Here is a 72,089-nt window from a genome sequence, read left to right as displayed (position 1 = left end):
CATGGAGACTCTCCTGCCTCCTTCACTTCTCCACCCAAAGACTAAGGACTTTGTCTGATCCCGAGGTTCTCTAGAGAGCTTGCTCAGATATTATATAATGGATTCCCTATCTTTCTAGTCTTCTTGCACCTTGATTCAATATCACTGGTTTCCTTCTCTGAAGAAGATACTCTATGTCTTGGTTGTAGGCATTTTCACTGCCTATCTCTCTTACTTAGAATGCTCTTTTTCTTCCTGTTTCTTGGCTTCTGTGGTTCCTTTTATGTACCAGCTAACATTCCATCTTCCACAGAAGTCTTTCCAGACTTCACATAATTCCAATGCTTTCCTTCTGTTAATTATTTAATTCATGACGTAACTTGTTTCTTCATAGTTGTTTGCATGTTACGTTTCCCATTAGATTTTGAGCTTCTTGTGAGTAGTGCCTGTCTTTGCTTTTATTAGCATTTCCAATGCTTAGCATAGTGCCTGTACATGGTAGGCTTTTGATAAATGTTTTCTAACTGACTGCTAATCAATGATTTGGACAGTGGTCTTTGCTCCTGCACCAGTATAGAAACTCTGTCTTCATTTTTCAGAAGACCTAGACACCTTTCCAAACCTTCCAAACCTGTTCATCACTTCATTGGAAAAACACATCCTTTAACATATGGAGCCCCAATATGGATTTCCTTTGGGCCCCAGATTCCTTGGAAGTATCACTACATCTGGTTCAGTATCTCATTTCTTCTGCCACTTACTCTCCAAAACCAAACATATCTTTACTCAATTAGCTGCTCAGGCAAGAAGAGCCTCCTGGGAATTCGCTGCCCTGGAGTCAGCCCCACATACCTTGATAGATTTTCTTTGTCACACACACTTGGAAGGTATTGGGGATGCAGATACCCTCACCACTCAGGCATTTCTCTTCCTTGTTCATATGATCACATTTGTTACATTTCATTTTTGCTGTTGAAAAATTAAAGACAAAAATGGTGAGATCTTACTGGACAAGATTGAGATCATATATAACACATCTGGTCAGTGATCAAAAGGAGAAAGGGTTACAGAGCAGCCAATGAAGAGATAATGGTTTGAATGAAACTTTAAAAATTAGTTGTGAAATAATATGATTATAGATTTAGAGCAGGAATAGATTATTGAGTTCATTTAGGCCAGCCTTCTCATTTTAGGTATGAGGAAACCTAGACTTAGAAAGTTAAGAGACTTATTTAACACCATATAAGTAATAGTAAAGAGAACCAGAATTCAAACCTATGCCATCTGACTTTTAACCCAAAGAACATTTTATTGGCTTTTTAGCGTTAGAGGTTGAGAGGTAGCCTATGACACAAAATTTCTCTTTTCTCTAGGCTTTCATGTGAAATTGAAAGATTTTTTTCTGGTTTTTCTGATAAAGTTCACTGATCTTTGCAATTTCTATTTGGATGACTCCTAAATCTATGTGTCTCATTATGTATGATCTCTCATTATGTATGATCCCTCATACAAGTTCAGTTGTCAATCTTCAATTACCTATTGGACACTTTTACTCATATATCCTACTAACACTTAAAATTGTTAAAGTTATTGTTTTTCTTTTAAATTAAAAGTTATTTAAAAAAAATGAAAATCTACCTTCTTTTCTTACCAACTCCTTCCTTCCCTATTGAAAAAGAAAAACAAAATTGTCTTTATAAGCTAGTATAGTCAAGGAAAATGAAGTCCTAAAATATTGGTTATATTAAAACAAATTTAATTCTGTATTCTGAGTCTATGATCTCCTTATCAGGAAGTATTTAGAATGATTTATCATGGAATCTCAAAAATTATGCCTGGTCAGTGTCTTTCAAAATTATTATTTTTTATAAAATTACCATTGTTCTATGAATTGTTATCCGATTTCTGCTCACTTTGCTTTTCATTAAAAGGTTTCTCAGAAACTTGTCTGTCTCATTCATTGTTTTTAATAGTTATATTGATGCATTTTATTTTTCGATTGCAAATACTTACTTCTATTCAGTGAGAGGCTGCATTAGTAAAGTTATTTAATGAGAGGTCTCCTGTAATGAAGAATAACAATTACGTAAAACTAATATTATAGTGACTTCAACTGAAAGTTACATGTTGGATTTTTGGGTATGTTAAAGTCAGTAAATGCTGGATCTTTGGGTACGTTGAAGAGAATAAAGTCTAAGAAGACTGGAATGGACTAAGATTTTTTTTAATAAGTGTCATAAGAAGCTTGAGGAGGGATTTTAAAAAAGGTTTAAAAATAGTTGCTCTGGTGAGTAGAACGATGAATTTACTAGGCAGGCAAAAAAATTATTTGCTACAGTCAAGGCTCAATTGAGATTATGTAATATTAATTTATAGTGGACCTAGTCAACACGGTTTCATGCTTTTCTCCATCTCTATTCAATAGCACAATAATAGGAGTAAAATCAGAAGAATATGGAAATAATCTTGGGGCAGTTATGTAGCACCTGGATTCGAAAGACTTACCTCCCTGAATTTAAATCTGGCCTCAGACACTTGCTAGCTGTTTGTATCTGGGAAAATCACTTAATCCTGTTTGCCTCAGTTTTCTCATCTATAAAATGGCCTTGAAAAGGAAATGGCAAGCCAAAGAAAGTTGCAGTCAGACAAAAATGAAAATGAAAGAAATTAAGAATATTGGAGGGAATAACAATATGGAAACTGAAATCCTTTAGTAAGAGGGCAGAAATTGAGTTAGAGAGACTATATGACCCAGGCACTGAAATAATTGAGGAAGGAAAGATAATGTCTTGGGGATTTGTAGGTTATATGTACTATGTACTAAAATCAATATGGATAAGGTCTTATATGGGGCTTATCTCTATTCTGCTTCACTGAAATTGAATCTTAGAATAGGGGTACTCTGAGAGAAAGAACAACAGCATGGTATGGAAGAATGCTTAACTCGGTGTCCAAGAGACGGTATGAATCTTGGCTTTGTTAATTATTACTTGAGGTGAATCATTTAAATTCTCTGAGCTTAGTTTTTCTATCTGTAAAATGAGGGGGTTGGATTAGATGACCTTTTAGTTTTCTTCTACCTCTCAATCTATGATGCTATGATAAAAGGAGATTATGTTAATCAATCATTATGTCAGCACCAAACATTCATTTAGAATACTGCAGTTTGTCTTTCCATCATCTCTGCAATTGTCTATGACAGCTCTATTGGGTCTTCCCCTCAAGTCACAGTATCAATTTCCATTAATATTTCTTAAGATTTCTTCAAGGTATACTTTACCTCAAATCCTAGTATCCTGGCCACTTTTTCTAACATCTGCTTTTTTCCTTTCTCTCTCCTTTTCTCCTTTCCTTGATTATTTTGACTAAACTCAAAGGACTGAGTTGTGGGTCCTCCGAATCCATCAATTTGGTTCTCAATCTCAGTATCTTATGTGGATGACAGTAGTTTGTGGTTTAAAAAAAGGAAGAACAGTTCATATTACAATAATGACAAGAAAATCAATACTGAAAGCCAAAAGAAATTTGATCAAAATGTTGACCATATGTAACTTCAGAGGACTGATGATTCTCAAGAGAGGTTAGTTTCCTAATTCTAGACATTCTTTGATACTTTCCTTGTCCTTATCTGTTTTCTTCCTTCCGAACTAGTTAAGATCCACCAATTCTGCACTTACTCTGGCATTTGTCATCCCATGGTGCTTTGTTCAAAGGAGATATACCTACTAGATATATATCTGCATATCTGTAGGCAAGTCATTTAACCTCTCTGGGTCTCAGTTTCTTCAACTATAAAATAGTTTATTATTAATAGTCCCTTACAGATTTAAATCTATGATCCTGTGATATTTATTTTTGGGGAGAGAAGGATAAGGAGGGAAAATTTATAGGATAAGGAATAATTGGGGTTCATATAACTGTTAGTGGGAAAGAATGGTGGAGGTAAAAAGATTTAGGTCTACTTATGGTTTGGTTCATCACTGGTTCTATTTAGGAAATTTATTATTTTCCTCTAATTCATCAGAATTATTTTGTCCTTGGATATCTTCTAGAAGACAAGAAAGTCAGTGGATCTGTATTCAAAAGATATCAAAGCATCTGTTGGGCAAATTAGGGTTCAGAAAAGAAAAGAACAAAAAATGTACCTATACCTTATAGATCACTCAGATATCAATTAATAATCATTTAAAAAGCCTTTTTATGTCTAAAACATTGTGATAAATTCTGGAAATCCAAAGACAAAAAAGAGAAAGAAAACAAAAATAAAGTCTGTTCTCAAGGAACTTACAGCCTATTGAGTGGAAACCATATGATCATAGATTTAGGACTGAAAATGATTTCTAGAACTCAATTATATTTAAGGCTGTTTCTTTATCTGAAAGAAATCTTTCCAGAAGAAATCAGTTTCTATTGGACAAATCTTCTGGAAATCAGACAGATTAGTGAATGGCTATGTCCCATCAATAAACTTTGAGGTTTATTGTGAGGTCTATCAAAATGGATTTTGAATGGGATGGCTGCCTCAGAGACATCCCTACAGTCAGTGATAACCCAGGGCACATCCTGCATGTCCTGTCTTTTCCATATTTTTATTTTACTCAGAGAGAAAGGGGACTTTTTTCCCATACAACTGTGTGTGTGAAAGCTCCCCTTGAGGCAGACTCAATCATGAAGAGGTGGAGGCAGAAGACTTGTGGGTGAAAATTGCTACAAGGTATAACTTTGATAGACTGGGAAAGCTAACATTTATGTATTATTATTATTATTTTTTAAATAATGTATTAGACATTACTAATTTTTTTTTTACAAATAATATCTCTTGATTCTCACATCAGCTGTGCAAAGTAGGCATTATTGTTTACTCACATTTACCCACTGAAAAAATTGAAGCAAACAGAAATTAACTCAAATGCCGAAGGTCACAAAGCCTATATATGACAGGCTGGGTTTGAATACAGGCCTATCTGTCTACAGGCCCAATATTTATCCAGTGCACCACCTTGCAGTGAAGCTCTAGTCACTACATCAATTTCATTTTCCAAAATTTAGTGGATAACTCCAGAAGGTTCAAAATAAGCTTCTCTACCAGTGTCTATCAGGATTCTGTCACCCAAACCCTTCCCAAATTGTAGAAGTCACAGCAACAGAATTAATGAGAAGGAAAAGACTGAATTAAATGGGAAAGGGGAGGGAAAGGGAAAGAGGAATATGTAGAGAGGAAGCTTATGGTTTCATATATCTTTACATAACAAAGAAATAAAAAACAAAATAATAAGGTAACTATGGTCTCCATAATAGTCTTGGCTGGAAGTGTTGGGGTCCACTAGTGAGTCTTGAAAGTCTTTTTTAGATCCTAGAAAACTCTTGAGATTCCTGACTTCAGCCCCTTTACTATATCTTTGGAGCACATGTAGAGAACTCACCAACTGTAAGGCAAAGCAGGAAGAGGATGGAAAAGATGAACTTGCTCATCCTGTTATACGGAGTAGAGGAAACAGGGACATCTGAGTGGATGATATGACTAGAGAGCAGTCTTAATTCTCTCCTTCCTGGGCGCCAGCTTTATGTACTTCAGCTGAGTGTGACAGCCAATTTAGGTTTAGTAATGTATGATCTCCTTGGGCCTCATGAGGCACTGGAGCAGGAGATATATGTGATATCAGGGAGTTTTGATCTATGGCCAACAAGTAGTTCGACAGTAGCAGAACAGGCAAAAGTGAAAAGGGATCAGATTAATACTAGGTAAGGTGAGAAAGTCTCATCACCTTTACTGGATTCTCAGTCATTGTGCAAGTCAAACCCAGTGGTCATGAATAAGTAAGGGGGGGGGAGCAATCTGTCAAAAGAGGGGAGCTAAATAGATATTATGATTTCACATCATCACTTCTGTCTCTGACCAAGTCCCTGGTGAGAGCTACTGCCATGGCCAAAGCAGTTGGCCTTGGAGCTCCAGCTGAGCGTGAGGAAATTCCTTTGCCCACTGGGCTCCTTACAACCTTGACCTTCTGGGTGCTGGTGTTGGAGCCAGATGATCCAGCCCACAAACCTAGAAACCTCAAATCTTCTGTGTTTCACAAAGTGGCAGGAAATCTCTGGGGATTGCACTTGGCTCCTGCTTAGGGATGGGGTGAGGGTCACATGCTGAGGGCTGTCCAAAGGGTTGTGGAAGGGGGCTTTTGGGCATTCAGTCTGCCAGGATGCATCCAGGCAGCTCCCCTTGAGGCAGCTCTTCAGGATAGAAGAAGGTAGAAGTTTAAGAGGAAGCAGATTTCTAACCATAGTAAAGAAAAACAGTCTAACTACTGAAACTGTCCAGAGAAAAGATTTGGGCTGATTGACAAAGCTTACATTCCCTGTCACTAAAATTCTTTAAGTGAAAGCAGTCGATCACTCATCAAGGGTTCATCCTTTGCATTGGTATTTCAATAGATGACTTTTGAGTTCTTTTTTTTTATGTTGGAATTGATGGTTTGTGATTCCATGAATCAAAATCAATGTCAAATGGTTGGTGGATATAATCATGTAATAGACATGGAGGTAAATCCCTTTCTCAGAATTCCCTCCCTAGTAGCCTGTAATTACAGAATGGATGTTGCCTCAGACAAACTGAGACCTGGTGAAGACCTTAGCTTAAAAGACCAAGGTCCCCCACTGCATCTGGGACCATCATCAGTTGTCCTGACCTTTATCTTGCTACTTGCCTCAGAAAACTCTGAAGGAGAGAGTAGGGCTGATGATTTTCTATAGCTCTGTCTCAATCAAATCTAATTCATTTACAAATCAAGCCATCATCCTCCTGATGTCATGGATCCTCTTCAAGAAACAACAGCAGTTACAAGGAATCCCTAAGGCCTTATAACAACAACAATAATATCATTGTTGTCTTTTCTATTTGAAGAGAACCAAAATGCTATCACAATGATGGGGTTGATGTATAGTGTATCTGTAGTAGACACTAAGAAGACTTTACCACAGGTTGGGCACAAATAGTCTTTATGGGGGGCGGAGCCAAGATGGCGGAGAAGAAACACACGACTCAGTGAACGTCCTCACTCCCTCACAACCAATTAGATAAATTAAGTCTCAGAATTAGCTCAGGACTGATAGATACCACAAGGACTGGAAGCACGACTTACCAGCTGAAGAGAATCTGGAGTTTCAACATTAAAGGTCAGTTCTCAGGGGAGGAATAAGAAAGACCAGCACAGACGGTGGGGTAGGGGCACACTGCGCCCATTGCGCTGGGAAGGGCTCTGGGATCAGAGAAGCCACTGAGGTAAAGGAATCTGGCACAGGCTGTTAGCTCTTCTCTGCTAATTATTTAGCAGTTCAGAAGAGAAAGCCAAAATATTTTAAAACTCAAATTAGATTTTCCCCGATCTTGGGGGTGACTCAACAGACTCGGCACCAGGGGGTGTGGCCTCAGCTACCACCTGAGAATAGTTAAGAGATTGACAAGTGGGTGGATACAGCCCAAGGCAACACACACTGCCTAGCTTAGCTGGAGGGAGTGGAACTCAGCTCCAGGAAGTCCCAGAGAAGCGGAACCTTTGAACTAGGGACCGCGGTTTCTGGCAGACACTTCCAGTTTGAGCGCAGGGGCTTCTCACGTCACCTGCTGCAGACACCCACTCCCCACCCGGACACATAGACTGGGCTTCCTGCTGTCTTCACTATTCTAAGCCCTCGAAGCACAGTAGTGCTAATCACCTCTGAGGCACTTCCAGGGAGGGGGTGGGGAACTCTCTCCCAGAGCTCTCTCTTAGATCAGGCTCAGGAGCCGCTGCATCCATCCAGTCTGGGAGGAAGCTGGTAAAGAAGTAAATAATTTCCTACCCCAGAGACAGACCCCAAAAGATTTTTTTAAATATGAGCAAAAAAGCTAGAAAAACCATAGATTCCTTCTATACAGAGAAAGAGCGGGTATCCAACCCCGAGGAAGTTGACAGCAGAGAATCAACAGACAACAACCTAAAGGGGAACGATTCCTGCCCCCCATCACATAACTCTCTCCTAGAAGAAGCTCTTAAAAAATTGAGGGAGATCGAAGAAAAATGGGGAAAAGAAAGGGAAGTTATGATAGAGAATAACAACGTCCTGAAATTGGAGTTGGAAAAAATAAAGAATTCACAGGAGATGCAGGGAAACAAAATTAGTGAATTAGAAAAGGTTAAAAAAACACAGGAAAGTAGGATTTCTGAATTGGAAAAGATAAAAAAGTCTCAAGAAAATAGAATTTCTGAATTGGAAAAAGAAAATAATTCTCAAAAAAAAAATTAGGGAAATGGAAAAAAACTCAATAGAGCAAAATAATTCATTTAAAAACGAAATTGGGCATTTACAAAAAGAACTAAAAACTGTGAAAGAAGAAAATAACTCCTTAAAAGTCAGGATGGAACAAATAGAAATGAATGATTCACAGAGAACCCAAGAATCAGTCAAACAAAACAAAAAAAATGAGAAGCTGGAGAACAACGTCAAATACTTACTGGGAAAATCTATAGACCTGGAAAATAGATCTAGGAGAGATAATCTGCGGATTATTGGACTTCCAGAAAACTATGACCAAAAAAAGAGCCTAGATTCTATTTTACAGGAAATTATCAAAGAGAACTGTCCAGAGATAATAGAAACAGAAGGGAAAGTAGATGTGGAAAGAATTCATCGAACTCCTTCTGAAATAGACCCTAAAAAAAGAACACCACGGAATATTGTGGCTAAGCTGCAGAATTACCACACAAAGGAGAAAATCCTGCAAGCAGCTAGAAAAAAACAATTTAAATACCAAGGTGCCACAATAAGGGTCACCCAAGATCTGGCTGCCTCCACATTAAAAGATAGAAGGGCCTGGAACCTGATATTCCGAAAGGCAAAAGATCAAGGACTGCAACCAAGAATGAACTACCCAGCTAAGTTTAGCATCTTTTTCCATGGAAGAAGATGGTCATTCAATGAAACAGAGGAATTCTATATGTTTCTAAGAAAAAAACCAGACTTAAACAAAAAATTTGATCTACATCCACAAGACTGAAGAGAAACAGAAAAAGGTACACAGAACCCTTGAGAACTGTAACTCTGTTGTGGGTATATAAAAAATACTCAAGGATAATTTGATTTTACTGATATAAAAGAAAAAAGGGGGGTGTGGTAAAGGGAAGGAGGTCGGTTCAGAAAAAGGGGAAGGAGTGATAAAAAGAGGGAAACTACATCCCAGGAAGAGACATAGAAAATACACCATATCTGAGGGAACTTAGTGAGGGGGAGAATCATTGTGTGAATCTTACTCTCATCAGAAGAGGCTCAAAGAGTAAATAATTAACATATTTGTTTTTCAGAGAATTTTCTCTCACCTCATTAAAAGGGGGGAGAGGAAAAGGGGAAAGGAAAAGGAGAATAAGTGAAGGGACTTGGAGGGAGGGGGGAGGGATCCTAAAAAAAAAAAAAAAAAAAAAGAGGGAGGGTTGCGCGTCACAAGGGGGGTCTGTAAATTAAATATCTGGGAGGGGGATCAGGGGGGTCAAGGGAAAAAAGTATAATCTGGGGATAATACAATGGCAGGAAACACAGAATTAGTAATTTTAACTGTAAATGTAAATGGGATGAACGATCCCATCAAACGGAGACGGATAGCAGATTGGATCAAAAAGCAGAACCCTACAATATGTTGTCTACAGGAAACACACTTAAAGCAGGGAGATACATACAGAGTAAAGGTAAAAGGTTGGAACAGAGCCTATTATGCTTCAGGTAAAGCCAAAAAAGCAGGGGTAGCTATCCTTATCTCAGATCAAGCAAAAGCAGAAGTAGATCTCGTTAAAAAAGATAAGGAAGGAAACTATATCCTGCTGAAAGGTAGCATAAATAATGAAGCCATATCAATACTAAACATATATGCACCAAGTGGTATAGCATCTAACTTTCTAAAGGAAAAGTTAAGAGAACTGCAAGAAGAAATAGACAGTAAAACTATAATAGTGGGAGATCTCAACCTTGCACTCTCAGATTTAGACAAATCAAACCACAAAACAAACAAGAAAGAAATTAAAAAAGTAAATAGAACATTAGAAAAACTAGGTATGATAGACCTTTGGAGAAAACTGAATGACAATAGGAAGGAATATACTTTCTTCTCAGCAGTTCATGGATCCTATACAAAAATTGACCATATATTAGGACATAAAGATCTCAAAATTAAATGTAGGAAGGCAGAAATAATAAATGCCTTCTTCTCAGATCACAATGCAATAAAAGCTACATTCAGTAAAAAGTTAGGGGTAAATAGACCAAAAAGTAATTGGAAACTGAATAATCTCATCTTAAAGAATGACTGGGTGAAAGAGCAAATTATAGAAACAATTAACAATTTCACCCAAGATAATGATAATGATGAGACATCATATCAAAATCTTTGGGATGCAGCTAAAGCAGTAATAAGGGGAAATTTTATATCTTTAGAGGCTTATTTGAAGAAAATTGAGAAAGAGAAGATTAACGAATTGGGCTTACAACTTAAAAGGCTAGAAAAAGACCAAATTATAAACCCCCAACCAAAAATTAAACTTGAAATACAAAAATTAAAAGGAGAAATCAATAAAATTGAAAGTAAAAAAACTATTGAATTAATAAATAAAACCAAGAGTTGGTTTTATGAAAAAGCCAATAAAATAGATAAACCTTTGGTAAATTTGATCAAAAAAAAGAAAGAGGAAAATCAAATTGATAGTCTTACAAATGAAAAGGGGGATCTTTCCACCAATGAAGAGGAAATTAGAGAAATAATAAGGAGTTACTTTGCCCAACTTTATGCCAATAAATTTGATAACTTAAGTGAAATGGATGACTTCCTCCAAAAATATAGGCTCCCTAGATTAACAGAGGAGGAGATAAATTGCTTAAATAGTCCCATTTCAGAAAAAGAAATAGAACAAGCTATTAATCAACTCCCCAGGAAAAAATCCCCAGGGCCAGATGGATTCACATGTGAATTCTACCAAACATTTAAAGAACAATTAGCCCCAATGTTATATAAATTATTTGAAAAAATAGGGGATGAAGGAGTCCTACCAAACTCCTTTTATGACACAGACATGGTACTGATACCTAAACCAGGTAGATCGAAAACTGAGAAAGAAAATTATAGACCAATCTCCTTAATGAATATTGATGCTAAAATCTTAAATAAGATATTAGCAAAAAGACTTCAGAAAATCATCTCCAAGATAATACACTATGATCAAGTAGGATTTATTCCAGGAATGCAGGGCTGGTTTAATATTAGGAAAACTATTAATATAATTGACCATATTAATAATCAAATTAATAAGAACCATATGATCATCTCAATAGATGCAGAAAAAGCATTTGACAAAATCCAACATCCATTCCTACTAAAAACTCTTGAGAGTATAGGAATAAATGGATTATTCCTTAGAATAATCAGGAGTATATATTTAAGACCGTCAGTAAGCATAATATGCAATAGAAATAAACTGCAACTTTTCCCAGTAAGATCAGGAGTGAAACAAGGTTGCCCACTATCACCATTACTATTCAATATAGTACTAGAAACGCTAGCCTCGGCAATAAGAGCCGAGAAAGAGATTCAAGGAATTAGAGTAGGTAATGAGGAAATTAAACTATCACTTTTTGCAGATGACATGATGGTATACTTAGAGAACCCCAAAGACTCTGCTAAAAAGCTACTAGAAATAATTCAAAATTTCAGCAAAGTGGCAGGATACAAAATAAATCCACATAAATCCTCGGCATTTTTATATATCACTAACAAAATGCAACAGCAAGAGATACAAAGAGAAATTCCATTCCAAACAAATGTTGAGAGTATAAAATATTTGGGAATCCATCTACCAAAGAAAAGTCAGGAATTATATGAGAAAAATTACAAAACACTTGCCACAAAAATAAAATCAGATTTAAATAATTGGAAAGACATTCAGTGCTCTTGGATAGGCCGAGCGAATATAATAAAGATGACAATACTCCCCAAACTAATCTATTTATTTAGTGCTATACCAATCAGACTCCCAAGAAACTATTTTAATGACCTAGAAAAAATAACAACAAAATTCATATGGAAGAATAAAAGGTCAAGAATTGCAAGGGAACTAATGAAAAAAAACTCAGAGGAAGGTGGTCTAAGTGTACCTGATCTAAAGCTATATTATATAGCAGCAGTCACCAAAACCATTTGGTATTGGCTACGAAATAGACCGGTAGATCAGTGGAACAGATTAGATACAAAGGACAAAAAAGGGTACATCTATAGCAATCTAATCTTTGACAAACCCAAAGATTCCAACATTAGGGAAAAAAATTCATTATTCGGAAAAAACTGTTGGGAAAACTGGAAATTAGTATGGCAGAAATTAGATATGGATCCACACTTAACACCATATACCAAGATAAGATCAAAATGGGTCCATGATTTAGGCATAAAGAGGGAGATAATAAATAGATTAGAGGAACAGAGGATAATCTACCTCTCAGACTTGTGGAGGAGGAAGGAATTTATGACCAGAGGAGAACTAGAGATCATTATTGATCACAAAATAGAAGATTTTGATTACATCAAACTAAAAAGTTTCTGTACAAATAATACTAATGCAAACAAGATTAGAAGGGAAGTAACAAATTGGGAAAATATTTTTAAAAACAAAGGTTCTGACAAAGGTCTCATTTCCAAAATATATAGAGAACTGACCATAATTTATAAGAAACCGAACCATTCTCCAATTGATAAATGGTCAAAGGATATGAACAGACAATTCTCAGAGGAAGAAATTGAAACTATATCCACTCACATGAAAGAGTGTTCCAAATCACTACTGATCAGAGAAATGCAAATTAAGACCACTCTGAGATACCACTACACACCTGTCAGATTGGCTAAGATGACAGGAACAAATAATGACAAATGTTGGAGGGGATGTGGGGAAATTGAGACACTAATACATTGCTGGTGGAGTTGTGAAAGAATCCAGCCATTCTGGAGAGCAATCTGGAATTATGCCCAAAAAGTTATCAGGCTGTGCATACCCTTTGACCCAGCAGCGCTACTACTGGGATTATATCCCAAAGAAATACTAATGAGCGGAAAGAGACATATATGTGCCAAAATGTTTGTGGCAGCTCTTTTTGTTGTAGCTAGAAACTGGAAGATGAATGGATGTCCATCAGTTGGAGAATGGTTGGGTAAATTGTGGTATATGAAGGTTATGGAATATTATTGCTCGGTAAGAAATGACCAGCAGGAGGAATATAGAGAGGCCTGGAGAGACTTAAATCAACTGATGCTGAGTGAAATGAGCAGAACCAGAAGATCACTGTACACTTCAACAACAATACTGTATGGGGATGTATTCTGATGGAAGTGGAAATCTTCAACATAAAGAAGATCCAACTCACTTCCAGTTGATCAATGATGGACAGGGGTAGCTGCACCCAGAGAAGAAACACTGGGAGGGGAATGAAAATTGTTAGCACTAATATCTGTCTGCCCAGGTTGCATGTACCTTCAGATTCTAATGTTTATTGTGCAACAAGAAAATGATATTCGCACACATGTATTGTACCTAGACTATATTGTAACACATGTAAAATGTATGGTATTGCCTGTCGTCGGGGGGAGGGAATAGAGGGAGGGGGGGTAATTTGGAAAAATGAATACAAGGGATAATATTATAAAATATATATATATATATATATATATATATATATATATATATATATATATATATATATAATAAAAAAAAGATTATACTAAAAAAAAAAAAAACAGTCTTTATGAACATTTGGAATGTCTAGATTTGTGCTTCTCACATTTCTTTTGAGCCACTGCAATTCTGCTTTTCTTATGAAGTACTGTGTCTTTTTTTGATGTAGGCATACTTTGCTGAATAATTCTCTCCCATGTATCACAATCACTATCAAAGCTCTTCAGAGAGACTGTGAAAGTGTCCTTGTATTGCTTCTTCTGACCACTGTGTGAATGCTTGCCTTGTATGAGTTCCCTATAAAATAATATTTTAGGCTGTAATGCCGGAAAAACTGAGGCAAGACAGAAATTAGAGGTTTTTAATATTTTAATAATGGACAGCTTTGACTAGTTGACTGGATGGGGCTCTTGTCCCAAAGTACCCAGCCTCTAGCAATTAATTCCAGAGACTTTTATAGGGCTCCAACTATCAGGAAAACAAAGACAAGAGGAGAGAAACATTTAGTTAGTCATAAGTTCAGGAAGACCATAAATTTTGATAAGTTGGGAGTGAAGAAGGTGGTTAAGCAGGAGACAGGAAGTCTGGGCCAGGAAAGATAGAGGGTATTTGAGTATTTGAGATAAGCCATCTGGAGTTTTATGACTCTTTGGAATACCCGAGTGGCCAGAGCTCTGAAGCCTTAATTATCTTAGTCCTATGGCCAGGAAAGGGGGGGCATAGTATATTAACTCAGGAAAACTGCAATATTATAATTCAGGGAAACTAATGCAGGGAAACTGAGATATTACAATTCAGGGAAACTGAGGCAGGGAAATATTAGGTTCTTACTAAGTGCTAATGAGATAATGAGATGATAAGTTCTTACTAAGTGTTAAGTCAGTACTTAACAATTCTCTTGTTCCGGCTTTACTGGGTAAGTGCTCAAAAGTGAATTGTGTATTAACTCCTATTTCTAAATTGCATCTTTACTTGGATTTTATATAATTCATGAAACTTCACAAGCCATAACAAATTTTATCCAGGTTCTAGACATGTCCTTGCTATGGATTTCCAATCATTTGGGGTTAGGACTTCATAAGACAAACCATCTAATCACATTTTAACATAAGCTGATGTAGCCCCATAAAGGGCACGACTTTTTTTCAAATATTTAATTTTATTCAAATCTAAAGGTGTATATCTTCTCCTTTTTTGACCTACAAAGTCAATATCTTCAATCACAGGATATGGATGTATAAAATCACTTATATCCTGTCCTCCTCTCTTAGCTTTAACCAATGCTTTTTCTAATCTTGTTACAGGTGATTCTGTTTGTGTTTCTGCCTTTTTCCCTCCTCCTTCTTGCTCCATCCCTGAAGGGTTAATTGAGAGAGAAGATGGGAAATGCTCCTGTTGTTCAGAATTGTACTTAACTTCATTGTTATCTGATTCATCCTTTTCACCTAGGTTGACACCTCCCCATTTTGCTCCTTCTTCTCTTCCTTTAGAATAACAATTTTTAAAGGCATTTGGATTAAATTATATGTATGAAGTGTATCTGAAGTGTATCTTTGGAAATTGAGTTTGGTTTGGAATTGTAGTGTTCATCTAATTGCTTTCCTACTAATCCCCATTCATCTAGCTCCAATTCTTCTTCCAGAGAAAAACAAGAACATATGACCTGCACAGTTTTTAAAAGTTCAGTGATCTCTTCCAAAATTATAATCAATTCTTGGCTTTTCATAACCTTGATAATGCTCTCTAAACATTTTCCTTGAACAGAAGGCGTTTGCCCCCATTTCACAATAAGAGATTGCTGGTTTAGCCCTTAACAAGTTAAGTTCCTTATTTGTCTATTAGAATGCTCACTTAATCTTTAACAAAGTTTCCTTGTTACTCACGCTTCTGGGTCAGAGAGGCTTTTTCACTGAGATCTGGATTTTGTTGGTCCCTGTTCGGGCGCCAAATTGCAATGGTCCGGTCTAGCTCCTCTGAAGGGCTCAGAATAAGTCCTTAAATGCAAAGGTCTGGGCTAGCTCCTCTGAAGAGCTCAGAATAAGTCCTTGTCAGGATAAGCAGAAGTCCTTGCCCCAAGTTGGGCGCCAATATGTACTGTGCCATTGTCTCCAGAGACTGCCGATTGCTCTCTGGTCTAGAGGAGAAACTTCTTCCTCCAGAGAGCCACCTCAACTCTGACCTAGAGCAGACACTCTTCTTTCCTCCAGAGAGCCGCCTCAAGTCTGGTCTAGACAAGACTCTCTATCTCTTGAGTGCCGCCCTCTTTTATCTTCCCAGAGAATGGGCGTGGGACAACTCAAGGGCTTCTGGGAAAATTACTTCAACCAATGAACTTGCTCCTCCTAAGCATGTAAGCTCCTCCCCAGGAGTTCACAAGTAAAACTTCCAGTAAAGGCCGGAACTAGAGAATTGTTAAGTACCGACTTAGCACTTAGTAAGAACATAATATCTCATTATCTCATTAGCACTTAGTAAGAACCTAACAGGGAAACTGAGGTATTTCAAGACAAAGGTATATCTTTCATTTGAACAAGGTAACTGGCCCATCAGAATTGTGCTGAATGCAGTAGAGTTTGAATGCTTGCCAGTCCAGCTTGAGAAAGAATCTCAGTGTCTGGTACTTTATCTTTCCAGGTGATCTTCAGAATTTTCCTAAGATAATTAAAATGGAAGTGGTTCCATTTTCTGGCATGGCATTGTTTAGTTTTCATAATCAAACAACTTTGAGGTCGGCATAATGATTCTATACCTCAACAGTTTGATAGGCTGCCCAATACCTTTTCTTTCCCTTTGAAGCTTTCCAAACACTGAATTAACTCTGACAATGCATACATAAACCTTATCATCTATGTGTGTATCCCTGGGAAGTATACTGCCAAGGTAAGTAAACTTATCCACAATGTCTAAAATTTTTTCATTTGCTTTAACTGATGATTCACATATGGATGATGTAGTGCTGTCTGGTAAAGCCGGCTTGGTGATAAATAGCAAGCCAAAATTAATATAAGTATTAGGGAATTCATGCATTGTTGCACGTCAGCCTCAAAAGCTGATACACAATCATTTACAGGCAAAAAGTTACACACCAATTCTCCTTCCACTTTAGTATTGTTTTGTAACCTTTTCAAGTTGAATAATCTATCATCAGTATGGTATCTGACTTTGATGCTGTTTGATCTGACAACATTGTTGAAAACATCAAGATAAAAAGCATGGAAATTAGCACATAGCCCTTCTTTGCTACATTGATAACTGGAAAATGTGAAAGCACTGTCCATTATCCAGGACCTGTGCATCACACCATGATGAAACATATACAATTCTGACGACCTTCTCAGGGCAATCAAATTTTGCTAAGACCTTTCACAAGCTCTCATGACTGACACTATCAAAGGCCTTGATCATATCAGTGAACATTGTGTACCAAACTTTGTTCTGTTCCTGGCATTTCTCTTGGAGTTGGTAGGGAGCAAATAACATATCAACCATTCCTTGGTCCTTTCTGGAGTCATACTGGCTCTTAGGCAGACTATCCTCCAGATGAAAGATCAGTTGATTAAGAAGGACTCTGGCAAGAACCCTGATAGCAATGATTAAGAGACCACTCCCAGCGACAATTATTTCCCTTTCATTTATAGAAGTGAACAGTGGAGGTAATTTTCACCTCCTGGGGGATAACTTCCTCTTGCCACATAATCCAGAAGATTTCACTCAGCTTTTGAATGAGCAATGAGTCTCCTGCCTTGTAGATCTCTGCTGGAATGGAATTAACATTAGACCCTTTGCCACATGAGAGGAACATTCAAAAGCTCTTTATTGGAAATTTCAGACAAGAGAGATAATGACTTCATCTTGAAGTAAGAAATGGCCCATGGCTTCAGCTTTGGTTGATGATAATCTTTTGAGAACACTATGGGAGTGTTAACCCATCTTTCCAGGATCATATCCTTATTACTTATCACTGTAGTCCCCATTAGCATTGAGTAATTGAGATAGACTAAATATCTTTGACCCAAAAATAGCCTTTAGGGTATTGTAGAAGTACTTTTAATTGTTACTCTCAGAGTAAAACTGAATCTCATCTGACTTCTTACTGAGCCAAGAGTCCTGCATTTTTCTAAGCTTTCCTTGAACTTTACTTTTTTAAAAAAATTTTTTTATTAAAGCTTTTTATTTTTCAAAACATATGCGTGGGCAGTTCTTCAACATTAGTCCCTTGCAAAACCTTGTGTTCAATTTCCCCCATTTTCCCCCATGCCCTCCCCTAGATAGGAAGTAGAACAATATATATTAACATGGTATAAAGTATACTTTAAATCCAATATATGCATATATATTTATACAATTATTGTGCTGCACAAGAAAAATCAAATAAAACCAATAAAAAAGAACAAGAGAAGAAAAATAAAATGCAAGCAAACAACAACAAAAAGAGTGAGAAAAAAGAAGTTGTGAAACACATTTAGTTCCCATTGTCTTCTCTCTTGGGGTAGATGACTCTCTTCATCATCAAACAATTGAACTGGTTTGAATTATCTCATTGTTGAAGAGAGCCACGTCCATCAGAATTAATCATCTTATAGTCTTGTTGTTGTGTATATTGATCTCCTGGTTCTGCTCATTTCACTCAGCATCAGTTCATGTATATCTCTCCAATCCTCTCTGTATTCATTCTGCTGGTCATTTCTTACAGAATAATAATATTCCATAACATTCATATACCACAATTTATTCAGCCATTCTCCAATCGATGAGCATCCATTCAAATTTTTCTTGCCACTACGAAAAGGGCTGCCACAAACATTTTTGCACATTTGGGATTAAGCCCAGTAGAAATACTGCTGTGTAAAATCTGTATTAGCTCCCTGGAGGCCTCAGAATCAGCCAGAGTCAGGATAAGCAAAAATCCTTGGTCTTTAAGGGGAGAAGTGAAGGAGATGGACAATATTGCCAGGAGTTTTTTGCCAAGGATCCTTTTTTGATTCTAGAGTCCAGAATCTCCACACTTTTCTCCTCCTTGTCCAGAGGCCAAGTGAAGTTCTCTTGCCTCTCTCACTCCACCCCCTGATCCTTACCTTCAATTTTTTTAAACCCAAACATTGAGCCAACATTAAAAGAGAGAAGAGAAATTCCAACCATGCTAATAGAGTTATTGTCCAATAGGTAATTAGCCTTAAGTGCTCAATTGTCTGATATAAGCACACCTTTTAAGAGGTTGAGCCCTTTACTCAGTGGATCAAAAGGTATGCACAGTTTGATAACTTTTTGAGCATTGGACTTTATTTTTGATGAAGTTAAGTGCTACCTTCTTTGAGATGGATGAACAATCCTTCTGATAAATCCTATGGAGGTTACATTTTTCATTTAGAAATTTCCCCATAATTTTCATCAGGGTAATTCTGACATTTTTGAGTATTTTGGCCTAGATAAGTAAATGTGGAACTGTACACCAAATCTCTGAAAGCTGCCCACTTTATTTCTGCTTCACTGTTGCCAACTGGGTATTGGCTCAACTTTCCTTTCAAGTAAGCCACAAACTGTTCACTCAGAAGTATTCTAAACTGTTGGTATTGAGTCTTCTGATAATCATCATGTCTTAGGACTTAAGCCTATGCTTAACTTGTCCAAGTTTATGTATCTAGTTCAGCATTCTGTACCACATGTTGTCTTCATCATTCTCACATCCTAACTGCATCTTCTCTTTATAATTATAGCCTATTAAAATGCCAAGGTTTGCTACAAGGGTGCATCTATGCCATTTTTATAAGTTTAGGTAAATGGAAAATAATGTTTGTGATGAAAAAGTCATGAGATGCATAAGACTTCAATAAAAACTGACTGTTGTGTTTCTCATTCCCAAGGACTCCCCCCTTTGTCTGATAGTCTGTGCTTAAAGTTACCTAGAATTACAAGTTTTTCCTCTTTTGGAACCTTTATGATGAGACTTTTTAGGTGTTCACAACATTTTAAAAAACTTCTTTAGGGTTTGTCATGGTGGAAACATATGCATGACACTTAAAAATAATAGCTTTTTATTTTCAATATATATATATATATATAAAGATAGTTTTCAACATTCACCCTTGTAAAACCTTGTATTCCAGATTTTTCTCCTTGTCTTTCCTTCACTCTCTCCCCTAGACAGCAAATAACCCAATATATGTTAAACACATACAATTCTGTACATATTTTCACATTTATTGTGCTGCATAAGAAAAATCAGACCAATGGAAAAAAAATGGCAAGATACTTTCTACAAGTGGCATTCTCATTGCCATGAGCTTGTCATTCACTCCTTTTGGAAGGCATATAAGCTGGTTGACTAAATTAGGTTTGATTTTGACTAAATTAGATCTGTGGTAGCTTGATGGCATCCCTTATCACTCCACTTTTTTTGGAGCATCACTGAAGAAAAAGTGTGTATCTAGCTCTAACTTCAGTAAATAAGCTGGCCTTCCTTCTCCAGATTTGCTTTTATTCAAGGGTGCTATTTGAGTGTGGTACCTCCTGAGTTCTATTGAAACAAGAAGTTTGTCTTTCAGTTCTACAGGATATTTCAACTTGTCCATGAGTGTGCATGTATTCCATGTGTCAATGATAAGTGGAATCATCTTTGTAAAAATTTGTGGGTTTTTTTTCTTTTCTCTCTCTCTCTCTCTCTCTCTCTCTCTCTCTCTCTCTCTCTCTCTCTCTCTCTCTCTCTCTCTGTGTGTGTGTGTGTGTGTGTATTTTACCCCAGAGTGAGATCCCTGTCTGCCTTGGGAAGCAGGGCAGAGTTTGGTGAAGCAGACAATGTTTAGAGCACTCTGTCTAGTCCATTCCTTTTGCCAGGAGAGGAACAAAGTTGTCCTTAAAAAATTGCTCAGAGGGGGCAGCTAGATGGTACAGTAGACAGAGCACCAGCCCTGAAATCAGGAGGACTTGAGTTCAAATGTGACCTCACACACTTACCACTTCCTAGGTGTGTGACCCTGGGCAAGTAACTTCACCCTAATTGCATCAGGAAAAAAAATTTCTCGGATCCTGGAGGACTGCCAAATCCCATTGCTTCTTCAGTCCAGTGAGAAGATGACTCTATAACCTGGTCCTCCTAGGTGCAGTTACATTGTGACTACATTTTCCAGTATCTTCATACTTGCTGTTTCTTTACTTGCCTGGTGCTACAGGACTCCTAGGTAGATAAAATAGTAAAATAGAAAATGGTATGGGTGATGTCTTTTGAGTTGTCTGTTTTCTCTTCCAAATTCACTAAAGTTCAATGGCAACACTAAAACCAAGATAACTGGTGATGGCTCAAGATAAAGTAGATGACCTTGGTGTTTTCTATGTCTTACCAAGCTGTAAACACTCTACAGCAACTGCTAGCATGATCCATTGGAACAAATTGTTTTCATCCACCTATTCCTGCAGGGAAGTCTTCACATGCTAGTGATAGATACCCCCTAATTCACCTATGGATTTAAGGTCTATTGATTACTTTCAACTTGCTCTAGTCTATCTACTGAGATGGTTTTACTTGGGTATGGAGCATGCTATATAGTTTCTTATAGGTCAGAGTTGGGTGGCAGGTAGTTGAGCATACCTGAAAAGGGCTTGGCAACCATAACAATAGAGATACTAGTCCTCCTGATGAGGTATAACCAAATGATGAGGTCTAGATAAGGGATACCTAAATAAAATTAGGATTAATTGAGGTCTGGGGACAGGTTTGGGGTACAGGGAGTCAAATGGAGCTCCCCTGCAACCCCTTTGGATTCGGTGCAAGGATACAAAGTTAAATGAGTTCTAGTAGTGGCAAGAGTCCCCTGTAAATGAATTTACAGGCCTGAAAACCTAGATTGATAAAAAAATAAAAAAAAAAAAAAAGATTTATTGTAGGGTTTGGAAGTAAGGTTAAAGTCTGGTCAGTAAAAGGTATTAGATAGAAGAAGAAATACACCATAAGTGGCGGACAGAGAGTCTGTGATGCAAAGCATGGTGTTTTCATGTTTCAACTCTCTGCAAAGAGATGATTCCAGCTTGGCTCTTTTATTTGCTTGAAGGGGCCTATGGGTGGAGTCCCAGGTTAATTCCTCCAGGGCCAGAACCCACCAGGTTGGGAAACCTGAGCAGATCATTAGAATGGGGGCTGGGTACAACCCAAATTAGCTCAGATATGGATTTCTCCCCTTGGAATACAAAAGGGTGGTTTTGACCAGATCTTGTAAATCAAAGGTCAGTCCCAAAGTGGGGTTGGAGATCAGAAAAGGAATCTTAAAGGGGCCACCGCCCATATTAAATTTTATTAGTCTTTTCAGTCTTATACTTGTTGGGAGATAAGCTTCTAGGGAAATTGTAGGAATTGTGAATCCAGGCCACTAGGGTTCTTTAGAAAGGGAGAGCCTGAAGAAATGGTCCAGTGTCCTAGAAGGAGAACTCCCCATTGCCTAACTGCTTCTACTGGCTTTTTTCTGGAGTGTTCTGGTTTGGGTAAAGAAGATGGTTAATTTGTAGGTGTCAATTGTGTGTATATGAGTGTGTGCATGAGAACTATTCTTTGTGAAGGTGAAAAGAAGAGTGAGGGGTTCAGTGTTGATTATAGGACAATGAAAAAGTCTTATTTGCATCATCTGGCAACAGTGCCCAACAACCATGGAAACAAACACTGTTTTCCACGATTCTTGTTGGAAATACAGTTAAGATCTTTGTAGTGGAGAAGAAGCATCTACTTAAATATTTGACTTTTATCAGAAGGACCTGTGGGAAGGGCCAAGGAGGGCTCCTGAGCCTCATTCTACTTTCAGGATAAAATAGCAGCTTATAATATCTGGGGTCAGCTGGATGGAGCTAGGGAAATAAAATATAATAGATGGGAAGTTTTAGAAGGTAGATGTGATGAAGGTAATAAAAGGAACTATGGCTTATCACCTACTCCATTTATCTTCTTTGAACCTCAATTTCTTTATCTATAATATGGAAAAATAATATTCTATCTGTTTTACAATGTTGTGAAGAAAGTAAAATCAGCAGACTCACCTGGGTGAAGCACTGGGGAGCACTGGAAGGCAAAAACAGTTTTTGCTTTCAAGGAGTCTGAGATGGGAGGAGACAGCATTTAAACAATCATGTACAAGCAGGATGTATGCAAAATAAATTAGAATTAATTTCAGAGGGAAGGCACTAGCATTAAGGTGATAGGGAAAGGCTTTGTTTTTGTTTTTCAATACATGGAAGTTTATATAGGATTTGAAGGAAGCCAAGGAATACACAAAATGAAGATGAGGATGGAAAGCATTTGAGGCATGAAGGATAGATAGTAAAAATGCACAACTAATAGATGGACTCTGTGTGTGTGTGTGTGTGTGTGTGTGTGTGTGTGTGTGTGTGTGTAAGCCAAGCAGGATTTTATATTTAATCTTGGAGGTAATAAGGTGTCAATTAGCCAATAAACTAATTCTTATTAAATGGGGAGGGGAGGGGTAATGTGTGTTTTAAAAAGATCACTTTGATAACTGAGTAAAAGATGGAGCTGGTAAAAAAAAAATACTTTTAATTGGATGACAACACAGAATTATTGTGGTGGTCCAGGTATGAGGTGATAAGGGTGGTATCAGGGTAATGGTCAAAGTAGAAAAGATATTTAGAAGTTGCATGGACAGGCCTTGGCAACTGATTGATTATGGACGGGCAGGTGAGGGAGAATGAGGAATTAAAAGATTCTGCAGACCTCAAATCTAAATGTATCTGTTGCTTTTGAAGTATCATTTCATCTTTATGAGGACACAAGGGACCCAAAAGTTCCACAGAATGAATTTATGAGACAGGGAAGCTGTACTGTCCTGAATATGATCTAGGAAAGGAATACATGAGATAGAATCAGGATACTTGATATTTTTATAGTTTCTTAAATGATCTTCCTATTTCATCTCTCTCCCCTATTTTAACTGCTTTTAAGTATTATCAGCCTTCTTGGGACTTGCTAATTGCATGTAGGTACATGTGTTTGGAGAACTGCCCCAACCGCATTGAGGAGCTGGGTAAACACTTAAAAATAAGTTTGAGATGAATAGAAACAGATCTATGAACCCTTTCCTTTTTTCCTTCCATTTTCATGTTTAATAATAAACCTGTCAAAGAATGTTGATTATCTGTTTTCTGTGAATGTAGGATATAGTGACCAGCCTAAATATAGGGTGAGATTTCTACAGTAACAGTTCTCAAAGTGTTGTCCATGGTGCCATGGAGGTCCCTGAATCCATTTCAGAAGATCTTCTAGATCAACATTATTCAAATAATAATAATACCAAGATGTTATTTGTGTAGTAGAGTACTTTACCTCTCTCTCATTAAAGAACTTCTCAGAATACTCTCTAAATGAGAGAGTCATATTAAAAGAATCAATATGGATTCAGGATATCTATTTGTAGTAGCTCTGGTGAAGGGGATCAGAGGATTTACTGACCTATTGGCCAGCAGAATATTACTTTGATACTCAATTTTCCTTTTTAAAAATTTAAAATTGAAAACTAAATAACATTTTTTCTTACTTAAATACACAGTAAGAAAATAAGCAAATAGAAAAAGAAAGACAGAAAAATATAACAATCCCAAACAAACCACAGACCAAAACATTGTCATGTGCCCAGCAGAACATCAGGGAGGGTTCAATATATTTAACAATATATTTCCATTTCAAAAAAGCCTATAGAAGACATTGTTTTCATAACTGTTCATTTTTTCTTTGTTGCCTTGTAGGTTTTCTTTTGTTCTTTTCTGGGTTTTTTAAAATTTTATTCTTTCATCCTTTTTCCTCCTCCCCACTTTCTCCAAACAAGCTGTTTAAGTGTGGATACACACACATACCCATATCAAACAATCTTGCTTGTCTAAAGAATCTGCTGGATAGACAGGTAGACTTTCTCTTACAATGAAGTGACAGCCCAGACTTCTTTTTATTTCTTATAAGTTAGGGAGGCAATAGAAATGGACTGATTCAATAAACATTTATTTAAGGACAGGAAGCAAGATGGTGGAGAAAAAAGCAGGGGCCTACCCAAACTCTCTCCCAAACCCCTCTGAACACCTTAAAATAATGCCCCAAAACAAATTCTGGAGCCCAAGAATTCACAAAAAGATGGGAAAATCAACTTTCACCCCAAGACAACTTAGAAGGTTGGTAAGAAAACTGTCACACTGGAATGAGAGTGAATCTCAGTCCAGTGCAGGTTTCACTAAAGCAGAGCCCCACTTTAGGAAAAGTGAAGAAATAGACTGGAGAAATGAACAAACAATAGAAAAAAATCCTGATTATAGAAAATTACTATAGTGACAAGGAAGGTCAGAACACATTTAGAAGGAGACAAAGTCAAAAGTCCTATTCCAAAGCCTAAAAAAAAAAAAAACAAAAAGGAATTAGTCTCAGGCCATGGGAGATCTCTTTTTGAGCTTAAAAATGAAATGAAAGGTAGAGGGAAAATTGAGAAATGAAAGTAATGTAAGAATATCTTGAAAAAAGCATCAACAGCTTGGTCAAGAAGGCACAAAAAGTACTAAAGAAAAAAGCAACTTAAAAATGATAGGACAAATTGTAAGAGAGGTACAAAAAATTCAATGAGGAGAAGAATACTTTTAAAAAAGAATTATCCAAATTAAAAAGATATATAAACATTGACTGAAAAGAACTCCTTAAAAAGCAGAATTAGCCAAGTAGAAAAAGAGGCGCAAAAATTCATTGAAGAAAAAAGCTCCTTAAGTAGAAGAAATGGCAAAATGAAAAGGAATTCATTGAAGAAAATGATTCCTAAAAACTTAAGACTGAGCAAGTGGAAACTAATAACTTTATGAGACATTGAGAAAAAATAAAACAAAGCCAAAAAGAGTGAAAAAATAGAAGACAATGTGAAATATCTCATTAGGAAAACAATTGTCCTGGAAAATAGATCCAGGAGAGATAATTTCAAAATTATTGGAGTACTTGAAAGTCATGATAAAAAAGTCATGACATTGTATTAGAAAAGTTTGGGAGACATAATTTCTATATAATTTAATCATTTTATTAATTTCATCTCATTTATTAATAAAAGGATGATTATTTGGTCTCTTTCAGACAAAAGATGGTCACAGAAGCCAAATTCACAATTTTTATGCCCCTTGAAGTGTGTTCCCAGGAGACAGCCCTAATATAACAATTAATTAGAGGTCTGAGAGTGATATCATCTCATCCTTGTATAGAGAGACTACTTCTATACCCAAACCACCCCAGTCTTGGGAAATTTAGGCAAAAGGGTCTGTAATTGAATGGAAGTCACCTTAGACTAGAGATTCCTTGTAAGATTGGATGGAAGAATCTAAATCTTTCCAAATTATTAGTTATTAGTAATCATTTCTCTCTCAAGAAATTATCAAGGAAAACTGACCTGATATTTTAGAACCAGAAGACAAAATAGAAATTGAAAGAATCCACTGATCACTTCCTAAAAGAAATTGCAAAAATGAAAACTCCCAGAAATGTTATAATCAAATTCAAAGTTCCCAAATCAAGGAGAAATATTTTGAGGATAATACAAGAATTAGCAGTTTCTATATTAAAGAATTAGAGGTTAGAATTGGAGATTAATATTCTGAAAGGCAAATGAATTAAGATTACAGCTGATAATCATCTATGTAGCAAAACTGAATATAATCTTTCAGAGGAAAATGGATATTTGATGAAATAGAGGACTTCCCAGCATTTTATTCTATTTTAAAAGATCAAAGCTGAATAGAATATTGACTTTCAAATGTAAAACTCAAGAGAAACATAAAAAGGTAACTAGAAAAGGGAAATCATAAGAGACTTAAAAAGACTAAACTATTTGCATTTCGACATGGGAAGATGATATTTGCCATTCATAAGAACATTCTCCTTATTAGGGCAGTTAAAAGGAATATACAGTTATTCCTTTCAAACTCAGGGGAGTAGAGATATCTGTGATCTGGAAAATCCACATAAAATTTTTTGATCCTTTCTTCATACAAAAAAAGAAGTCTGAATTGTTTTCTTTTCCTTTTGTGGAGTGGTTACATACCTTATTGTAAAATTTGGATTAAATATTTGGTCATAGACTTTGTGTTATCATGTGTTACCTGTGGCTTCCACAAAATTCCCCCCCCCCCAAATTCTCAATTAATTAATTATTTTTGCAAGGTAATTGGGGTTAAGTAACAGGATCACACAACTAGGAGTGTTAAATATGTGAGGCCAGATTTGAATTCAGGTCCTCCTGACTCCAGGGCTGATGTTCTATCCATTGTGCCACCTAGGTGCCCTCCATTTAATTTCTTATGCCAACTTCTGATATATTGAAAATGAGATGGGGCAAATTGCAATGAAATAGGGATAACTGTTATATGGGATGACATCTAGAAAAATTAATGAATGAGAAAGAAACATATACTGATACAAAGTGAAGGGGAGAGATAGAATAGAGTAAAATTATCTTATATAAAAAAGGCAAGAAATCTTTTATGGTGGAGAGGAAGATGGGGAATGTGGTAGGAAATGCTCAAACCTTAGTCTGATAAGGTCTCAGTTTTCAAGTGTATATAGAACTGACTGAATCAAAGGATAAAAAATAAGAATCATTCCTAGAGGAGAAATGAGCAAAAGATATAAATATATAAAATAGTCAGTTTCAGATGAAGTAATCAAAGTTATCTAAGTCATATGAAAAAATGCTCTAAATCATTATTGGAGAAATGAAAGTTGAAATAATTCTTTTACATTGCCTAAAAGCCAAAAAAGAAAAATGATAAATGTTGGTGGGGATGTGGAAAATTGAGACACTAATGTATTGTTGGTGGAGTTGTGACCTGATTCAACCATTGTGTAAAGCAATTTGGAAATATGCCCAAAGAGCTATAAAACCACGAACACCCTTTGACCCAAGCAATAACTCTACTTGATTTATATTCCAAAGAGATCATAAAAGGGGGAAAGGAGTTACATGTACAAAAATATTTAGAGCAGCTCTTTTTGTAATGTCAAAGAGTTGAAAATTGAGATTCTCATTAACTGGGGAACCTGATTTATATAAAAAATGTTATCTATCCCAAGAGAAAAAACTGATGGAATCTGAATACATATTGAAGCATTTTAATTTTCTCTATTCTCTTTGGGTTTGTTTATTTATGATTTTTTTTTACAATATGAATAATATGGAAAAATGTTTTGCAAGACTACAGATCAATAACCCATATCAAATTGCTTGCTTTCTCAATGAGGAAGTTAAGGAGGGAGAGAATTTGGAACTCAAAAATTTTAAAAATATCTTAAAATTTTTTTTGCATGTAATTGGGGAAAAACAAAATATGAAATAAGAAAAAATAAACATTTATTAAGTACCTATTATATGCCAGATACTGTGCTAAGTATTTGAAGATACAATTAAGTTCTTTATCCTCAAGGAGCTTGCAATATAATGGGGATACAATCCTCAAAAAAATTGAAAGGGAGGTGAAATCCAAGGGGTATCTGCATAATGTTCTGTGGAGACGAAACTACACAGTAGAATTTTTGATGATAAAAATTACCTGGAATGTTCAGATCCCTGCCCAGAATAAAAGAAGGTTTTGGGAGGAGTTCAATGTTTCTTCTTCTGTCTTCTAATCAGAGGGAAAAGACAAATGAAGGAGTTGAGAAAGCATTGAATATTTACAAAAAAGAAAACAAACAAAAAAACCCCCATGATTTAATCAACATGGCTTTGAGATTTTAAGTGATAAGTTTATCTTGGGACAGGCATGACATTATGATGTTCCCTAGAGCTGAAATCAAGTGACTTGAGTTTGAATTTTGGCTTTGCTATTTACTTCAAAAATACCATAGACAGATCATTTAATTGCTTTATTTTTTAGTTCCCTCATTTAGAAAATCAAGTGGTTGGATTAGATGACCTTTATGGTCAATACAAAATTTATGACCCCTTATTGTGCCTTCATTTCAATTCAATGTCATGAGAGTATCATCTCACTTCTCAGTCTTAGACCATTTAGTTCAGAAAGAACAAGTCTTTGAAATCAGGAATCTGATTATCCTCCAGGTAACTACAAAAAGTATAGTGAAAAGAACAGTGGGTTTGGAGTAAAAAAAAAAAACAACAAAACCCAAAACCCTAAAACATACAATGTAAAGCTATGATAAGGAATATTCAAGGATCTTAGATCAAATCTCATTTTTGATGCTTTCTATCTGCACACTTAACCTCCTTACAACTCAATTTTCTCATCTATAAAATGAAGAGGTTGAAATGTTGGCTTCTGAATCACAGACTGGAATGTGTTATGTTGAAATGTGTTGGAGTCCCAATCAACCACTGATGAACTTTGTAACTTTGGGAAAATTGTTTTAGTTTCCTGTTTCTTCACCCATAAAATAAAGGATGATCTCTAAAGTTCCTTGCAGATCAAACATAGGAGAGCAATGATTTCATCAAGAAGGCATTTTAAGTATAAGGAATGATGTGAGTAAATGTACTTAAGTTGAAAAGTAGATGAGGTATGAAGAATGAAGGATATTGCAATTTGCCCTGAGAGAGTAGTATAAAATAAGTCTAGAAAAGTGAGAATTAACAATCTTGGGGTCTTGGGTTGCTGCCAATGGGTTCTATCACCTTAGGCTCAGGGGAAATAAGGGTGAATAAGCTGGTAATAGAATTGAGAGGAGACCGAGAAAGGCCAGAAAAGACTAGACTGGAGTTAGATGGTGGAGGGCCTTGAATTCCATCTGAAGATGTTTAAATTTTTCTTGACTTATCAATTCAAATATTTGTGGTTACTATATCATTTTCATACATTAGGCCATAAGTTTTACAAACTTATATTTTCTGTTCTTGGAGTAGAGGAGAAACCATTAAAATAGACCCAAACTCTCTTAACTTCTCAGACCTATTTTTCAATTCAGTTATTGCTTCCCTCACACCATAACCTCCCTCACTTCTACCTTGAACCTACAGAAGTAGATCTACTTCTGTAGCAACTTGTAAATATTATCCTTCCTCAGTACTGCTCATAGCCTCACTTTTTCCACCTATACCAAGGTACCCCCAACAACAAGCAAACAAACAAAATCTTTTCTAAGAAGAGGTTTAAATACTAAGATCATTGTAATGAAATCAACAAGAGTCTACAGTGACTCAAGAAGTGTAAGTGTCAACAAAGACAAACTGAAACAATCCTTGTCCTCAAGAAATTTATATTCAAAATTTATCATTCTATTGATAAAACTTGTTCAAGAAAAACCAAGAATAGAGAGATTAGGTTCTTTCTGTTCAGATGTAAGAGCTGGGATTGGTGGTTGTCCCTGAGTCAATCAATCAATTAATAAATAACCCTTTTTAAAAGTTAATTCATTTATTATTATAGCTTTTTATTTACAAAACATAGGCATAGGTAATTTTTCAGCAATGACCTTGACAAAACCTTCTGTTCCAAATTTTCTCCTCCTTCCCTCCACCCTCTCCTCTAAATGGCAGATAGTTCAATACATGTTAAATGTGTTAAAATATATGTTAAATCCAATATATGTATTCATATTTGTAGTTATCTTGCTGCACAAGAAAAATCAGATCTAGAAAGAAAAAAACTGAGAAGGAAAACAAAAATGTAACAGAAAGATTGAAAATGCTATGTTGTGGTCCACACTCATTTTCCATAGTTCTCTCTCTGGGTAGATGACTTTCTTTATTACTGTAGTTCACTTAATCTTATCAGTTGAAAATACTTCCATTGAATCAGTCAATTAAAGATAGTAAACTAATGTATTATAACTGTAACACCCTTTGGAATTTCTATATAGTATCAAGCTAATTCAGAATCTGGGTAGTTCAAGAGTTTTCAAGAAAAATTTGAGCCAAGCTCCTGAGAAAGAATCATTTTTACCAGGAAAGGGCAATTATCTCTCTCTACCTGCTTGACTGGAGTAGAATCTTATTTATCTTTGGAAGATGGGAGGAACCCTAATTGTGTCCTCAAGATAGCAGTGATGGTGAGGTTTAGATTTGGGGTACTCAAATGAAAATGAGCTTTAGTGGCAGCACAAGCAGTTCTCTGTAAAGGAATTTACAGACCCGAAAACCTAGATTAATAAAAGAAGTTTATTATGGGTATAGTTAAAGCCTAGCTAAAGGAAATAGGTGAGGATAAAGAGAGGAGGACACTGGAAACATTCCAGTGGGTAGAGAGTCTTTGGGGTGTCAGGTGAGGTGCCAGGCATGGTGCTGGCATGTTTAGACCCTCTGCAAAGAGAGGGCTCCAGTCTGGCTCTTTTATAATACGGGTTTTGGCTACAAGCTGAAGGGGACTTGTGGGGGAAGTCTCAGGTTGGCTCCTGTCTGGGTTTCAGCTAGGGTTAGAATTTGAGTTGAATTCAATGGGTTTTGGAACTGAGTTGTCCCCACCCAGATAACAAAGATGAAACTGCTTGTGCTTGGGCTGGAGTCCCCTCACTGAGGCAGAGTCAAAGAAGATTTTCTCCTTTAAGGATTTTTCAGAGTTTTGGGGTTCCCTCTTCAGTGGTAGGAGGCAAGTGTCTATATGTGGAATGCAGGACAAATAAATATTCCTAGGAAAGAAAGTTTTAACAATCTACCATCAGAAGTTACATCGTACCCAAGGAGAATATCATGAGAAATTCAAGAAAGGGAAAAGAGTCTTTTTAGAATTGTTATCCCCTTTATTTAATGTACTCTAAGCTTGGGTCTACTTTCCTCTGAATTCTGTATGTGTTTGTAGAAGACCATGCTGTCAGTTTAATAAGATATTCGTACCAATATTTTAACTATACTACCCTAGTAAGGATTAATTTCTGAAAGCTAATTAAATTTGGCTGATTGATATCAATTGATAAGTTTTGGGACAAGCATACTGCAAGGGGACTCAGGAGATATAGTTCAAGAAAACCAATTCTTAATTGCAGCCTCTCAAAGATCCATGGAATTCTGAAGAGAAGCTAGAAGTTACTCTTTTGGGGCCCAACTTGGAAGTGCAAGTGGGAATTGGGAGGGTAGTCCCAAAGGATAATACGTACAAAGATGATGTATCATTTTTTATTGATCCTATTTACAGTTGATTGATTTTGTCCTTGTAACTGCTTAAGTCATGGTTCTTTGAACTTAGTTCAGAAATTCAGCAGGCCTTGGAGCAGATTCAAACTAGTTGGAGTGAATCTTAGGGTTTCTTCTAAGTCAAAAATAACTACAGGGATCCCTTTCTATTTGAGTTTGACAAACCCTACCCTAGGGAATGATTTTTGACAACACTACTTTAGAGAATGGAGAATTACAGCATTTAAAGATGGGAGAGAATTTCATAACAAGACATTTGGAAAATCAATGAAGGCTGTGCTCTTTTCCAAAGCCTAACTCAAATGGAAAGGAATAACCTTGAAGGAAGGAGATTAAGGCCAGTTTTTCTCTCCTCTCCATCTGAATGGCTCAGTTCAACTTTTGGTTTTGCCCTAGGTGACTGGGAGATCTTTCTAATTGGAGGTTAGTTAAGTTTTTACAATGGGGCATGCTGTGACAATTTGAGATCTTGACCTTTGACTATGAATTGTAGTCTTTTAGCGAATTTGTCCTTTTGGTATGAGTAAAAATAGGAACTTTCAGTGGGTATTGCTGTCATTTTGCTTGTCTATTGAAAGTAAGAAGTCTTTTTCAAAAGAAGAGTTTTTTCCAATGACAAAAAGAGTGGAATATTTCCCTCTGAACTCTAGAGTAGTTCCTATTGCAAGCCTTCTTAAACTTTTTACACTCTTTTCACCTGAGAAATTTTTATGTCATCCCCGGTACAAAAGTATATAAAATATACATATAAACCAAACATTTACTGATAATTTATTTACTGATAATTTATAATTTATCATAAGTTCATGATGCCTTCATTCATTTATAAGACTCCATGTGGGGTTACAACCCACAGTTCAAGAAGCTGGAAACTGAGCCTCTAGGCTGAGCCTCTCTGGTCCTGTTTTTTTTTGTTTTTTTTTTTTTTTCATTGTTCAGAGAGGATCCAGGTGATGGGGTGTGAGAATTGAGGCTTGAGAGATCCCCCAACAACAAGGGGATCCTCTTTCACGGTCTGCAAATTTGCAAACCCCAATGAATACAGTCTTGAGGTTTGTGGTAAGAATGGGTTTATTTATGCTAAGAAAATAGTATTCTAAGAAGACAGCTTTTTTAATGGGCAAACTCCTGTTGGGATTTTTGCTAAAATGGGTTTACACTGAGAAGAACCAACTTCTCAGTGGGCCTTCCTGATTAGGAATTAGCAAAGATGGATTGATAAGCCTTAGGTTTTATTGGGTTTGTCTAGGTCCCCCTTCCTCCCCCCCTCCCCCCAAGCTGGGGCTAATCTTCAATTCAATAGAGGAAGCCAAGATTTCCAATTGAATGAGATCACTTACCTTCATAAATGGGTTTGGCCCCCCCTGGAGGTTGGGAGGGTTTGAGAGTCAGAAGCACCTTTCTCCCAAAGGTTCCTTTCCAACCCTTCCCTTAAAAAGGGGGCACAATTTACATCAGCCCCCCCAAGATTAAAGGGGACACAGTTTATATCATAGGGATAGGGCAGTTCGTTGCTGGACCCACATAGGTATTAAATGTCGGAATGCAGATAGGTAGGTGAATAATGATAATCTTATTTTGTGGCCTTGGCTTTATTCTATTCCCCTCCCTACTTGTTGTATGGGAGACCAAAAAAAATTTTGGAGTAAAGATATCAGGGGAACAGTTGTTTAGAAGTTCACAATTGGAAATTAAGAAGAGAGATGCAAGAAATTTCCAATCCAAAGTCAGAGTGAGCTCTTTAAAAGGGAACTGGTCCTAAGAGACTAGTACACTGAAATTAAACCATAGATTTAAGTCTGAAGGTTTTTATTTTAGATGTGTCTTGTTATCTAGAGTGTGGAATATTGTCCTGGAGAGGACCTATTTTATCCAAGGCTCAGGGAAACATAGAATTTCTTTGGATTCTATTTAGATTATGGGATAAAAGCTATTAAACATGTTTTGTTTCTAGTCTGATGATAAAGGTGGCAAGATTTTGTTTTTTTCTAAAAGAGTTGCTGTAGCAAAAAGCTTTTGCCCTGTAAGCTAAAAGAGTGAGATTGCATTCTTTTTTCCTCTCTTTTTAAAGAAAACTCAGAAATCTGTAATCACTAAAAAATTAGGACTTTATTAATTGTTTTGTTTTAGACTGATTTCAGTATCATCAATGGCCTCATGACTACTAAATTCCCTCTTATAAAACCTGTACATAAACCAAACCTGTGGGGTGGAATTGCTTACAAGTGTATCCTCTATCTTCAATATCTATAAGCTTACGCCCCAACTCAGTGCTGTACTGGCTGCCTCCCAGCCTGATAGGCAGCTTATATCTGATTAGTATTCTGGGCCTCTTGAAAGAACAGCATATTATTATCTTCCTGGGTACACTACCTCCTGGGTAGTAGCTTGGACTGTTAGTTATCCATTCCTACTCCCAACTCTGCAGCATCCTATCTGTAGCTGAATACATTAGGTATGGATTGGTGGGAGCAGGGATAGTCAGAATTGCATACTTAGTACTGCTCCAGAGGAAAATGTCAGGATACAGAAACAAAGAGCCTCCTTCTCCTAGGCCTGTCCCTCTTCAGGATCGTTGTATTCTAACAAGTATTCTACCAATCCTTGTTTTTTAGGCTTTGTTAGAATCTTTATTCCTGTCCTGTTCTACAGATCAGTCAAGTAGGCAAGTAGTTTCAGCCCAGTTTCAGATTCAGTCCCACCTGGAGTTGAACTTTCCTTTGTAAGAGCTCCTCATTCAGATCTGCTTGGTAACCCCTGTAGCTTTAAAAATTTTTTTTTGGATTGTTGAATTTATTTGTTTATTTGAAACAAATATAAAGTAGAAAAAAGGAAAAAATAGAGAAAAACAGAAAAAAGGCATTGTTATATGCACAGCAGAATTCAAAATATGAGATAATTTTTTCCTCAATAGTATTTAATTTTTCCAAATATACATAAAGACAATTTTCAACATTCATTTTTTGTAAGATTTTGTGTTTCAAACTTTTTTTCCCTCCCTCCCTTATCCAAGATAGCAAGCAACTTGATATAGCTTATGTATGTTGTGTAAGAAAAAAAGCAGGGAAAAACAAACCATGAGAAAAAAAAGCTAACAAAAACAACAACAATAGGTGAAAATACTATTCTTTAATCTACGTTCAGTCTTTGTAGTTCTCATTCTGGATGCATATGGCATCCAAAAGAAAATAAATTTCCATTTCAAGAAAGTCTCTATGCTAAATACTACACATTGTGTTCAAAGCTATTCATTATGTCTTTGTTTCCTGGTAGCTTTTCTTTGGTCTCTGCTGTGCACTTTTTACTTTATCCTTTTTTTCCCTTTCCTCCCCCATACCACTTGCCTCCCCAAAGGAGGCTACAACTAAGCATGAATATATTTGTACATATACACACATACATATACAGAGATAATATATAATAATTCATATATATATGTATATATAAACATTCATATGCATCTATATAAAGTTCTATTATGCTTGCTTATCTTCTGTTTCTCTGAAGGAAGATAGCATCATCCATCTTAGGTTCAAGTCTTTTCATATTTTTCTAAGTCTACCACCTCATCATTTCCTATACCTATAGCAATATTCCAACCTTATACTAAATTTTAAAAGTCTAAATTATTATTGATTAATGATTGACATATAGGGTTGTTTCCCTGTTTTTCTCTTCATTAAATTTAACTTTGAGATAATGATTGCTACCATTGCTTCTTTTTCTAATAAACTCTACTTCTGATCATTATTATGATTGTGTATATCTTTTATTTCCTATCCCTGCTGATTCCTCTGCTTTATTTCTGATGTGGCTAATGCAGCAAATATGGTGATAGGTACTGAGTGACGTGCTTTAGGAGAAGCACCAAATGTTGGGCTTTCATCATATGAAGAATTCACAATGGCCATTCTCTTTGGCAAAAGGTAGGTTTATTTAGGAGAAGAGTTACAGATAAAATGAGGAGATACAATAAACACCAGGAGTGGTAAATATGAAATAGAATGGGAGAACACATAGGAAAGGAGGGGTTAATAGCTAATGGTAGAAAGATTGAGTTTCCTAGTGGAACTTACGATTAGCTAGGAGAAAGGAAATACCCCAAGAGATTGGAGCATGCCCTTAGTTGAAAGGCTAAATCCTAAAAGAGATTTAGCCCCCTCAACGAGTTAGTTAGCTGTAAGAAGGAGAAAGACAGCATAAGACATGGTGGGTGTTGAGAAGAGGGAATATTGGGAGATGAGAAGAGAGACACCATGGAACATGAGGGAAGAGTGAAAGAAAGACATCCTGAGGCTGATCCAAAGAGGGTTTAGCAAAGATAACATGGGTTATAGACAAATTTTATAGGGGAAATTTAACTTCAGGGATATGACTGCGATTTTTGACAGGACATAGTTATAACCTCCATAGAGGATGAGTCTCAGAGATTTAACATAATTTGAATTTCTGACTGGATGACCTCTACAGCAGGTGGGACCATGAAGCTAAAATGATCTCCTACAGAGCCTTTTCCCTGCCTGCCTCAGGGAATGATTCCATCAATGCTCCAGTTCCCTCAGCTAATGACATCCAGATACTGAGAACCTCATCACTTCTACCCCGATTACCTTGCCTACTCTGCCTCCAAAGCTCCCTTCTTTTCTTTCCCTTCATCTTTATCCCCTTCCCCTTATGTACACAGCTTTCTATTAACTCCCATTCTTTCTCTTTCCCTCATTTCTTTATAAATTTAGAAGATTTTTATGCCTTTCTAGATATTTATGTATTGTTCCTTCTTTCATCTATTCCCAATCTAAGTAGGATTCCAGAATTACCAGCCTTCATGTCCCATGTAATTTCTCTGTCATTTCTAGATCTTTCACCTCATTTGTGTAACATAATTTACTCTTTTTATCTTTGCTTTTTAGGGTGATATCATACTCACCCCTCTCTTCTTATGTACCAGTCCCTGTGGAATGCTGATGATCCTCAGCTTTTCTGGCCCAGCCTGGGCCTGAATGAAAATCATTGTTATCTTTATTCCATTGAAATGAGGCAAGCTTAAAGAAAATTTTACTTGTAAATTAAAGGAAAGGGTAACATAAACAAGGTACAAAAACTTCAGGTGGTCAAGTTTCAGCCTAATCTGTGTATATTTGTCCTTCAATTAAAGAGCCAGTCAAGGACTTAAGGGGGAACAGGACTAGGGATAGCCAGGGAGGTCTGTGTGGTAGGAGAAGAAGAGGATAATGTATAGATGGTGACAATAGTGAGATGGGACAAGGTCCCACTTCTACTGAATAAGTGAAAAACGTTTGTTGCATAAAGGTTTTCCACAGCAGAGGACCACTTCATACATCAAGGAAGTTTTGACTATAGGAGAGTTGCACTTGTGAGAACATTCCAGTTTAGCATAAGAATAGCTCCATCCTAGAAAAAGAGAAGGAGAAAGGGAAGGGAAATTCAATTCTATTGCATTGCTTGAAGTCTATAGACGTAAAAAGGAGTGATCCCAGGTGTATCTAGCTTTAATGTCTTCTCTTCTCCCTCTCCATTCACCAGTCAGTTTTTACCAAGAAGGAAGTCTAGATTCCTATGGTCCTTGTTAGTATGACTTAATGAAAAGATAAATGGGCTTAGACACAGAAAACTTGGATTCAGCTCCTTGCTCTGTCATGGGCTAATCTTTTTGTGCCTCAGTTTCCTATAAAATGGGGATAATAATATCTACCTTCCAGGATTGTTGGGAAGGGTCCAAAAAAAAAAAAAAGATAAATTGTTATAACTGTTCTCATTCTTAGATCCTCAGAACTTACTGCCAACCTCCAGGATAGCCAAAGTCCTTAGGAGCTAACTCAGTCATGGAAACTCCTCCTCCCCCTGGGAAAATAAATTGTTCTGATCAGGGTGTCAGGGGCAGTAGAGGCTGGTGCACAGTCTTTCTCACCATTTCCATCATTAGAGTACATATAGAATAGCTGGCTTCTGCATCCTCTCCGTGACTTTGTAGTACAGGTACCCTCACCCTTCAGACAGATGCCTTTATTATACATTTCGCAGACAGCACACTGGACTGTTTTCTTTTCCCAAAATGCTAAGAAACTCGAATCTCCATCTTAGAGGAAAGACAGAGTGTTATATTATATCCTTCAGGCCATTAGTCCCATAAATTCTCTCTTTTTTGCTGGTCTTAGTCTACACTAGGGATGATGAGCTGGTCAGAAGTGAGGAAGAATTCCATTATCCCCAGGGGAAGGGAAGGGACTTGAAGGAAAAGGTGAAGTATTTTCTGTTTTGTCATCTCATTTGAAATTATAAGCTTGAACTTGGAAAAGATATGGGAAAGACCCCCAGGGCATCACCCACAATCCATTATTCTGGGACTCACCCCCTAAGAAGCAGAGAAGAAAGAGATCCAGCAGGAACAGCCTGATCATCTTATCCTTTGTCTGGTTTATGGAAGGTGAGCAAGTGTAATTCATTGATACAGTGATTAGAGGGGTGGGGCGGACCCATTGCTACAGACCTACCTCCCAGGAGTGCTTGTTGAGTCAGCAAAAGAGGGCAGGAATAGAAAACACAGCAAAATACAAGCTAAATGTTTGCTAACTGGCTCTTCCTTGTGTCTCCTTTCATAAACAGAACTCACAGACTTTCTAGTCTGTCTTCTGAGGGTACCCAACTCTCCTAAGATAGATTAAAATTAATAGTTATTCAGTTAAATAAATGAACAACTATTTAGTGATGTTTTCCTGTGTGCTCAGTGCTGTCCTAAATTCTATGAACTGCTCTTAAAAAACTTCCATTCTAGTTAGGAAGGCAGAAGATAATAGAGGGATTTATAAAATCATACAAAGTACCCTCAAATGTTACAGCTGTAAGGGACATTAGAAATACTTTCTCTTGTTTAATCTTTTGGTTTTATAGAGGAGAAATCAGACTGAGAGACAGTGAAGTTACTCTGCTAGGTAATAAATCATACAAAAGTCAGGTTTCCACAACACAATCACCACAATATCTTTGTAGGAAAATTAACTTTGGGGACAAGTAGAGTTCATGGAGGCAGGTGGGTGGGATTTGAGCTGGAAGCTGAAGAATCAATCATGGGAATAGGAATGATGAGGGAAAGGAAAGGGGGAACCCCGTTTGCCAGCAAAAAGATAGTAAGATAATCCCATGAGGTGCAGTATCCCCTGTAAATGAATTTACAGGCCTGAAAAACTAGATTGATAAATAAAAGGTTTATTGTAGGAATTTGGAAGTAAAGTTCAATTAGAAAGACGCCAGAGCTGGAGGTGGGCAGGCAGGAACCCTTACATGGCCGGAAGGATACCATGTGTTCGGGGGAATAGCTCCTGCAAAGAGAGAGCTCCAGCTCGGCTCTTTTATACCTAGAAGGGGCTTTGTGGGCAGTGCCAAGTTCTGGTGGGAAGAAACGGTTTGTGGGGGCTGGGGTAAGCTGAGCAGATAGTGGGGGCTGGGCCCGGATATTCAAAAGGGTGCTTTTTGACCAGGATTTGTAAATCAAGGTCAGCCATGGGTTGGGCAATCAGAAAGGAATCTTAAAGGGACTTCAGCCCCCATCAGGAATAGGTAGAGACAAGACTGGGAGCGTTCTAAGCAGGAGCACCAGGCTCTACTTGGGACTTCAGAGAAGTTGAATATTTGTTGAATGATCTATAAATCTTCACTGACTATTGTGGAGATAAGCTTGTGGCAGGTTAAAGAATGTGGTCTATAATTAATGGAGCTGGCCCTTCTGACTCTGTTTAAGAATTTCTGGGGGAAATTCTATATGTGTTCTTCCAAAATGATAAAGGAATTCCAATGCTGGGGACATTTAAGGGGAGGGAAGAGAGGATGGCACGTGGGGTGTTCCCTAGAGATAGCCTTTGTTATTTTGGGCATTTTCTTATTCCATTCAGATAATTATTTTTTCCCTTCATATCTACAAAGTTTTAGTGTGCTTATTATTCCACAATCCCTCCATTTTTAGTCGTTTTTTTCCCCCTCAATTTGTTGGGTGTGAGATAAAGCTACAGGCTTATTTTGATTTGCATCTTTGTTTCTATTAAATGATTTAAAGCTTTCTTTCATGTGATTGTGAATCCTTATAACTCTTTTGAGAACTGTTTGCTCACATTTATTGACCATTTAGTTACCAAAAGAATGACTATTAGTCTAATAATTGCTGTTATATGTATTTATTAATTGTTGAAATATTTCAGAAATTCAATCCCTATTTAAGAACCTTGATATAAAGAATTTTTTTACCTTGGACAATTTCCTTTCTTATTCTATGTATATTAATTTTGTTTGTGCAGAAATTTTTTCATTTCATGTAACCAATATTATCTATTTTCTCTTGTGTAATTGCCTCTATTTTTTGTTTGATTAAAATATATTGTATTTTGAAGACATTCCCCTATTTCTTTTTGCATTTTACTTTTTTTTAGCATATAATTGTGGGAAATATATTCCGATTGTTATTTTTTATTTCTTCTGGTTTTATTATGATTTCATCTTGCTTTCTTTCTTTCTTTTTAGCTTCCTTTTGTGGGTTATCTTGTCCCATTAAATTGTAATCTCTTTGAGATGGTGACTGCCTTTCTTTTTTCATTTTCGTATTGCTAGTACTTACTAGATTTTAAATAAAGGTTTAGTACAAATTTACTACAAACATATGTGTTCCCTATAGATACTTATATATCAGAGATTATCAGAGAAACTCCTGACTTGCTGAATTAGGAAATCTCCCAGGAAATTGGTCATGTGCTTTAGCTTCTTTTTAAAATAATAACTTTTTATTTTCAAAATACATGCAAAGATAGTTTTCAACATTCATATTTGCAAAACCTTGTGCTCCAAATTTTTCTCCCTCCTTCCCCTCTCCCCTGAGCAGCAAGTAATTTAATATAGGTTAAAGATGTGCAATTCTTCTAAACATATTTCCACATTTATCATGCTGCACAAGAAAAATCAAATCAAAAAGGAAAAAAATGAGAAAGAAAAAAAACAAGTAAGCAAACAACAAAAACAAAAAAGGTAAAACTACTATGTTGTGATCCACAATCAATCACCATAGTTCTCTTTCTGGATGCAGATGGTCTCTCCATTACAAGTCTATTGGAGTTCTCATTGTTGAAAAGAGCCAAGTCCGTAAAAGTTGATCATCACATAATCTTATTGTGTACAATGTTCTCTTGGTTCTATTCACTTCACTTAGTATCATTTCATGCAAGTCTTTCCAGGCCTTTTTGCAACCATCCTGCTGACTATTTCTTATAGAACAATAATATTCTGTTACATTCATATAACATAACTTATTCAGCCATTCTCCAATTGGTGGTCATCCACTCAGTTTCCAATTCCTTGGCACTACAAAACATTTTTTATGATCTCTTTGGGATATAAGTTCAATAGAGACACTGATGAATCAAAAGGTATGGCCAGTTTGATATCCCTTGGGACATAGTTCCAAAAAGGTTTGATCAGTTTTTAATTCCAACAATATATTATCTAAATATATTGTCTCAGTTTTCCTACATCTTCTCCAGCATATAGCAATTTCCTTTTCTGTCATCTTAGCTAATCTAAGACATGTGAAGTGGTACCTCAGAGTTGTCTTAATTAATTTCTCTAATAAATAGTGATTTAGAGCATTTTTTCATATAGCTAGAAATGGTTTTAATTTCTTCATCTGAAAATTGTCTGTTCATATCTTTTGACTATCAATTAAAGAATAGCTTGTATTCTTATAAATTTGAGTTAATTCTCTCTATATTTTAGATATTAGGTCTTTATCAGAATTCTAGAATGTAATTCCCCCCACTCCCTCCCCCACCCCAGTTTTTTGCTTTCTTTCTAATCTTGGTTACCTTGTTTTTTTGTTTGTTTTGTACAAAACATTTTCAGTTTAATATGATCACAATCATCTTTTTTGCATTCCACAATGTTCTCTAGTTCTTCTTTGGCCATAAATTCCTTTCTTCTCCACAGATCAGAGAGGTAGACTATCCCTTGTTCTTCTAATTTGATTATAGCATCACCCTTTATGTGTAAATCATGAACCTGTTTTGATGTTATCTTGGCATTATAGAGTGTTAGGTATTGGCCAGTGCCTAGTTTCTGTCATGCTATTTTCCAGTTTCCCCAGCAATTTTTGTGAAATAGTGAGTTCTTATCCCAGAAGCTGGACTTTGGGGATTTATCAAATACTAGATTACTATAGTCATTGATTATTATGTAATGTGTATCTATTTCACTGATCCACCTCTCTATTTCTTAGCCAGTACCACATACGTACATACATATACATACATATACATGTAAGTATATGTATATATGTAATATATAGCTTGGTATAGCTAGGCCACCATCCTTTGTATTTTTTTTTTTTTTTTGGTTCTTCCCAGTGAATTTTGTTATTCTTTTCCTAGCTCTATAAGTAATTTCTTGGCAGTTTGATCAGTATGGCACCGAATAAATAAAATAATTTAGGTAGAATTATTATTTTTATTATATTATCTTAGCCTACCCACTAGCACTTGATATTCTTCAAATTGCTTACATCTAACTTTTTGTGAAAAACATTTTGTAATTATGTTTGGATAGTTCCTGGCTTTGTCTTGGCAGATAGATCCCCCAAATGTTTTATATTATCTACAGTTATTTTAAATAGAATTTTTTTTTCTATCTCTTGCTACTGGACTTTTTTGATAAGATATAGAAATGCTGGTGATTTATGTTGGTTTATTTTATATCCTGCAACTTTGCTTAAGTAGTTGATTGTTTCTAATAGTTTTTTAGTTGACTCTCTAGAATTCTCTAAGTACACCATCATATTATCTGCAAAGAGCGATAATTTTATTTCCTCATTGCCTACTCTAATTCATTCAATTTCTTTTTCTTTCCTTATTGCTAAAGCTAACATTTCTGATACAATATTGAATAGTAATGGTATTAGTGACAACCTTGTTTCACACCTGATCTTATTGGGAATGCTTCCAGTTTATTATCATTACATATAATGCTTGCTAATGATTTTAAATAGATGCTACTTATTTTCAGGAAAACTCCATTTGTTCTATAGTCTCTAGTATTTTCAATGGGGATAGGTATTGTTTTTTGTTAAATGCTTTTTTTGCATCTATTGATGTAATCAATAAATGTTAATTTGGTTATTGATATAGTCAATCATGATAATAGTTTTCTTGATATTGAACCAGCCCTGCATTCCTAGTATAAATCCTACTTGGTCATAGCTTGCTATCCTGGTGATAAGCTGCTGTAATCTCTTTGCTGATATTTCATTTAAAATCTTTGCATCAATATTCATTAGGGAAATTAGTCTACAATTTTCTTTTCTGTTTTGCCCCTTTCTGGTGTAGATATCAGCATCATATCTGTGTCATAAAAAGAATTTGATAGGACTCCTTCTCCTATTTTTCCAAATAGTTTGTATAGTATGGAATTAATTGTTCTTTAAATGTTTGATATAATTTACTTGTAAATCCATTTGGCCCTGAAGATTTTCCCTTAGGGAGTTCATTAATAGCTTGTTCAAATCCTTTTTTCTAAAATGGGTCTATTTAAGTAATTTATTTCCTCCTCTGTTAATCTGGGCAATCTGTATTTTTGTAAGCATTCATTCTTTTCACTTAGATTTAGATTATAAGATTTATAAGCATACAATTAGGCAAAATAGCTCCTAATTATAGTTTAAATTTTCTTTTTATTGGTGGTAAGTTCACTCTTCATTTTTGATACTGTTAATTTGATTTTCTTTTTCTGATCAAATTAACTAAAGGTTTATCTATTCTGTTAGTTTTTTCATAAAGCCAACTCTTAGTTTTGTTTATTATTTCAATAGTTTTCTTACTTTCAATTTTATTAACATAGAACATAGCTAATTTCTCTTCAGCATTCCTCCTTCCTTATTTCTCTTTCTTTAATTTCCAATTGATAATTTTGTCCATTAAGCATAGGTTTAGAAAATACCTTTCTAGAAAACTATCAAAGGTTCTGTCAGGTTCTGCCAAAATCTAAAATAATTCTATTATTAGCTATGTTTTATGTAGCCTTAGAGAGAGGTACAGGGAAGAATCAGTTGCAAAGTCACAAATTTAGGCTAGCTATTAGAAAATTTCCCAAGAATTAGAGTTGTAAAAAAGGTTAAAACAATGGGCCTTAAGAATTTGTTTTTCCCTCACTGGAGGTTTGAGCTAAGGTAACATATTACTTATACCCTTCATGGATAACTTGTACTGGGGATACTTTTTTGAGCTTTGGTTGGACTAGATGACTTTTGAAGCCCCTTCCAAACCTAAAATTCTAATTCTGTGAGAAGAAATGAGGAGCTCAGACTAGATTATCTGTATAATCTCTTCTATCTCACCTGTTCTGTGATCTAGGGTCAATGTCTCACTCACCTAGAGGCCAGAATGACTAAATTATCTCTGAATTTGAGAGAAGAGCAGAGAAGTGAAGAGAAAGGAAATTTGTCCACTTTTATAATATCCAGAAAATATAAATAAAATAGTTTTGTTTGGATTGGTTGAAATAAGAGAGAGCAAGCAAACTTCCTGCCAAGTTAATCAGCAAAGGATCTGATATGGGAGTATTGAATTTGAGGGGCTAGACATAGATATTTCACAGATCTAGAAATTTCCAAGTAATAGTCCTCCTTAATATGTCCAAGGCTAGGTTCTGTAACTATCTATTAAGTAAGTATGTGTCAAAAATGATTACATCATCATTCTCTTCCAGATTCATGTAGGCTAAAAACCATGGAATTCAATTCTAGGTCTCATTTTCCTTTTTACTATCTTTTTTTGTTTTTGTTTTTATGCTATTGCTTATATGATGCCCATAGATTCAAAGAAAAAAAATCTTTCCTAGGTATAATTATCTTTTTTTAAAAAAACCTATCTTCAACCTTCAGGAATCCCATTTACTTGTGATTCCTGGCCTTAGATCAGAGCCACTAATTTAATACTATCAAGTGGGATCTTCTCACCAAGGTATAACCAAGGTCATAGTACTTAAACTTCTTAAACTTTAGTCTTTAATCTTATGATAAAAGAATCAACTTTTTTCATCATAACATAGGAGATCATTATTGCAAGAAACAGAATTCAACCTCAAGTGGGTCTCAAAAATTCATTAAGAGATATTTTATAACTGAAGTTTACTTTCAGAGAGCAAGGCAGGAGAACCAGGATAAGAGGGATTATTTTCTACAGACAAGTCCAACTAGCTTGATTTAGGATTCCTCCTCAGGGATTACTCCCTAAATCATCCTCACCCAATGCCTGATGTTTTGTATTATAATAGAAAAATGACACTCCCCATAAATTTGTTTGCATTCTTTTTCATTGGGGAAGAGAGCATAGAGTAGGATGATTTTGTACGAAAAAAAGGAATGAGACTAGAATTGAGACCAAAAAGAGTCAGAAAGATTTCCTGGGAGAATATAAGGACAGGGATCAGATCCTTGTAAACCACCCTCACCAGGCTCTGTTAGAACTGGTTGTTGTTCAATTGTTTTCAGTTCTGTCTGACTCTTTGAGACCTCAATTGAAGTTTTCTTGGCAAAGATTCTGGAATGATTCACCATTTCCTTCTGGAACTCATTTGACAGATGAAGAAATTGTGACAAACAGGATTAAGTGCCTCGCCTAGGATCACACAGTTAGTTAGTGTTTGAGGCAGATTTAAACTCATGAAGATAAGTCTTCCTGATTCCAAACCTTCTTGTTAGATCTCAAAGACCTCTCATACAGAGTTCAACTAGAGAGAAGAAGGTACTTGGTGTGGATGTTACTCCAAATCTGTAAATACATGAGCTTTTAGATGACATCTTGTGGTTCCTAGAATATTAATATAATTGATATTAGTGTCCTGACCTTCCATGGTCACTACTTGATATGACCAGACAGACATAGCTAGGGATAATGACTAGATGCTACTATCCTAAGAGAAAATGTGGATAAATACTCCATGCCTGATCTGGCTGACCAAAGCCTTCAGAGAGCCACTAAAATATCTTTCTTAGTAAGAATTCTCAATTCCTTGTAACCAATTTCTTATTGACAACCTAAGCTTGAAAGCACTTGAATTCATGCTTTGTTCCCACAATTATAATAGAATTATTATTTTTTTTTGGTATAGCCAATAGATTTCTGGCTCATGAAATATTTTTATATATCATGTATATATTCCAGCCCTGTGGGGTGAAATTATCTACAAGTGAATCAACTAATGTCAACCTATGTGAGCTTGTACATACCCTTCCTATACTGTACTGGCTACCATTCTGTCTACTACATTGCTGATAATCTGATTATTGTTCTGAAGTTTTTGAAGGACCAGTTCATTATTTAGCCACTGAATGTATTGCCTCCTGCTGAGGGTTTAGATTTTTAAATGTCATTCCTATTTTGAAATCTGCCACATCTTACCATCGGTTTAATTTGTGAAGTTTTGGTATTGTTATTGGGAATGGTAGTACTAAGTCAAGCAGAATAGGATCTCAGTAATGGCCCAGAGGACTGGGGAATGTCAGAGGTAACAAGCAGTTTTTTTCAAGTTCTTATGCTTTTCCAAATTCTTAATTTCCTAGCATCTCTTAGAGTTCCATCTCTTTTCTCCTTTTCTATTGAAATGCCAAGCCCTTATAATAGATTGCCTATGCACAAGAAGTGCACAAGTAGTCAAGACTGCATCTTTCCTGAGATATGTTTTCTTTTGTTAGAGACCTTCACCCCAGATATATTTGATGACTCTTCTGGATTTTATATCACTAGTCCTTTCCTGATACAAGGTATTCTGATGATCTTCAGGTCTCCTGAATAGGCATAAAAGAAAATTATATTTGCCTTTATTCAATTGAATCAAAATAGATTTAAAGAAAGCTTTATTTAAAAATTAAGGGAAAGAATAACATAAGACAATGTGAAAAATTTAACATAGCCAGGTTTCAGAGTGGATTAGATATTTCTTCCTTTTAACTTCATCTGTGTATGTTCAATCTCTAATCACGAAGTCCATCCTAGGCTGAAGAGGGGATAGGACTAGGGGTAACTAGGGAAGTGATTTGGTTGGGAAAAGAAAAGGAAAGGAATGACTTTGTGTGTGTGTGTGTGTGTGTGTGTGTTTGTGTGTGTGTGTGTGTGTGAGTGTGTGTGTGTGTGTGTGTGTATGTGAAATAAAAGTATTATTGCAGTGAGATGGAGCAGGAAGCACCTCTTGCTTCTATTGAACAATCATAAAAATGGTATTTCTTTATTGCAGAAGTCTTCTCTGCAGCAATAGTTCACCACTTGAATCCAATTTTTGAGTTTTAAAGTTTCTCTGCAATTGTTACTACATTCCAGGACAGCATAAGAAAAGTTCCAATCTAGGAAATGAGAAGTTATTTAATTTTTCACTTATCTTCCTCATTATGGGGAACCCACCCTAAGATTTTTCCCCTTATTCTTTTACTTTTTAGACTTGAGAGTAGGAGTATTTTCAGGTATATCTCAACTTAGCATATACTAATTATGTGACTTTGAACAAATGCCTTAAATCTTCTTAAGCCTCAGTTGTTTCCTTTACAAAATGAGTTTGATATTAATTACACTGTCTACTTCTCAGGGATGTGACAAGAAATCCCCAAGTATTTAAGGAGATCTGTTTGTATTGTCCTCACCTAGGGGAATCTACTGTCCCCCACCCTCTGAGAACTAATACAGAGTTGATGAGCCCAACCCATTGGCAGAACTAGCTAGATTTGGGCCCAAAATAGTTTCCATTCTGATTTCCTCACCAAGTATCTTTTTGGAGTAGGTATAGTAGGTTAGGCTGCTGCATCCATTCTCTGCTGTTGTAAAACAGGTTCTCTCACTCTTAACACAGCCATCTTTTTTATACATTTGACAGACAGCACAGACGATTTTTTTCCTTGGGTTCCATGCAGGAAAGAGATTTGTATTCCCATCTTAAAGATAACAGAATAGATCATATTATCTCCTTCAAATCACTCAGTTTTGTCACCCCCACTTATTGTTAATCTCAGTCTCCATTAGAGATGTGGACTTGGTTAGAGCTTAGATGAAGCTTGACTATCCCCATGGGAAAGGAAGGGAGATAAGGGAAAATGGGGTATTTTCTATTTTGACATCCCTCATTTGATATTCAGACCTAGTCTTGATATGGATATGAGAGACTCCCCAGGGAAGCATACCCAACACTCCATTTCCGGACTCACCCCCCAAGAGGAAGAAAAGAGAGACTCCCAGCAGAAACAGCTTGTTCATCTTATCCCTTGTGGAGTTCCTGAAAGTTGAGCCAGTGGTGATATAGTGCCAGTTAATGATATAGTGACTGGCGGGTGGGGCAGACACTCCAATCACTGATTGCTACTGACCTACCTCGAAGGATTCCTGCTTTATAATACCCTGGAGAGTGGCCAAAAGGTAATTAGGGGCATGGGAGACAAGAGAAGAGGGAAATGAAACCCAAGTGCTCATTAGCTGATTCTTTGTGAACTCTTTTCATATATCCATCCTATTCATCTCCCTTTCTAAAGAATTCTTACTTTAATATGTTAATATATTTAATATGTTATCCGAGCTTTCTGTTTTTCAGGAAACCTAATTCTAACTTATGCATGGATGAACATGCTCAGACTTTCAGTTAAACAAGGTATTAGGAAGTTTTTAGGGAATATTTTAGAGAATATTGTATACTCAGTATTGGGCTAAGCATTCTGCGGGATAGAGATATATAAAACATGGGCCCTCAAGTTAGGAACTTCCACTCTAGCTAAGGAAGCACATGGAAAAGTAGAGGTGGCCTAATGATTTATAGAACCATTCAATTATAAAATCTTAAAATGTTAAAGCTTAAAGAGCTCCTTGAGCTTGTTCATCTTGTTCCATCCTATGATTTTACAGAGAAGAAAGAGGTCAAAGTCACATACCTCTTAGTGGAAGAGCTAAGAAAATATTAATTTCTTGAATTCTGATGTTATTTTTATCACTATGATCACTCCAAATTATTTCATATAATCTTGTGCCTTTCTTTTGCTGTACCTGTCTCTTGAGAGAATGTTCCACAGGATTTGTAACTTTCACTTGCTAGAGACTTTCATTTCCCTTAGTTATTGCCACTTCCGTTTGTATTTGCTTGATGACCAGCTTTCTGTAGAAAGAGGCTCACACTTTTATTCTTCCATTTTATTCTTCCAAGTTCTTCCATTTCTTTCTGTGATTGGTTGTTGTTCTTCTCAAGGGGAACCAAAATGATATCACTATGTTGGAATCAAGGTATAGTGAATCTCATTGTTGCTCAGACCAATATGAACTTGGAAGGCTTTACCACAGGTCAGACACAAATAGTTCACATAAACATTGGAAGTGGAGATCTCTCTAAATTGGCACATCCTATGGCTTTTTGGGAGCTGCTGCAAAGCAACTTCACTTATAGAGCATAGCATTTTCTTTGATGCAGACATACAATGCTAAGTAGTCCTTTGCCTGTGTCTGCCATGTCATGCAATGGATTCCAAATTTCTATAAAGTGTCCTTGTATTATTTCTTCTGATCTCCATGTAAGGCTTGCCTTGTGAGAGTGTTCTGTAAAATATTATTTTAGGCAAATGTACATTTGACATTTGAACAACATGACTAGTTCATCAGAGTTGCATGTTCTTTGGTAGAGTTTGAATGCTTAGCAGGTCAGCTCAAGAAACGACCTCAATTGTCAGTGCTGAAAAATTACCCATGCATATATCTTGTAAATAAAAAGTTATAATAAAAAATTAAAAAAAAAGAAACGACCTCAGTGTCTGCATTTAATCTTGCCAGATAATCTTCAGAATCTTTCTAAGACAATTCAATCAAAATGATTGAATTTTTTGGCAGGGCATTAATATACTGTTCAGATTTCAGGCATATGAAGCCAGTACAATGGCTCTGTAGACTCTCCATTTAATAGGCAGCCTAATACCTCTTTTCTCTCACACTTTCCTTCAGAACTTCCCAAACATTGAGCTAATTCTGACAACATGTGATTCAACCTATCATCTGTATATATATCCTTAGCAAACAAAAAAATCATGCATCAAATCTCTCTACTTGATACTTGTCTTATAGCCTTTTCAAGTTAAATAATTTACCATCAGTAACTTTGATGCTGTTTTTATCCTCACTGAAGGAGTCTAACAACATGGCTGAAAACATCAAACTGAAAAGCATGGAAGCAAGTACACAGTCTTGCTTCATGGAATTGGTGACAGAAAGCACAATAACATTGTTCACTACCCAGGGCTTGTGCAAGCATGCCATCATGGTATTGACATACAATACTGATGAACTTCTTTGGGCAACCAAATTTTGACATAATTTTGCATATGCCCTCATGACTGAAACTATCAAAGGCCTTGTTCAGATCTACACACACACACACACACACACACACAAATGTTGTGTACAGATCTCTGTTCTGCTCCTAATATTTATCCTGGAGTTGTAGGGCAGTAAACACCATATTAATCATTCCTCAATCATTTAAAAACCATATTGTCTTTCAGATAGATGACAATCATCTAAGTAAAAAATCAACCTATTAAAGAGGGCTCTGACTTGCTATCAATGACTAAGAGAAAGACCTCATTCTTACCCCATGATTGTCACAGGACAGTCTGTCTATTCCTTGACTTTTATAGACATGACAATGGAGGTATCCTTGAACTTCTGGAGGATAATCTCTTTTTGTCATATAACATGGAAGATTTTTGTCAACTTGTGTGTTACCAATGGATCCATTGCCTCGTAAATCTCAACTGGAATAGAATCAGCACTAGGTGCTTTCTGTTGCAAAAACTAAAGGAGTCTAATGGTATTCAACATTTCTTCTTCAGTTGGAAATCTGGCTAGAGAGGAATTTACTTTAACTTGAGATAAATGGTCAATGGCTTCAACATTGATTGATGACAGTCTGTTGAGAACACTCAGGATCATGTTTTTATCACTGATCAGTGTGGCTCCATCAGAGATGTACCATAGATTGCTGGCCTGTAAAAAACCTTCAAGATATCATAAAAGTGCTTTGAATTGTTATCAGCATAAAACTGAATTTCATCTGCCTTTTTTACTGAACCAAGAATGCTGCATCTCTCTAAACTTCACTTATACTTTACTTTGATGAAATTAGAATTTACCTTTTTAGAGATGGATGAACTATCCTGTTGATAAACCCTGTGGAGTCTTCATTTTTTATTTATCAACTTCTGAATTTCCCCATCATTTCATCAAATGTTTATGTTTGTGAATATTCTGGCCCAGATGAGTAAATGCAATGTCCTTTTCTGCTCCACTTTTGTCAATGATATGTTGACTTAGCTTTCCCTCAATGTTATCAATGAACTGTTCCTACTCAGAGAGCACTGTGATCTGTTAACATTAAGTCTTCTTGTAGTTGTCTTATCCTAGGGCCCCCACTTTTGTTTAATGCAAATATTTAGTTTGGAGAACATAAGTCTATGATTAGTTCAGCACTCTGTGCCACACATTGCCTTCATTACACTCATATCCGGTCTCTTCTCCTTATACCGATATAGTCTATTAAATTGCAATGTTTGCTGCAAGGGTGTAACCACACAGTTTTATTGCAGTTAGGTAAACAGAAGATAGTGATGGTGATAAGAAAGTCAAGAGATGAACAAGTCTTCAGTAGTAAATGACCTTTCCAGTTCCTGTTTCTGATTCCATTCTTCTCAAGGATTCCCTGCCATTCCCATTCCATGCCACAGGTAGTTTGTGCCTATTCTAGCATTAAAGTCATCCAGAATTATAAGCTTGTTTTCTTTTGGCACATTAATGATGAGGGCCTTCAGGTCTTCATAATATTTTTCTTTCACCTCATCAGGGTTTTCTGAGGTATACATAGGCATTGATGATGATGGCGTGGTATTTTCTTGGAAATAAAATTGTGTTGTCATGAGCCTATTGTTTGCTCCTTTTGGGAGGCAAGCTTATTCACTAGATTAGATTTGATTGTGAAATCTGCTTCAGTTTCATGATGTTTCTTATCATGGTGGCTACTTTAGAAAAATATGTATCCCATCTCCAACTTTAGTAAGCTGGTCTTCATTTGCCAGCCTTGTTTCTCAGGGCTGCTTTTTAGGCTGTAGTTACTGTTGAGTTCTCTTATGACAAGAACAGGTCTACTGGATTTCATATTGTCAATAAACACAAACACATTCCATGTACCAATGGTGAGTGAATTCATCTTTGCAAAATTTTTTTGTATTTATTTTTGTATTTGACAACAGCGTGGGATTCCTGTCTGTTGTGGTAAGTAGACCAGAGGTGGGCAAAGTAGACAATTTTTAGGACACTTTTCTAGTCCTTTCCTCACATCAGAAGTTAAGCAGTGTGGTTCTTAAAAAGATACTCAGACAGCTAGGGATCTGCTGAATCCCACTGCTGCTTCAGTCCAGTGAGAAAATGACACTATGGCCTGGACCACCTGTGTACAGGGTTGTGACAACTCACTGCTGCTTTATCACTTCCTATTACCACAGGACTTTGAGATAGGTAAAAGTGGTAAAATGGTATGGGTGACATATTTTGATTCATGCATAAATTGTATTTAAATGAGGCAGAATTGTGCAAAGTTGTCAGCTTCAACTTTCTACCAGTCTTTAGAGTCCAGTGGCAAGACAAAGTCAAGATACGTGGTGATGGCTTGGGATACAGTGTATAACTCTAGCATCTTTGATGTCTAATCAAGCTCTAAGTACTCTGCAACATATGCTTCAGGTGCTTTCATGGCCCATTGGCTCAAAGTGTTCACATCTACTTTATTCGCTGGAGGGAACTTTTCACATGCACAGTGTAGATTCCCCCCCCCCCCCCAAGTCACCTAAGTGTTTGAGGCCAGTTGGCTATCCTCAATCTGGTTTACCTCTTCTACTGAGATGGTTTTATTGGAGTGTGGCTGCTGTGTGCTTCTTGAAGCTACAAGTGAGAGTTGGGTGAATCAGGGGGATACCAAAGATGGAAAGTAGTCCTGAAAAGTCAGCAACCCTCACATCAGAGGTACTGGTCTTCCATGAATCCTCTTGCTTGCTATAACTATTACCTGATGGTAGAGGAAAAAGAAAGTTGATTCCCAGTAGGATTTTCATTTTCTGCCAAGGAGATTGGACTTTCATCTCTTGCTATACCATCGCCTGAGAGAATAGGAGAGCATTGTGACTATTTTAAGGAAAAGTTCATTTGTTCCTGTACTCTCAAGTGTTTTTAATAGGAATGGGTTTTGATTTTATCAAATGCTTTTTCTACATCTATTGAGATGATCATATGGTTTTTGTTAATTTGGTTATTAATATAGTCAATTATGCTAATAGTTTTTCTAATATTGAACTAGCCTTACATTCGTAGTACAAATCCTACTTGGTCGTGGTGTATTATCCCGGGGACAATTTTTTGTAATCTCTTTGCTAATATTTTATTTAAGATTTCTTCTTTATTGGTGGAAAGTTCTCCCTTTTTATTTTTAAGACTAACAATTTGATTTTCCTCTTTCCTTTTTCTAATTAAATTTACTAAAGGTTTACCTATTTTGTTAGTTTTTTCATAAAGCCAAATCTTAGTTTTATTTATTAATTCAATAGTTTTTTTTAACTTTCAATTTGATTAATCTCTTTTTTTATTTTTAGAATTTCAAGTTTGGTATTTGATTGGGATTTTTTAATTTGCTCCTTTTCTAGCTTTTTTAGTTGCAAACCCAATTCATTGATCTCTTTCTCTATTTTATGCAAGTAAGCATCTAAAGTTATAAAATTTCCTGTTATTATCACTTTGGCTGCATCCCACAAATTCTGGTATGCTGTCTCATTATTGTAAGTCTCTTGGATGGAATTATTAATTGTGTCCATGATTTGCTGTTTCACTCATTCATTCTTTAGGATGAGATTATTTAGTTTCCAATTACTTTTTGGTCTATTTTCCTCTAGTTTTTCATTGAATGTAATTTTTATTGCATCGTGATCTGAAAAAAAATTGCATTTACTATTTCTGCCTTTTTTTCATTTGAATTTGAGGTCTTTATGTTCTAATATATGGTCAGTTTTTGTAGTTTCCATGAACTGCCTAGAAGAAAGTGTACTCCTTTCTGTCTCCATTCAGTTTTCTCCAAAGATCTATCATACATAACTTTTCTAGTGTTCTATTTACCTCTTTAACTTTTTTCTTACTTATTTTGTGGTTTGATTTATCTAGTTCTGAGAGAACAAGGTTGAGATCTCTCACTATTATAGTTTTGCTGTTTCTTTCTTCTTGCATCTCTCTTAACTTCTCCTTTAGGAATTTCCATTCTATACCAATATACCAATATTTAGTACTGATGTTGCTTCATTATCTATGGTACTCTTTAGCAAGATATAGTTTCCTTCCTTATTTCTTTTAATTAGATCAATTTTTGCTTTTGCTTGATTTGAAATCAGGATGCTACCCCTGCTTTTTTTAACTTTGCCTGAAGCATAATAGATTCTGTTCCAGCCTTTTACCTTTACTCTGCATGTATAACTCTGCTTTAAATGTGTTTCTTGTAAACCGCATATTGTAGGATTCTGGCTTTTAATCCAGGCTGCTATTTGCTTCTGCTTTATGGGAAAGTTTACCCCATTCACATTTATGGTTAAAACTACTAATTCTGTATTTCTTGCCACCTTCTTATCCCCAGATTATATTTTTCTCTTTCCTTTTTCCCTTTCTCCCCTCCTCAGTATTTAACTTATGGGTACCACTTGCCTTCAGCAGCCCTCCCCCTTTAGAATCCCTCCCCATTTCCTGTACCTTTCCCCTATTATTTCTGTTTTTCTTTCTATTTAGCCTATCCCTTCCCTTTTCACCTTTCCCCTCTCACTTTTCAATAAGATGATAGAAATTTCTGTGTAAATCAGTTATGTCTAATATTTTCTCTTTCAGCCAAATCTGATGAGAGTAAGATTCACACAATGTTCAATCCCTTTCCTTTATTTCACTCAAATGTAATAGATTTGTTTTGCCTCTTCGTGAGATGTAATTTCCCTCATTTTACCTCCACTTTTCCCTTTTTCTGGTACAGTCTCCTTTCCAACTATAGTTCCTTTTTTTATATATAACAGTAAAATCAAATTATATATACACTCTCTATGTATACCCATAACAGAAATACAGTTCTCAAGAGTTCTTTTTACCTTTTCATGCTTCTTTTGAGTCCTGTATTTGGAGGTCTTTTCATCAGAAATAAATGGAATTCACTTGTTTCATGGGATGTCTATCTTCTTTCCTGGAAGAAAATGCTCAGGTTAGCTGGATAGTTTATTCTTGACTGCACTCCAAGTTCCTTTGCTTTCCAGAATATCAGATTCTGGGCCCTTCGATCCTTTAAGGTGGAAGCTGCTAGATCCTGGGTGATCCTTATTGTGGCTCCTCAGTATTTGAATTGTTTTTTTTTCCCTGGCTGCTTGTAATATTTTTCCTTGGTGTGATAGTTCTGGAATTTAGTCATGATATTCCTTGGAGTTTTAATTTTGTGATTTATTTCAGAAGGTGTTCAATGGATATTTTACCTTCTGATTCTATGACATCAGGGAAGTTCTCTTTGATGATTTCCTGAAAAATAGTATCTAGGTTCTTTTTTTTTTTATCATGGTTTTCAGGAAGTCCAATAATCTTTGGATTGTTTTTCCTAGATCTATTTTCCAGATCAGTTGTTTTTCCAAGTAGATATTTTACATTTTTTTCTTTTTGTTTTGCTTGACTGATTCTTGATGTCTTGAGTAATTCATTTCCATTTGTTCAATTTTGATTTTTAGTGAATTATTTTCTTCATTTACTTTTTTAAACTTCTTTTTGTATTTGTCCAATTGGGTTTTTAAATGAGGTGCTTTGTTCTATGGAATTTATTTTTCCATTTCAGGAATTCTGTTTTTCAGAGAGTTATTTTCTTTTTTTCACTTTATCAAATCTATCTTTTAATGAGTTATATGTCTTTTCCAAACTCTTGAAAAATTTTCCTTTCCTTTTCCCATTTTTCTTTTAGCTCTCTTTTGAGATCCTTTTAAATTTCTTCTAGGAGAGCCTTGTGTGATGGGGGCCAGATTATATCACCCTTTGAGGCCTAATCTGGAGACAATCTGCTTTTAGTCTCCTCAGGATTTGAAATCTGTTCTTTCACCCATAGAAACTATCTTTAGTTAGAGTTCTCTTTGCCTTTTTACTCATTTTTAAAGGAAAGTTAGGATGTATTTTTAGGGAAAGGGAGGTTTTCCAAGCTTCCTCGATAGGTGGCAGTAAAACAGGCTTGGCTCCGCTGGGTCCATGCTAACTCACTCCAGGTGTTTGGTGGGCATGGCCAGGTCCCATGAGACTCTGGGTGTTTTGAGGTTTTCTATTTACCTTTAGTGCTTGTGTTGGATGTCTCTGGTGATTGCAGCCAGTGCAATATTCACCTACCTGCACCCAAATGAAACAGACCTTTTCTGGCAATCTTTGAAATTATCTTCTGCAGGTAATTTGCTGCACTCCCAATATTTGTAAATTCTACCAGTCTAGAACTAATTCAGAGGCTGAATTTGGTAATTAGTTGAAGGTCCTGGGAGGAGGCCAGAAAGCAGTGTGTGTCCTCTCCCCCATCTTCCAGTTTATTTTTTTAAATGAGAAGTTTTAGTGTAAGCATTTCTATTTGTGGAGTGGGAGGAGATAATGTCTCTAGATTTACCACAGTTCTCTCTGACCTGAAACCCCAAACTAAAAGCTTCTGCAAGTGCCCGCAGCCAGTAGCATCCCTGCCCCACTGCTTCTACACTTACCAAGGGTGCTGGTTTATTCTCACCCAGTCCTGCTTCTCTGCAGCAAAGTTGGGCCTGGCACTGCCAATCAAGTGAGGTTCATCCGTCTATGGGGACTCGGACCTCCCGACTCCATATGCAATCTGTGGTTTCCTGCTGAGGCTCCAGCCAAACTCAGCTAAATCCAAGATTTTCTGCTTGGCATTTCTGTGCAGTTAGCCTGGAGTGAAGTTTTTGCACTTCACACTGGTTAATTCCCAGCATGGTTTCTTTCTTTGAATCATTTTGGATTGTACTAGGAGGACTCTTGTTCTGCCCCAAGTCTTCTTGATTTTTCATCAGTCTATGTTTTTCCTGAGGCAAACATTCTGTTTGTGGGGGAAATCTGGAGGCTGTGAAATTTACTAGTCTACTCTGCCATCTCCCCAGAATCCTCCCCCCAATTCTAGTTTTTAAAGAATATTTTTTTTCAGTGAGCTTTTGTATCTTTTTTCCATCTGTCCAATTCTCCTTTTTAAAGCTTTCTTTTCTTCAGTGGATTTTTGTTCCTCTTTTATCATTTGGCTCCTTTTTTTTTAAGGTGTTATTTTCTTAGTATTATTTTCGTTCTTCCTTTAACAACTTAATTTTTTTTCATGATTTTCTTGTAGTGCTCTCATTTATTATCCCAGTCCCCCCCACTTATTTGATTTTAAAAATATTCTGCGAACTTTCTCAATAATTTTTTTGGGCCTGAGACCAATTCATATTTTTCTTTGAGACTTTAGATGAAGTGATTTTGACTTTGTTGTCTTATGATTTGTGTTTTGATCTTCCCTGTCACCATATGAACTTTCTCTTGTCAGATTCTTCTTCTTTTTTTGGGGGGGGGTTGTGGTTGATTCTCATTTAAAGTTTTGGATTTTGATCTTGAGTTATATAGGATACAAAACCCACGCTTCAGCTATTTTGTACAGCTATTTTCAGAGCTAGTTCCGGAAATCTGTAAGTTTTCATTTTTTATGTACAAATAAAATATATTTACAAGACTCACTAAAGGTATGGTTGTTTGCCCTTCATTTTTTTTTATTAAAGTTTTATATTTATACAACATATGCATGGGTAATTTTTTAGCACTGACCTTTGTAAAACTTTCTGTCCCAAATTTTTCCCTTCTTTTCCCCACATGGCTAATACATGTTAAATATGTTAAAATATATGCTAAATCCAATATCTATACATACATATTTATACAGTCATCTTGTTGTACAAGAAAAATCAGGTAAAGAAGGAAAAAAAACCTGAGAAAGAAAACAAAATGCAAGCAAACATCAACAGAAAAAGTAAAGATGCTTTTTTTGTGATCCACACTCGAATCTGTAAGTTTTCAGTTCTTCAGTTCTGATCTGATGAAAGGTGTATTTACAATTGTTCTGGCCTGTGCTTCAGTCTGTGAATAGCACCAAGCACTTTTTCCATTCTGGAATGTGGCTAGTGTCTGTGTTCCCTTGCCTCTCCTTTCCATTTCTCCTTCCCCTCAACTGTGAATTAAGGAAAAAATAAAATTCCTATTACAAACATTTATAAACAATAAATCTCCACATTTGCAATATTCAAAAGAAAGCTTTACTTATACACATTATATAGACATACATATGCATATATAAAATGAGTTTTTCTTCTCTCTATTAGGAGGTAGACAACATATTTTATCATTGGTCTTCTGAAATCATATTTAATCATTCTGATGAATAGAGTTCCTGCCTTTCAATGCATAAATTATTTTATTGGTTCTTTTCACTTCAGTCAGCATTAGAGCATACTAGTTTTCCTGGATTTCTCTGAAACTATCTCCTTATCATTTGTTATATCACAATAGTTACCAATTGAATTTTTGTTGTTATATTTTATTATATTACCATATTTTGTTCAGGCATTCCTCAACTAATGAGTACTCCTTCAGATTTCAATCTGCAACTGGAACTCCAATTCATACTTATAATTTCTTCAAATCATCCTCAGTTAGAGTCTATTTTACTTAGGATTAATCTTTTCCTTATTTTAATCTTTCTCTAATTACCTTTCCCCCTTTTCCCCTTTCCTTCCTCTTTCCATTTTGAACAAAAAAGTCTTTCTACAACCAATTTTGTGTGTATGTATGTTCTTTCTTCATCTGAACACTTCAGATAAGAGTGAAGTTCAATTATTAGCTATTCCCTCTTTACCTCTTTGTATCATCCCAATTATGTAAAACAGTTTTCTCTAACCTTTCTATTCCTCCTCCCTCCAGTGCATTTCTTCCCCTCTTCCCTTTCCCCTCCCCGTTCCCCCTCCCCCACAAATTTTGACTTTAAATATTGTGAATGGGGAGGAGAAGAGAGAGAGAGAGGTCTCTGGGAGATGGTGAGGGATGGCCATCAAGCAAGAATCTAAGGGTCATTGGCAAAAGCCTTGTGGGCATTAAGTAAGCACTAAGGACTGAGACTGGGTCATCCTGAAGGCTACTCCCTGTAGCTATCCTGAACTTCTTGTGCCTCTAGGCCATGGCTCAGGCTCTCTGAACTAGTTAGAGGTCAGACTCTAACTGCCTTGGCTGCCATGCTCATAGCCTCTGAGAGAAGTAGCTGTGGTCCCTTATCCTGCATCACCTTGTACCTATTAAGAGAGTAGTACAATTATCTGGGATAAGTCCTGAAAAAATATACACATTCTATACTAATGCATATGGCTAATAAGAAGACTGTTAAAGAACTTTAAAACCAGCAGGAATCATTGGATTTCCTAACACAAGATGAAACTAATGGACAATGGACTTATGGACATTTATAAATTCTCAATTTATGATTATTTGATCATGTTATTTGTTACATACTTCTAGCATGTGTTATGTTACTATGTTACTATGTATTTATGTAATTTATGTAATTATGTATAGTATCTCCCATATTGATGGATTTATGTTTCAAGGTCATGACCACCATATGTTTTAAATCAAAAAAAAAAGGGGGAGATGTTAGGATTACAAGATGAGAACTCAGATTGTCTGGGCAATTCTCTAGCTCAGAATTCACACCTTTAGTTCCAGCCTTTAGGGGGACTTTACACCTTTGAACTTCTGAAAAGGAGTTTACACAACCTTTAAAAGGAGCAAGTTCATTGGTTGAAGTAATTTTCCCACAAGCCCCTGAGTTCTCACATGCCCATTCTCTGGGAGGATAAAAGAGGCAGCATTGAGCCTGGAGTTAGTCTAGTCTAGGACAGAGTTGGGATGGCAGAGGAAAAGACTTTACAGAAAAGAGATCTCCTCCCAGAGAAGGATTATAACTGAGAGATGAATAGGAACTTTACAACCTGTGTGCTGCTGAGGAGGGTATCACTCAGGGGAGGCTGTGGTTTCATCTTTCTCAGACAATGAATATCCTGTTGGACCACTGGAACCCATTCTGCATCAATAGCAGCAGCCCAGACTCTGTCTCAGTGGTAGCTCCATCTTGTTCCTCCTGAGAGATGACCAAGAGATGATCCCCAGGACATGACCTTCTCCATAGTGGTGCCAGGGGCTGGGCAGGCATTTTTCTGCTGGGGTTCAAGAGTTCTTTCAGCTTCTTGGATTTACGAGACATGACTTGAGGGATCACATGTCTTCAAACACATCTCAGGACAACATCAGGCCCTCCAGGGATGTGCTCCTGCACAACTTGCAAAGAAGTCCCATCATGGTTATCAGTCAACTCACCAGGATGGGTTCACTCCTCCAGACATCTGGCTAATTCTGCCATTGATGACATCAGTGAGTGTACTTTTGCTATCCATCCAGGCAATGCAGATTCAGTGCCAGGCACTCAGTTGCATTTATATATCAGGGACTATTTATTTAGTCCCTGGTTACACAGTTCCAGCTGCTGTACCCCAAACCCATCACCTGTAAGATGTAGTACATGAGAAGTGATGCCATTGAATTGCTCCTGGAGAAACTCCAGGCTTGTCCTGGTGATGTACACACCTGGTTGTACCTGCACAGAGACAAAGCTCTTTTGAATATACTCCTCCAATCCTGTTATCATCTGTGTATGAGTTGGCATCTGGATGTTGTGGGGTATGGGCTCATGACCTCCCAGGAAGTGCTGATGAAAGACAACTTGAAGGTAAGGCTTCCTCCAGTGCATTTTTCATTTCTCTTTACATATTCTTTTTTAGATTACCAAGACATAATCCAAAAACTTCAAAGCCCAAATTAATTTCTATCCAATTAATTTCTCTTTGTAACCCCTAATGATATATTTTTTTATCATTTAAATTTATTTATTTAAAACATTCTTTTCTTTTTAAAATTTTGAGTCCCAAATTATCTTTTTTTCCTTCCAATGTCCCTAGGGAGGCAAGCAGTATGATGTCAGTTATACATGGGAAATCATGCAAAGTACATTTCAATATTAGCAATATTTCAAAAACAGTAAGAAAAATAAAGTCAGAAAATTATACTTCAATTTGCACTATGAGTTCATCAGTTCTTTCTCTGGAGGTGGATGGCATTTTTTTTTTCTTTACCACAAGTCTTTTGGAACAGTATTGGATCATTATTTTGATCAGAATAGTCAAGTCTTTCACAATTGATCTTCATTACAATATTGCTATTACCATATGAAATGATCTACCACATCTTTTCATTTCTTTGTAGTCCATATAGTTCTTGACATGTTTTTCTGAAACTATCCCCGTTCATCATTTCTTATAACACAATAGCACTTCATCACAATCATCATATGCAAAAAGTTGTTCAGCCACTCACCAAATGATGTTTCCCTTTGATTTCCAATTCTTTGCCATCACAAAAATAGTTGCTGTAAATATTACTGTAAATACAGATAATTTCCTTTTTTCTTTAATCTCTTTTGAATACAGACATAGTAGTGGTATTGTTGGGTAAAGAGATATTCAAGTTTTTCTTCTATACTTTTCTTTCTTTTCCTAAAATTTATTAGTTTTCAATATTTACTTTTATAATATTTTATAATATTTTGATTTTCATTCTTTTCTCCTTCTTCCCTCTATTCACCTCTCCCTAAGATAGCAAGCAATATGATATAGGTTATGCATATACAATTATGTTGAACATATTTCCACATTAGTCACATCAGAACAAAAGAGAAAAATCATGAGAAAGAAAAAAACCAAAAAACTCCAAAATATCTGCATTCAAACTCCATTATTCCTTCTCTGGATATGGATAATATTTTAAATCATGAGTTTATTAAAATTGTCTTAAATTATTGTGCTTCTGAAATGAACAACGTCTATCAAATTTGATCATCTGTATAGTGTTGCTGTTACTATGTCCAATGTTCTCCTGGTTCTGCTCACTTCATTAAAAATCAATTCATGTAAGTTTTTCTAGATTTTTCTGAAATCTGCCCTTTTATCATTTATTATAGAACAATAATATTCAATTGCATTTATATACCACAATTTGTTTAGCCATTCCCCAATTGATGAGCATCCCTTCAATTTCCAATTCTTTGCCACTACAAGAAGAGTCCCTATAAATATTTTTGTAGATGTCGTTCCTTTCTCCTTCTCCTTTTATAATCTCTTCAGGACGCAGAGGTAATAGTTATATTGCTGGAACAAAGCACAGTTCCAAATTACTCTCCAGAATGGGAGAACTCCACCAACAATGCATTAGTATCTCAATTTTCCCACATACTTTTGAATATTTATCATTTCTTTTTTCTGTCATATTAGCCAATCTGATAGGTACATCAGATCTGATCTGGTACATCAGAGTTGTTTTTATGTGCATTCTTCTAATCAATAGTGATTTAGAACATTTTTTTTCATATTACTATAGGGGCTTTAATGTATTCATTTGAAAACTACCTGTTCATATCCTTTGACCATTTATCAATTGGATATCAAAGGATATGAACAGGTAGTTTTCAAATGAATATTTATAGGGATCCTTCTTGTAGTGGCAAAGAATTGGAAATTGAAGGGATGCTTATCATCCCCTAGATTGGCTAGAATGACAGGGAAAGATAATGCAGAATGTTGGAAGGGATGTAGTAAAACAGGGACACTGACACATTGTTGATGGAATTGTGAATACATCCAGCCATTCTGGAGAGCAATTTGGAACTATGCTCAAAGAGTTATCAAACTGTGATAACTTTGATCCAGCAGTGTTACTACTGGGATTATATCCCAAATGAGATTTTAAAGAAGGGAAAGGGATCTGTATGTGCAAGAATGTTTGTGGCAGCCCTCTTTGTAGTGGCCAGAAACTGGAAACTGATTGGATACCCCTCATCTGGAGAATGGCTGAATAAATTGTGGTATATGAATATTATGGAATATTATTGTTCTGTAAGAAATGACCAGCAGGATGCTTTCAGAAAGTCTTAGAGAGACTTACATGAACTGATGCCAAGTGAAATAAGCAGGACCAGGAGATCATTATATACTTCAACAACAATACTATATGATGATCAATTCTGATGGACATGGCCCTCTTCAACAATGAGAAGAACCAAATCAATTCCAATAGATCAGTAATGAACTCAATCAGCTACACCCAGAGAAAGAACTCTGGGAGATGATTATGAACCACTATCAGAATTCCCAATCTCTCTATTTTTGTTCACCTGCATTTTTGATTTCCTTTACAGGCTAATTGTATACTATTTCAAATATTTCCTGAAAGACTGTGCTCAGTTTTTCTGGGTAGTTGATTCTTGTTTGTAATCCAAGATACTTTGCTGTGTGGAATATCATATTCCAGTCCCTTTTACTCTTTAATGTAGAGACAGCTAAGTCCTTAATAATTTTGATTGTTTCCTTCTGTCAACCTGTAGTATTTTCTCCTTGACTTGATAAAGCTGGAATTTAGCTACAGTATTCCTTGAAGTTTTTATTTTGGGATCTCTTTTAGGAGATGATCAATGGATTCTTTCAACAAGTATTTTACCTTCTGGTTCTAGGATATTAGGGCAATTTTCCTTGATGATTTTTTGAAAGATGATGTCCAAGCTTTTTTTTTTTTTTGGATCATGGCTTTCAGGTAGAAATTTTTAAATCTCTTGGATCTATTGTCCAGGTCAGTTATTTATTTTTTTCCAATGAGGCATTTTACATTTTCTTCTATTTTTTCATTCTTTTGATTTTGTTTGATTCTTGATGTCTCAGAATCATCTCCTAAAAGAGAAACAATCAAAATTATTAAGGACTTAATGTTTTTGAAATAAAATGAATTATATTGGATCACAAATAAAACCAAATCCATCTGTCTACCTATTTATCTACATAAAAAGTACATATTATCCCCTGAATCCTATTCACAACAGCTTTAGAGGTTCATAGATGTATGTTTGAAAATGCATGTTCTATATAGAAATAGTATAAGGAAAGAAGTGTGGATAATGATTTTCATAATGAATGGAATTAGGTGGTTGATGACACAGCTATTATCTGGGCTCTGAGTGGGCAGGAATGGGTAAGAATTTTACCAGTTACTAAAACCCCAAGGGAGAATAGGACAAAAATAATTATCTGAAAAATTTGGGAAGATGCTAACAGGGAATATTACTGAAGTGTCTCTCAGGTTGTCTTGTGAGTGTTATATTCATTTTCTTACCTCTTTATAGGCCACCTTCCAACTTATTCATGTAGTATGCTACCAGGGTGGAGTTAGGAGTGGGAATGGCTAACCAGGTTCAAGAAATTCTTTAATTCTATACTTCTAAAACTATAGCTCATGGACCACCACTGATATGCTTACCTTCAATATTCAGTTAGAAGACCCAATTAGCTCAATGGAAAGGCATTTATTAAAAGGGCAAGAGTATATATCGGTATAGTAGAGCATAAATCTCAGTCATGCTGTGTCCTCAATACAAAAGCTTTAGTAGGAAAAGTAGTCACATATATAGAATATATGTATATATATTATGGGTATGCTACTCCACTAAGACCCTCAATTCTATTCTTCCTGTAGTTCAACTAGACTCCTCAGACTTTCTGGACCCTTTCTGATGGGTCTGGTAACTCTTACTGGGTGAGTTTATCTTTATAAGATGTTATTGCTGATGGCAGGAAGGAAAGGGAAGCTGGGTTCATTGTAGTACAGTAAGCCAGTAGAAAGGCATTGCATCACCATACTAGTAACATAGAGAAACAATGGAGTATCTGAATTGTTTATCAAGGAGTGCTCTTGTCAAGCCACTAGTCCTACTGCCCCACTCAGTTACTGAGGTTGAAGACTGAAAGTTTCTGATCTCATGTCTTAGCCCAAGTACAGCGATTCTGTGGTCCCAATGCCCCAAAATGCAAATAGCAATATACATTCTCTCACTTTGGAGCACAGGTTAGACCAGATAATTTCTGAGGCTCCTTCCAAATCCAAAATTCTTATTCTTTCAGAAGATGAGGGGATCAAATCAGGTTATCTTTGTAATCTATTTAACCTCACACATTCTGTGGTTTAGGGTTAATGTCACCCTGAACTAGAAGAGTGAGGAATTGATTCGTTTCTGAATTTGACAATGAGGGAATCTGGGGAATGTGAGAAATCTATCCATCTCTACAGCATCCACAAGGCATATGACTGAATGACAAGAAATATGACTGAATGAAACCAGGTTATTGCCAGGTTAGTCAGAGAAAAATCTGGTCCAAGGAGGACTAAATTTTGGGATCTATGAGATCTAGGAAATAGGAAACCTATTTTGTGAATCCTAGGTCAGATTTTGCAAATAGAATTGTTTACAATTATTACATTTCTCTTCACCTCCAGATTCATGTAGGCTAGAGATATGAAATCCTGTGCTTGTCCTCATTCTTTTTTCTTTGGCAGCTTGATGTTTAAAAACCCAAATCTCCAAAAGGGAGAATCATTTCTAGGTACACTTATTAAAAAAAAAACCAACACCCTATTCTCTATCTTCAGGAGTCTGGTTTTCAAGGGATATCTTAGCCCAACTAAGTTCATCATATTAGCACACTCATGTGGGTCTTTTCACATCTAAAGAAGGAAAAAGGAACCAAGGACATTTCCTAAATTTCTCCAAAACCTCCTTTAATAGAACAAATTAATTTTCTTCATCAGCACTCACAAAGTCATTATTGCAGGAAATTGGATTCAACCTCAAGTGGGCCTCAAAAAAATTTAATAACAGTGTTTACTAATGAAATGTAAATTTTATTAAATTTTTTAAATTCAGAGAGAAATGTTCTGATAGTATATTATAAATTTATAGAACCTATGAGAGAAGGATTACTTGTCTTCTGTTTTCTACAGAAAATCCTATTAATGTAAATTTAGGACCCCTCTTCTCCAGGGACTGTTCCCCAAACCATCCTCATTCAATGTTCACTATTATGTATCATAAAAAAATAGTGAGACTTCCCAGGAATATTTTCATTGGGACAGAGGGTATGGAGTGGATGACTTTGTGCAAAGAGGGAATGAGACTGAAATTGGGACCAGAGATAGTCAGAAAGGAGTCCTGGGGAATCCAATGACAGGACTGAGATCCTTGTAGCTAAGCCTTAGCAAACTCCAATTGAGACTTAAAGACTTCTGATAAAGATATTTACTAGAGGGAAGAAGGGACATTAGTTTTGATATTATTCTTAAACTGCAAACAGCTGATCCTACACATGACTTCTTTTCTCTTCTGGCATACCTCATTTAATATGAGTGCCCTAACCTAACCTTATTAATATCAGTCTTGACCTTCCATAATGATCACTTTCTGTATCAAGACAACACAGCTAGGAATACTAACAATATTGACAAGGGAATAAATCCTCCATTCTTGACAAGGCTGACCAAATCTCTCAGAGAGCCACCAAAAATACTTGTGTTTCAAATTTTGATTATTTGTGTATTCAAATTTTGTACGATGGACTAATTTTTGACCTAACCAGCAGGTTTCTGGCTCTTAGATGTTCTCATATATTCTGGACATATTTTCTGGACATGTATCCATCCTGTGGGGTGAAACTGCTTACAAGTACATCACCTACTGTCAGCTTCTATGAGCTGGTACATTTCCTCCTATACTGTACTGGTTGCCATCCTGACTGACTTCTACATTGCTGACAATCTCATTAGTGTCTTGAAGCTTTTGAAGGAACAGTTCATTACTGTATCTTTGGCATATTGACTCCTAGAGAGTTATTTAAGCCATTAAGAGTTATTCTCATTTTGAATGCCACATCTTACCATTGGTTTTATTATGAAATGTGGGGGTGGTTGATAGGGAAAAGTAACATGCAGTTAAGCAGAATGTGATCTTAGGAATGTCCTAGAGAGTATTGAAGAATGCCAGAGGTCACAGTGACAAGTAGCTTACTTCTAGTTTTCTTGTCTTTCTGGAATCCCTAATTTTCTAGCGTCTCATAGAGCCCCATCTTTTGTTTTTTTGTTCTACAGGGAGGCCAAGATCTTTAAGTGAACTGACCACACACAAGAATGCAAGTTCTGTAGTTCTTCTGTAAATATTGAGTCTTTCCTAAGGTGTGCTTTTATTTATTAGAGACTCACATCAAATTTTCTCAATGATTCCGTTATCTTTTATGCCATCAGAGTCCAATAATCATCAGCTCTCATGATGTAGGCCAGAATGGAAATTATTTTTCCTTTATTCAATTGAAACAAATTAGACTTAAAGAAAATTATACTTGGAAATTAAGTGAAAGGGTAACAGAAGTCAAGGAGCAAAACTTTAGCATGGTCCAGTTATAAAGCACTGTATGTGCCCTTCTATTTAACCCCTGCAATCTTTAATTACAGAGCCAATCAAAGCTTAAGAGGTCAGACTCCAGAGGTCTATGGGGTAGGAATGAGTGTGTGTGTGTGTGTGTGTGTGTGTGTGTGTGTGTGTGTTTGCCCTCGAGCAAAATAAAGCAATTATTACAGTGGAATGGAACAGGGACTATCTTCTCTCCCCTACTTCTATTGGACAATTAGGTAAATGTAATTTCTTTGTTAGAGTTGTTTCTCTCTGCAACAGATATTCACCACATAAAATGTTTCCATAGTGGATGAAGATCCTCTGAAATCTTCAACACATTCCAGTTAGCAAAAATAAAATTTCCATACTAGGAAGAGAGAAGCATTTATTTTAGATAATTTCTTCTCAGTCCAGATCATAAATTGGAGGTGAAGAATTCATTATAGGATCTCATTCTTTAATCTTCAACCTAATAAACATAGAAGTATTTTCAGCTGTAGCTCATCTTAACATTTATCAATTACTTGACTTTGAATCTTTTTTTGAATCTGTTTCTTCTTCTATATAATAAGCTTAATGTTATTAGTACTATATACCTCTCAGAGATTAGGGGTAAAATCTCAAAATAGTGTATAAAGGAAATCTATGAATACTCTTCCTGCCCAAAGTTACTCCCAGCTCCCACCCTCCTGGCTGGATCAGGGTCCAGAAAGGGTGGCTCTTCTAGTTTTATCACCCTGTATTAATTTTAGAGTACCTGTAGTAGGACTAGATTTTGCATCTATTCTTAGCTATTATAGTTCAATAGCATCATCCTTTAAACAACCAACTCTTTTAAACATGGTTAAAGAAAACACAAATTTCTTTTTTCTTTTTCCTTATAAGAAGCAAATCTGTTTCCTATCTTGGAGGTGACAAAATATTTTTTGTTATTTCTATGAAGTCACTCAGTCCTGTCAAACCCCATTTGTTACTGGCCTCAATCTTCAGTGGATCTGGTCAGAATTTAGGGAGAAAGTCTTATGATTCGGGGGAAAGAAAAGGGCATGAGGAAAAAACATGGTGTATTTTCTACCTCTCATCTGATATTCAGACCTGGACTTGGTGCCAAAATAAGAAAAACCCTGGGGAATTCCCAACATTCCATCTCTAGACTCACCTCCCGAGATGCATAGGAGAGAGAGAGAGAAAGAGAGAGAGAGAGAGAGAGAGAGAGAGAGAGAGAGAGAGAGAGAGAGAGAGAGAGAGAGAGAGAGAGAGAGAGAGTGAGAATGAGAGAAAGTGAGAAATGGAGAGAGACAGAGCCAGAGCCAGATAGACAGAGAAACACACACAAAGAAAACAGAGATAGAAAGAAACAGAGGCACACAGAGAAAGACAGATAGAGAACAATGATTATAGTTGAATGAAGTAGCACAAGAATGAAGATGACTGGAGATGCCCCAGGATGCAATGAGCAATCTTGGCTTTTTAGACTAAAGTTTCAGTTTGTCAGAAGCAAACTCCATTCAGTGACTAAGGGTTAGTAAGAATTGACACAAAAGATGTGCTAGTTTATCATCACAAAAGTATCTATCTGGGAGGAGAAAGAATCTAGGGGTTTCTGGCTGAAACAGAAAACAATAGTTATTTGTACTCACTCTAAGTCCCCACCAAAAAAATGAAACAAGGAGTAAAAGAGTTTTGGGCTGGAATTTGTTATTGACCATTTAAAGAAAGCTAGAGTAATTTGGATTTAATCAAGTAGCTTCATTTGAATCGCCATGGACTTTTTAGAAGCCTACTCTCTAGAACTATTTTTCTAGGAAACATAAATAAAAGCTGATCAGGACAAAAAGTAAATCATCACAGCTTAAAAAATAAAAGGAAGAAAATGAAAAGTGTTTGCTATACAAATCCAACCCATGACAATTATAGGGATTCTTTGCAATCTTTGACACATTCCAGTTTAGCAAAAGTGTATTTCCATATTAGGAAATGAAAAACATTTATTTTTCCTAAGTCTTTCTTAGTCCCAGATTATAAACTGGAGATAGAGGGCCTTTTATTCTTCAACAAATATAAAAATAGAATAGGAGTGTTCGAAGGCATTTCTCTTTTTTGATGTACACCTATTGTGTGACTGAACAACTGCCTTTGTCTCCCTAAACTTTAGTTCCTTCTTCTATAAAAGGAATTTAGTATTTTTTGCACTACTTCCTGTCCATATTGCTCCTTCAGATACTATCCATGCTTCTCTCTAAGGCTAGGAGCTAATTCAAATGATGCTCTCAACTCATGGATTTGATATGGTATAGTTTCTAGGGGAAATATAGCAATAATTTTAAGGTTCCCCAATGTTAGGGGTTTTTTGTCATAACAATCTGTTAGTAATTCTAAAGTCTTCTGGTTTTGAAATCTGTGATCCTGAGGTTTCCTCCCAGCCCCCCAACCTTGGAGCACTATTGTTTGGGCAATCTGTCTGTCAATGATTGTAAAAATCTTCTGGCCTTAGGATATAATATTTCATCCCTTAGACTTTAGAGATATTAGTGATCCTGAGACTCTCTAACCTTAGAATACAATCTTATCTGTCAATGATTTTAAAGTCTACTGGCCATAGGATAGTCCTAGATCTGCTGGTCAGGGATAATCAAATTCCTGAGACCACTTCTCAAATTTTCCTCTAGGCCATGAAATTAGCATATCAGTGATATGAACTGGATAAATTTGTCAAATTTGTCTCATTGCTCCACGTTCTTTGTGAAATTCTTTTGGAATTTAGCCTGCTTTAATTGATGTTACAATTACAATAAACTTTTTCCCTTGACTTGGATATGGGTTTAAACCTGCAAATTCTTTTGAGACAAGTTCAGTACGGTGAATTTCTCAAGTAGGTAGATTTCCAGATTCATGGGTTTTCTGATTTGTCTAACTGTGTGGCTACTCTCTCTCCTCCTTCCAGGTACTATTTGAATTGGAGGGAAAAGGTGAACCAATTTTATAAGTGGATTACAATGTCAATCAGTCAGCTCTCCAATCAGTGAGAAAGAGGATATTAATGACCTGTGAATACCAAGACTGATTCAATCTTGCCAAATGATGAAGTTTCTTTTTTAAAAATTTGATTCCATTGTATTTTTCAGTTTTTAATATCTCCCTCCCTCTGCACCATACAACCATTAAGAAGGCAAGAAAGGCAAAACCCACTACAAATATTATAGTTAGGCAAAATAAATTCCCACAATATTCATGCTGAAAATAAAAATAAAGAAAAAAGAAAAAATATTCTTCAATATGTCCTGTGTCCATCAACTCTCTATATGGCAGTAGAGAACATGTTTCATTATGATTTCTATGAAATTTTAGTTGGTCATTGTGCTGATCATAGTTACAAAGTCTTTCAAAGTAAATTATCTTTCAAATATCACAGTTGAACAAAAGAACTGCAACTACAACCAAGAATCTGGCAAAATTAAACATAATACATTAAGAAAAAATTATTATTCAGTGAAATACAAGGATTTCAAATTTTTATAATGTGACTTCTAGAACTAAACCAAAAATTTAACATCCAATATCATGATCCAAGAGAAGCATAAAGATGTAAAAAGGGAAAAGAAAATATAAGGGATTCAATAGAGCAGAGCTACAGGGAATTATTCTTGTAATTCTTAAAACTTGTGTTATTAACAGTACAGGTAGAAGGAATAAAATAGACAGAGGGTGCTTGCACTAATACTTCTCATTTAAAAATGAATTGGCAAAGAAGAAGAAATCAATTATAGAAATTTATTAAGGCGATAAAGAAAACTGGGATTCATCTTCAGATGACACTGAAGTAAAAAAAAAAAAAAAAAAGCTTCTTCTACCCCAAAGTATAACATTAAACGGCTCCTTATTTAGAGAGAATTTATAGAACTTAAAAAAGAATTAAAAAATCAAATGAGATACGTTGAAGAAAAACTAAAACCAAAATTAAAAATCATCCAAGAAAATCAAGAAGATTATGAAAGAGTTAACCAATAAAGAAGATAGTCTATTTTTAACTATTATTTTTAAAAAATTATTTTATTTGAACAAAAAGAAACAAAAAAGAAAAACAAAAAAGGAATACAAAACAAAATTAAGCAAAACAAAAGAGAACATTGTCATGTGCCCAGTAGAACATCAGGAAGGATTCAAAATATATAAAAACAAGTTACCAGATCAAAAAAGTGCATGTATATATTAGTAGAAGAAATAATATTCATGAATGTGTATTTTTTGTTCTATTTATAGAGGAAATCTGAAGAGCTCAAAATTTACCAATATATTCCCGCCATCTTCCCAGAATACTCCAGAGATGCAGAGTCTTAAACATAAAAATAACTCTTTGAAAATTAGAATTGAGCAAAGAGAAGCCAGTAAAACTATAAGAGACCAAGAAATAGCAAAATAGAATATAAAGAATGAAAAAAATAGAACAGGCTATGAAACATCTTATAAAAAACAACAGATCTAGAAAACATGTCAAGAAGAGGAAACAAAAAAATAATTAAACTATCTGAAAACTCTGACAAAAAAAAAAAAAAAAAAAAAAGATCCTTGACACAATAATGCAAGAAATAATCCAAGAAAATTGTCCTGGAATGATAGAACATGAGAGGAAAATAGAAATAGAAATGATTCACTGATCACCACTTCAAAGAGATCCTTTGTGGAAAACTCATAGGAATATGAATTGCCATTTTTGAAATCCCCAGATAAAAGAGAAAATTTTGCAAGAAACAAGAACAAAAACCAATTTAATGCA

At 36.0% G+C, this 72,089-nt stretch overlaps 2 long non-coding RNA genes across 2 annotated transcripts; both read right to left on the bottom strand.

Moving 5' to 3' along the window:
- Nucleotides 1-35,527: 35,527 nt before the first annotated feature.
- Nucleotides 35,528-38,218, bottom strand: LOC141563173 (uncharacterized). Its single transcript, XR_012488358.1, has 3 exons — nt 38,163-38,218; nt 37,722-37,889; nt 35,528-37,204 (listed from the first exon to the last, which is right to left on the bottom strand). It is a non-coding gene; the product is annotated as an uncharacterized LOC141563173 (long non-coding RNA).
- An 8,534-nt stretch (nt 38,219-46,752) lies between these two features.
- LOC141559740 (uncharacterized) lies at nt 46,753-48,113 on the bottom strand. Its single transcript, XR_012487543.1, has 3 exons — nt 48,027-48,113; nt 47,586-47,756; nt 46,753-47,174 (listed from the first exon to the last, which is right to left on the bottom strand). It is a non-coding gene; the product is annotated as an uncharacterized LOC141559740 (long non-coding RNA).
- Between the last annotated feature and the right edge of the window lie 23,976 nt (nt 48,114-72,089).

Source organism: Sminthopsis crassicaudata, chromosome 3 (genome assembly GCF_048593235.1).
Source record: "Sminthopsis crassicaudata isolate SCR6 chromosome 3, ASM4859323v1, whole genome shotgun sequence".
NCBI lineage: Eukaryota > Metazoa > Chordata > Mammalia > Dasyuromorphia > Dasyuridae > Sminthopsis > Sminthopsis crassicaudata.
Note: the sequence above shows the minus strand (reverse complement) of the source record. Positions and strands in the feature narration are given on the sequence as shown.